At 42.6% G+C, this 72089-nt stretch overlaps 2 protein-coding genes across 4 annotated transcripts; one reads left to right on the top strand and one right to left on the bottom strand.

Annotated features, from left to right (window-relative positions):
• Positions 1–1483: 1483 nt before the first annotated feature.
• LOC117420689 (disintegrin and metalloproteinase domain-containing protein 8-like) lies at positions 1484–28493 on the bottom strand. Its single transcript, XM_058997526.1, has 14 exons — positions 28422–28493; positions 24474–24565; positions 24059–24135; positions 18702–18780; positions 16782–16858; positions 16086–16248; positions 15284–15337; positions 12645–12716; positions 9112–9281; positions 8490–8574; positions 8251–8387; positions 7028–7139; positions 5133–5178; positions 1484–4775 (listed from the first exon to the last, which is right to left on the bottom strand). The coding sequence occupies exons 1-14, from the start codon at positions 28477–28479 to the stop codon at positions 4576–4578; spliced, it is 1422 nt and encodes a 473-aa protein (XP_058853509.1). The 5' UTR covers positions 28480–28493; the 3' UTR covers positions 1484–4575.
• A 20209-nt stretch (positions 28494–48702) lies between these two features.
• Positions 48703–66278, top strand: LOC117421110 (sperm flagellar protein 1-like). 3 transcript variants are annotated; one of them, XM_034035055.3, is made up of 8 exons: positions 48706–48855; positions 49175–49312; positions 52885–52996; positions 54203–54350; positions 54528–54576; positions 54665–54746; positions 60687–60786; positions 65195–66278. In XM_034035055.3, exons 1-8 carry the CDS (start codon positions 48810–48812, stop codon positions 65300–65302), a joined length of 783 nt encoding a protein of 260 aa, XP_033890946.3. In that variant the 5' UTR covers positions 48706–48809; the 3' UTR covers positions 65303–66278. The 3 variants fall into 3 exon arrangements, with proteins under 3 accessions (XP_058890736.1, XP_033890946.3, XP_058890729.1); XM_059034753.1 differs by lacking the exon at positions 54665–54746 and having other exon boundaries at positions 48703–48855; XM_059034746.1 differs by lacking the exon at positions 48706–48855 and having other exon boundaries at positions 48872–49312.
• Positions 66279–72089: the final 5811 nt, after the last annotated feature.

The raw sequence follows: 72089 nt of genomic DNA on the forward strand, positions 1-72089 counted from the left end.
TGCGGGGAAAGACTACCAAAATGCGGATTATTTTTCCCGGGAGGGGGGAGTAATGGGAAAGGTAGATTAAGCCGAGTGTTCCTTCGGCTCCACTCTGAGCGGTGGGATATGTGACAGAGATCGAATGACACTTGGTGTTAGATCTCCCTCCCGACCTGCGAGGGCGCTAGGTAAAGGGAACCCTGGACTAAAAGGCATGAGAATTTATTCCCGTGGGTAGGTGGAAGTCGGCCGGCTAGAAAAGGAACGGAGCTACGGTCCCTGAACTCAGTGACCCCCACGGAGAAGCGGATGCGCTTGTTAACCAAGGGGTCATGAGGGAGGGTATAAAATAGGGGCGTAGCAAAGTAATCTGTTCCTTTGTAAATGGTTAGATGCAACCTACAAGGAGTCCTTGTTACAGTCTTGAAAACCGTGGGTTTTGTCTTGTGTGTGTTAGTGTTTGTTATACCTGTCTGTCTGTCTTAAACTAGACTACCCATAACACGATCCGGAGCTGTAGCGAAAGCCAGCATCAACCCGGACATCACTTTCACCCCTGCATTTCACGGAGAACTGCAATAAACCACTTGCACTAGGAACTGTGTTTGAGTTTTGTGTTTAGTGTTGGTGTGTAAAACTGGACTTTTGGTTGTGGGTCAAACCCGGGGATTACAATTACCGAGTGATACACGCCGCTGTATCACTCCATCATTATTATTTACAGGTGTTTGCCATAAGGCTCTGGACATTGTTAATACATCAATGAACACCCTTTCTCCTGGAAATCATTGTCTGTTTTGTGTCCGCTCTGCACTGCACACACCTGTAATCACTCACCACTTTGCCACAGCGCTACAGCACCAATGCATATGCCATGTTGAACATAACGCACTGCAGTGTATGGCGATATCTTTGTTCACAAACACAACAAAGTCTGTCATTCCCGCAGACGTGTAAAAATGGTGGCCGCTACAGTCTGAAATTGCAAAATTCGGACACAGAAGAAAGTAGCTTTAAGTTTTACAATACCTGCTGATAATATATTTCTGTACAAATCCAGCACTCTGTCAGTAGCCCTGCAATGTGCGTGTGTGTTGGGTGGGTTAGACTAGTACTGTTGTAGAGAAATTGGGCCGTCATCCTCCTACTCCTCTCTCTCTCTCACTGTATGAACGCCTCCTTCTGCAAATACTGTGAAACTCAAGGAAACTTTATCTACCAAATTTCATGCAACTTTTTAAAACATGTTGTAGTTTGTCTTGATTCACACAATTTAAAGAACATAAACCCCCTTTTCCGGAGCAGTGGATTGAAACTTGCTTCCGGGAGACCTACTTTGAGGTGTGACATGTAGTGGCCTTAGTCTCCTGAAACCAAGTTAGAAGCCACACAGAGGTTTAGTGTTCCCTCAACTAACATACCTGATTTCCAGAAACTGGTGGGAAAATGTTTTAAAATAACGAATAGCTAGTGGAGTCATTTCAACAGTATATTTTATTTTGTTAGTTTGTTATATTCTTTGAACACGCGGCATACTTCCAACAGATACACAATTATGCAACATAAATTAAAGGTTTGATAATTCACATTTAATCAGTGAATACACTGATGAGAGGGTATATACTTTAGGTTATATGGTAATTCACATTGTTAAGGCTTTTCAGACTTCCCCAGGTCTTCACAGATATTCACAGAAGCTATTCACAGTTATGCATAATACAAACAATAGCACAGTATATTCACAGTACCCTAATCCTGCACCCCCAGTGCAGAGGGCCTGTTGACCAGCCCCCACCACACTCAAAGGGGATATTGACACTGTGTGGCTCTTTTGCAGCAGCCCCCTTTTATAACAATAGATTATTTGTTCTTCATAATGGATTTTCAGTTAGTGCTGAACTGAGACTTCACATCTTGTTTCCAGGGGAGTCCTTTATCTAATAGCAGCTTTCACCAGACAGCAACACAGGCCCATTGTGATTCCAGACATTCACTCAACACAAAGAAAAATACCATAGTGCAATCCAAAAACTATATACAGTGCTATAGTATTTCCTTATAGGGGTGCACTACTCAGTAAGACACACTGTAAGACTGGCATGTACCACTGCAGGGAGACCATAAAAGAAGAGACTTGGGGCCGTGTTTTCAGAGTGTTTACTCCAGTCTTTAACTCATTCCTATTTTTTTGAGATACCTATAGTTACACGGCTTGGGGGTTGAAGGATAGTTTTGTAAAGTCAATAAGGAGTTTTCTCCTTTTAAAAAACAGGACTTAATTAAAGACAAGAGTAAACTCTTTGAACATCCCTGGCCATATTCACAAAGCAGATATAACCCTGCTACTGTTACAGAACTAGCATACAACCAAGGCACATATGAAGCTCTTACAGTAAATGAACTGAAGTGGTTTATTTGATGCTTTTAAAGAAGTGTTGACTTGGCATGGTGGTAAATGTTTTGTAAATATATCCAGGCTGATCTAAACACCACTGCATGTTAGATCTGTATTAATCCAGCTGGGCTCCCCTCACTCTCCCCCCTCAGGGGTGATTTAGAGACCAACAATGCTACACAATTCAAAACTCAGTGGAGTCTGAAGAGAGTCCTGGGTCTGTAGCATACAAGCACTCTGTTTAACCAGCTGAGAAGATAGGAAAGGGAGCAAGAACTACATCAGAGCTCTTAACTGTGGTGTAGTGGAGCCGGAGCACCCTGAAACACCTATCCGGGACGATTTTCTAAAGGCAGAGGTGATGTAGTGGAGCCGGAGTGCCTATCCGGGATGATTTTCTAAAGGCAGAAGTGGTGTAGTGGAGCCGGAGTGCCTATCCGGGACGATTTTCTAAAGGCAGAGGTGGTGTAGTGGAGCCGGAGTGCCTATCCGGGACGATTTTCTAAAGGCAGAGGTGGTGTAGTGGAGCCGGAGTGCCTATCCGGGACGATTTTCTAAAGGCAGAGGTGGTGTAGTGGAGCCGGAGTGCCTATCCGGGACGATTTTCTAAAGGCAGAGGTGGGGTAGTGGAGCCGGAGTGCCTATCCGGGACGATTTTCTAAAGGCAGAGGTGGTGTAGTGGAGCCGGAGTGCCTATCCGGGACGATTTTCTAAAGGCAGAGGTGGTGTAGTGGAACCGGAGCGCCTATCCGGGACGATTTTCTAAAGGCAGAGGTGGGGTAGTGGAGCCGGAGTGCCTATCCGGGACGATTTTCTAAAGGCAGAGGTGGTGTAGTGGAGCCGGAGTGCCTATCCGGGACGATTTTCTAAAGGCAGAGGTGGGGTAGTGGAGCCGGAGTGCCTATCCGGGACGATTTTCTAAAGGCAGAGGTGGTGTAGTGGAGCCGGAGTGCCTATCCGGGACGATTTTCTAAAGGCAGAGGTGGTGTAGTGGAGCCGGAGTGCCTATCCGGGACGATTTTCTAAAGGCAGAGGTGGGGTAGTGGAGCCGGAGTGCCTATCCGGGACGATTTTCTAAAGGCAGAGGTGGTGTAGTGGAGCCGGAGTGCCTATCCGGGACGATTTTCTAAAGGCAGAGGTGATGTAGTGGAGCCGGAGTGCCTATCCGGGACGATTTTCTAAAGGCAGAGGTGGTGTAGTGGAGCCGGAGTGCCTATCCGGGACGATTTTCTAAAGGCAGAGGTGGTGTAGTGGAGCCGGAGTGCCTATCCGGGACGATTTTCTAAAGGCAGAGGTGGGGTAGTGGAGTCGTAACTCACATGTTAGGCAAGCTAAGTCACATGACTCTCCCGCACAACTGTCTGGTTCACTCAGTAGGCCTCTTGCTGCAGTGAAAAGAGCATTAAGAACTTCTTCTATTACTAACTACTTCTTTAAGAGGCTAGAAATGCTGACAAAGACGACAGCAACAGAGCTTGAACTATGACTGTGTAGAAATTAGTAAAATGCATTAGATACTGTATAGCTGTGGCCAAAAGATATGCATCCCCTTATAGAATCAACTAATTTTGCTTCATAAAGTCGAATGAAATCTGTTGAATGATGTTTCGTTAACATATTGAATTACACACCGCTTTGTAGTTTTCTATATACTTAACGAAAAACTGACACAAATTGAAAAATGTGACATTTCGAAATCTAACATGAATTACTGCACTACTATTATGGCTTCCGGTAGACTTTTGCAATATAATTTTGTAGTTTCTTTGATTACATGATATTAAATAAAATACCTAAATTCTGTTCATATAGTGTTTTTTTTTCTTTAATTATATCTCAATCCTAAAATTCTAGGTGAGGCAAAACTATTGGCCATAGCTGCATGTGTTACTTGAAGTTCAGTAAACAAATAAAATGAGAATTTGTACAATAATTCTTGTTCAAGAAAATGAATATTTGAGTGGCTATCCGGTCCATTCAGATTTAGAACCACACCACTGGTGCTTATAATTCACACCAGGAACCCTGCCTTGTGTTGAGAAGAAAAGGAGAGATCATTAGCACTGGTTTCAAGTGTCAGGCCCGCCTTTACCTCCTTCCCCAGCTTGCCCTGGATAGAGTGTCATGTTTTTAGGTTCCTGTACAGGGAATGTGCTTTCCCTTAAGGAACGCTCAGAAAAGCAGCCTGGCTGTTGCACTTATGGAGGGCATGTCTTGAGACACATGCGTTTGATGCACTGCAGCAGGTTGAAAGCTCTCTTCTCTTGCTCTGGCTGCTCCAGGTTCGGGCCCAGCAGGGGTGGGCTGGGCTGGGGCATCTTGGGGGCTTTGAGTCTCTTCCACATCGTCATGGTGACCAGCACGAGGACAGCGACGATGAAGAGAGAGACAACAGCAGCTGCAGGACGAGCAGGACAGACATGAGAGGTCATTGCATCTGAATAGTGGAACTGTCCCCATCCCTTCAACAGCTACTTTCCTGGCATTAGCCAACCGGATTCTTCCCCTGTTGACTGACATGCTTTTAGCCAGTTATACGTTGTGACCCAGAAGAGACTTCCCCAGAGCAAGACATGGTAACAATGGACATGCTTTAACCCAGTCTAGAACCTGATATCGTGAAAATGAAACTGCTGTAACATGTGTTTCTTTCGAAACTGCACATTTGAGACTGCAACAAGCCCTCTAGGAACGGCCCAGTATAAGCACTGTGGTGCTTCTGATGGGAACAGCTACAGGGTCCAGATGCTCTTACCGAGTATGAGAGGAGGGCGGTTCGGCTTCGTCAGATCTGCAGTGACCTGCAAAAACAAACAAGAAAAGAATGAGAGACCCAGAAGCCAGAAACCCCTCCCCAGTCCAGGGCTTGAATCCCCCTTGCTGGTCCAGCTCCTTGCTGCATCAGACTGTGCACCTGTGTTACATTACTGCTTGTATTACTGCTTGTCTGACAGGTAAGCTCTGTCCATTAATCCATGTCTATTAGCAAGCAGAGCAGAGCCTGCTGTTTCTCGTTCAATCACCACAGCCTTCCGTCCAACGTGCTGGACAGCAGCTAGCCTCTTCCACAGGTGCTGCAGGAGTTCATGCGTGCACTTTTTGGTGGTTCTCAAATATTTTCTATTTTAACTACCTAAATTCAGATTTTATTTATATGGGCAGCAGTGTGGAGTAGTGGTTAGGGCTCTGGACTCTTGACTGGAGGGTTGTGGGTTCAATCCCCAGTGGGGGACACTGCTGTTGTACCCTTGAGCAAGGTACTTTACCTAGATTGCTCCAGTAAAAACCCAACTGTATAAATGGGTAATTGTATGTAAAATAATGTGCTATCTGTATAATGTGATATCTTGTAACAATTGTAAGCCGCCCTGGATAAGGGCGTCTGCTAAGAAATAAATAATAATAATAATAATAATAATAATAATAATAATAATAATAATAATAATAATAATAATAATAATAAACATAAATGTCAGTATGAGGTCCCTAATCTCCGGTAAAGGACCTTGAATGTTATCATTCAAACTAATCTCTGTTCCAAATCAATACATAAATACAGTAAAATACATAAATACAGTAAAATACATAAACAAGGGCAGCAGCGTCTGAGGTGTAACAGTGCAGCCTGTCAGTCACCTGCACGAAGAGAGTCTGAGGTGTAACAGTGCAGCCTGTCAGTCACCTGCACTAAGAGAGTCTGAGGTGTAACAGTGCAGCCTGTCAGTCACCTGCACTAAGAGAGTCTGAGGTGTAACAGTGCAGCCTGTCAGTCACCTGCACTAAGAGAGTCTGAGGTGTAACAGTGCAGCCTGTCAGCCACCTGCACGAAGAAAGTCTGAGGTGTAACAGTGCAGCCTGTCAGTCACCTGCACTAAGAGAGTGTGAGGTGTAACAGTGCAGCCTGTCAGTCACCTGCACTAAGAGTGTGAGGTGTAACAGTGCAGCCTGTCAGTCACCTGCACTAAGAGTGTGAGGTGTAACAGTGCAGCCTGTCAGCCACCTGCACTAAGAGAGTCTGAGGTGTAACAGTGCAGCCTGTCAGTCACCTGCACTAAGAGAGTCTGAGGTGTAACAGTGCAGCCTGTCAGTCACCTGCACTAAGAGAGTCTGAGGTGTAACAGTGCAGCCTGTCAGCCACCTGCACTAAGAGAGTCTGAGGTGTAACAGTGCAGCCTGTCAGTCACCTGCACTAAGAGAGTCTGAGGTGTAACAGTGCAGCCTGTCAGTCACCTGCACTAAGAGTGTGAGGTGTAACAGTGCAGCCTGTCAGTCACCTGCACTAAGAGAGTGTGAGGTGTAACAGTGCAGCCTGTCAGTCACCTGCACTAAGAGTGTGAGGTGTAACAGTGCAGCCTGTCAGTCACCTGCACTAAGAGAGTCTGAGGTGTAACAGTGCAGCCTGTCAGTCACCTGCACTAAGAGAGTGTGAGGTGTAACAGTGCAGCCTGTCAGTCACCTGCACTAAGAGAGTGTGAGGTGTAACAGTGCAGCCTGTCAGTCACCTGCACTAAGAGTGTGAGGTGTAACAGTGCAGCCTGTCAGTCACCTGCACTAAGCTTCCCCCTGCCTTTAACAGACAGCACTCCCAGTAATGACAATGGTGATTAAATACATTAGAAGCAGAATGGACTGCTTCGATACGTCACTCACAATGAAGGAGCGCGGCCGGTCCAGCAGACAGGAAGCGCTGGCCTTTGCCAGGAAGTTCTTCAGGAATGTCTTGCTGCAGTCACTGAAGAGGGGGCTGAGTGTTTGGAAGACCCTGAAATAATCAGAATTGATGTTATTATTATTGTTCTAGTTATTGTTAGGGATATTGCAGTGATGAAAATAAGACTCCCAGGGCATAGCAGAGGAATTATTATTATTATTATTTATTTCTTAGCTGACGCCCTTATCCAGGGCGACTTACACTTGTTACAAGATATCACATTATTTTTACATACAATTGCCCATTTATACAGTTGGGTTTTTACTGGAGCAATCTAGGTAAAGTACCTTGCTCAAGGGTACAGCAGCAGTGTCCCCACCGGGGATTGAACCCACGACCCTCCGGTCAAGAGTCCAGAGCCCTGGGAGAATGATGAGACGTACTGAATGATGAGACGCACTGAGAGAATGATGAGACGCACTGGGAGGATGATGAGACGCACTGGGAGGATGATGAGACGCACTGGGAGAATGATGAGACGCACTGGGAGGATGATGAGACGCACTGGAAGAATGATGAGACGCACTGGAAGAATAATGAGACATACTGGGAGAATGGTGAGACGCACTGAATGATGAGATACACTTGGAGAATGATGAGACGCACTGAATGATGAGATGCACTGAGAGAATGATGAGACGTACTGAATGATGAGACGCACTGAGAGAATGATGAGACGCACTGGGAGGATGATGAGACGCACTGGGAGGATGATGAGACGCACTGGGAGGATGATGAGACACACTGAATGATAAGATGCACTGGGAGAATGATGAGACGCACTGGGAGGATGATGAGATGCACTGGGAGATGCACTGGGAGAATGATGAGACGCACTGGAAGAATGATGAGACGCACTGGGAGGATGATGAGACGCACTGGGAGGATGATGAGACGCACTGGGAGGATGATGAGACGCACTGGGAGGATGATGAGATGCACTGGGAGATGCACTGGGAGAATGATGAGACGCACTGAATGATGAGACGCACTGAGAGAATGATGAGACGCACTGGGAGAATGATGAGACACACTGAATGATGAGACGCACTGGGAGAATGATGAGACGCACTGGAAGAATGATGAGACGCACTGGAAGAATGATCAGATGCACCGGGAGGATGATGAGAGGCACTGGGAGGATGAAGAGCTCCAGTCTTACCAAGCGTTCCCTGCGAGGAGACACTTTCCAAAGTGAGCGGCGCAGTGACAGTCTTGGGTGTCGTGGTACATTCCCAGGTTGTGTCCAATTTCGTGGGCCATGTAGTTGGACAGCGCCACGGTACTGACACCAGGGTTCTGGTGTCAGAAAAAAACAAGAACAGAAAATCATTAGTAAAATAAGGTCAATAATGTTATTTTAAAAACTATAAATGGTACTTTTGTGTGTCTGTGGTTTACCTGAATGACGCCTCCGCTTGTGCTCAGAGAGCACATGGTCGATATGGTAGCTTCACCAAGCACATTCTCCTCAAAGTGAACCCCACTGTGAACAAGAAGAAAAACATCACTGATTAACACAGAGACTGCGATGCACCTGACCAAGCCTTGCTGAGGGAATATTTACAGCCGGGCAGCATGAGTTAACACAAGTCCAGATCACCAGGGCATGCTGCTCCATTATTTCACTGATGCGTAGCAAGCAGTGTTGTGTGATGCACTGCGGTTACAGATTCATCCCATCAGCGAGATGAGAGCAGGTGAAAAGCTCTATGACCACAAATGCAGACGAGCCCGGCTCTTTTGCAGTGTGATCAAGACACTCTTGCGGTGTGCAGAGTTGCTGGTTTCCGCCCAGCCTCCACCCTGCTTCTCTGGCAACACTTGGGATATCAAAGATCACAGTTCCTTCTGTCTGTTTAGTGTTTACAAAGGGCAGACTCAAGTTAAATCCACATCCAGCAGTGCAGGGATGAAAGCCTATTTATAGATTTGTGCTTTTGCTGTACATTAGACGAATGACTATCTATGAAACAACCCGTATAAAGTGTAATGCACAGTGATGCTCAGCCTGTGTGATTACCTGACAAGCTGCACGTTGTCGTGTGGTGCTCGGGGGACGAGCTCTGTCTCTTTCCACTTGAGGAAGTTGGTCAGGGTCTCAATGGAGGAGTGGGTGACCTGCGCCTTGTCCTGCTCTGTCCAGATCTCAATCCCTACCAGGAACACCCCCATGTCCAGCTGGCTGTATATCTGAGACAGAGAGAGAGAGGGAGCAGGGGAGGCGTTAGAGTCTGTACAGGACCTCAGGATACTGGAACCAAAACAACAACCAAGTGGCATACATGCAGAAAGACAGGCCAGGCTGTTCAGCAACGGGCCAGCTGAGAGAATTCCAATACTGAACTTGATTTAAATCAGCCTAACCCTAATCGAAAGCATGCAGTACACTTTTACACTGGCCTGTCTTTCAGCACCAGGTAAAGAGCATGGCCTGTCTTTCTGCACCTATGCCAACCAGGCATTATATTATATACAAACGAGAGGAGGCCATTCAGCCAATCAATGCCCATCTAGTAGCTGTGGATGTTTTGGAATGTTTAGTTGATGAACAGCTGTCTCATTTCCCTAGATTAACCAACAGGGGACGCTGCCTTCCAGCTTGTCGACAGCGAGCACAGTCTCAATCCCATAATGAAAATAGGTCATAATATCATCAAGGCCTTTCTTTTGTACATGTAACAATTCATCAGAATATATCATGGTTCATAATATATATCGAGCATCAAAAGAAACTTATCACTTTTATAACACATTTATTTTCGAAAACAAATAAGGTATATAAATGATGGACATTGACGAAATGTTTTTGGTTTCTTTTTAATCACTCAAAACAATATGCCACGTCTGTCAAAAGAGCAGGGCCTTCGTGTAATCGGCATGTTGGAGGCTGGACTAGGGAGCGTACTGTGACTCACCGTCTTGGGTGCTCATAGCCAGCAATTTCAAACCTGACGAGACGGTATAACCAGACACACTCTGTCAATGACAGGCCATGAACTGGGAGACCAAGAGTCACAACACCTGCCCAAGATTGACAGATCATTTTGCAGCATCTTCGCGATGTCAATTGTTAATCAGCACAATAAAAAGTCACTGCACCTGCTCGAAAACAGAGTTTCTCATTTCTCGATCACATCTAGTGGATTGTATCCAAATATAAGTGATAAGTTTCTTCTAATGCTCAGTGTATATATATATATTTTGCAAAACTCAAAAAATGCTAATTCAAAAGTATTCACACCCTGACAAGGAAAATGAAATCAATAGCTAGTTGAGGCACCTTTAGTAATAATAACCTCTTTTAAACAATTAGGATATTTGTCAATGAGCTTTTGGCATGATTCTTTAGTGATTTTTGACCATTCTTCAATGCAAAATTGTTCTAGTTCATTCAAATTCCGTGGACTTCTCTTGTGCACAGCCTTCTTCAACTCATACCAAAGATTCTCAATCGGATTTAGATCAGGACTTTGACTAGGCCATTCCAGAACCTTGATTTTTTTCTGAAGTAGATTTTGATGTGTGCTTTGGATCGTTTGTTGGAACGTCCAGTTGTGCTTTAAATCAAGTTTTGTAGCATTGTGTTTCAGATGATTGGCCGATATCTTTTGGTATGCTATGGAATCCATTTTACCATGTATTGGAACTACATTTCCTGTGCCATTAGAGGAAAAACAGCCCCATAGACGGATATTACCACCTCCATGCTTGACAGTAGGTACGGGGTTTTCTTTGTACGCCTCACCAGACTTTCTCCAAACCTAATGACTATCAGTGTGACCAAATAGCTTGGTTTTTGTTTCATCACTCCACAAAACCTTTGACCAGAACTCATATCCATCATTCAAATGCCGTTTTAAAAACTGTAAGCGATTGTCTTTGTCACGTTTTCCTAAGAGTGGCTTTTTCTTGGCCTGCGACCATTGAGACCTTCACCATGCAATACCCGACCTATGGTTGAAATGGAAACCCCAGTTCCACCTGCAGCCAATTCACTCTGAATATCTTTGGCAGTCAATCTTGGATTGTTATTAACCTTCCTCACAATTCTTCTACTTGTTCTTGGTGAAAGAACCTTCTTTCTTCCAGACCGAGGGAGCGTTGTGACAGTACCATGAGTCTTGTACTTCTTGATAATAGAAACAGTAGTTGAAATTGGGATACTCAAATGCCTGGAAATCTTCTTGTATCCTTCTCCAGCTTTATGACAAAAAAAATCTTCTGCCAAACTTCTATTGGTTTCTCAGTGCAATTGTGCATGATCTGGTTCAACAATGATGCATAACTGAAATGACTTTGAGACACAAGAGCACTGCCTGTGTAACCCTTAACGCCGTGCGCAGGGCACACACATTCCCAGAGAGAAAACGATGTCACTCTGCGGCTTAGGACTGGTTTTAGGGAGACCAGGTTTCACTTCCGGTCTCTTGGAACCAGGTTTCAAGCCACTGTTCTTGAAAATGTGGCTTTATTATTATTTGTTTATTTAGCAGAAGCCTTTATCCAAGGAGACTTACAGAGACTAGGGTGTGTGAACTATGCATCAGCTGCAGAGTCACTTACAATTATGTCTCACCCGAAAGACGGAGCACAAGGAGGTTAAGTGACTTGCTCAGGGTCACACAATGAGTCAGTGGCTGAGGTGGGATTTGAACCGGGGACCTCCTGGTTACAAGCCCTTTTCTTTAACCACTGGACCACACAGCCTCCTATAGGCTTTGCGTTCCCTCAGTTTAATACACAAAAACAGAAACAGTAAAACAGGGCCTTGGAATTGGAGAATAAACTTCTAAACTTCTTGAAATCAGGTGAAAAAATGTTTCATGAACTGCAAACCTGATTGAGTCAAAATCATTAATCAAAAATAGGCTTAAAAAATCTTTAAAAAAAAAATCAGCCCTTAAAAGCATTCCTCAAAGTTCTGTGGACAGAACCATCGTCTTAAAGAGTAAGGGGCAGTGGTGTGGAGTAGTGGTTAGGGCTCTGGACTCTTGACCGGAGGGTCGTGGGTTCAATCCCCGGTGGGGATACTGCTGCTGTACCCTTGTAACCCAACTGTATAAATGGGTAATTGTACGTAAAAATAATGCAATATCTTGTAACCATTGTCCTGGATAAGGGCATCTGCTAAGAAATAAATAATAATAATAATAGTAAGCAGCAGGGTTCTGATAAATATACAGCGCCCCCCGTCCCCACATGCTGCTACAACAGTGTAAATAACATACCTGGCATTTTTCTTTTCATTGTAAACATCCTGACAACTTTTTACACTTAGAACTTTAAAGTCTGTCAAAGTTCTTTTCAAAATGGCCGCTCTAGTGCACTGGGGTTTGAGATCTGTCCTCTAAATCACTGCAGTGCGATTTAAAAAATAAATCAAAACATTAAACAAGTGCTCTGGCTTTTATGTTCCCTACCACATGGATCGTTATTGCTGTGTTACCCGTTTAACAATGTGGGCAATAATCCTTACAAAATCAGTGCACTAGAGCAGACATTTTGAAAAGCACTTTGAAACAGACTTTGCAGAGACAATGTTTGCATGCATACCTGACGCAGGTGGTGTGCGATGGAGATCAGACTCCGCCTGGTCCTCTCCACATCCCTCCCCTGCCTCCTGAACTGCAAACACAGGCCAGCAGGTCTGATTGTTAATTATCATTTAGAACTGTACAGCTTACTCATGCAATGAGCAAAACCATGGGGTGATATAGAGATATAGAGGTGTAGCTACCTTAACAAATAAATTGAATGGAATGCATGTGAGCCACTTATCATCCAGAACTACTGAGCACCAAAGAGTAACATTTAGAAAAACTGAACAAACACAGAGACTGCAGAAACTGAACAAACATAAAGAGACTGCAGAAACTGAACAAACAAAGAGACTGCAGAAACCGAACAAAGAGACTGCAGAAACTGAACAAACAAAGAGACTGCAGAAACTGAACAAACATAGAGACTGCAGAAACTGAACAAACAAAGAGACTGCAGAAACTGAACAAACATAAAGAGACTGCAGAAACTGAACAAACAAAGAGACTGCAGAAACTGAACAAAGACTGCAGAAACTGAACAAACAAAGAGACTGCAGAAACTGAACAAACAAAGAGACTGCAGAAACTGAACAAAGACTGCAGAAACTGAACAAACAAAGAGACTGCAGAAACTGAACAAACAAAGACACTGCAGAAACTGAACAAACATAAAGAGACTGCAGAAACTGAACAAACATAAAGAGACTGCAGAAACTGAACAAACAAAGAGACTGCAGAAACTGAACAAACAAAGAGACTGCAGAAACTGAATAAACATAAAGAGACTGCAGAAACTGAACAAACATAAAGAGACTGCAGAAACTGAACAAACAAAGAGACTGCAGAAACTGGACAAACAAAGAGACTGCAGAAACTGAACAAACATAAAGAGACTGCAGAAACTGAACAAACAAAGAGACTGCAGAAACTGAACAAACAAAGAGACTGCAGAAACTGAACAAACATAAAGAGACTGCAGAAACTGAACAAACAAAGAGACTGCAGAAACCGAACAAACATAAAGAGACTGCAGAAACTGAACAAACATAAAGAGACTGCAGAAACCGAACAAACATAAAGAGACTGCAGAAACTGAACAAAGACTGCAGAAACTGAACAAACATAAAGAGACTGCAGAAACCGAACAAACAAAGAGACTGCAGAAACTGAACAAACAAAGAGACTGCAGAAACTGAACAAACATAAAGAGACTGCAGAAACTGAACAAACAAAGAGACTGCAGAAACTGAACAAAGAGACTGCAGAAACTGAACAAACAAAGAGACTGCAGAAACTGAACAAACAAAGAGACTGCAGAAACTGAACAAACATTAAGAGACTGCAGAAACTGAACAAACATAAAGAGACTGCAGAAACTGAACAAACATAAAGAGACTGCAGAAACTGAACAAACAAAGAGACTGCAGAAACTGAACAAACAAAGACTGCAGAAACTGAACAAACATAAAGAGACTGCAGAAACTGAACAAACAAAGAGACTGCAGAAACCGAACAAACAAAGAGACTGCAGAAACCGAACAAACATAAAGAGACTGCAGAAACTGAACAAACATAAAGAGACTGCAGAAACTGAACAAACATAAAGAGACTGCAGAAACTGAACAAACAAAGAGACTGCAGAAACTGAACAAACAAAGAGACTGCGGAAACCGAACAAACAAAGAGACTGAAGAAACTGAACAAACATAAAGAGACTGCAGAAACTGAACAAACAAAGAGACTGCAGAAACCGAACAAACAAAGAGACTGAAGAAACTGAACAAACATAAAGAGACTGCAGAAACTGAACAAACAAAGAGACTGCAGAAACCGAACAAAGAGACTGCAGAAACCGAACAAACATAAAGAGACTGCAGAAACTGAACAAACAAAGAGACTGCAGAAACTGAACAAACATAAAGAGACTGCAGAAACTGAACAAACAAAGAGACTGCAGAAACTGAACAAACAAAGAGACTGCAGAAACTGAATAAACATAAAGAGACTGCAGAAACTGAACAAAGAGACTGCAGAAACTGAACAAACATAAAGAGACTGCAGAAACTGAACAAACATAAAGAGACTGCAGAAACTGAACAAACATAAAGAGACTGCAGAAACTGAACAAACAAAGAGACTGCAGAAACTGAACAAACATAAAGAGACTGCAGAAACTGAACAAACAAAGAGACTGCAGAAACCGAACAAACAAAGAGACTGCAGAAACCGAACAAAGAGACTGCAGAAACTGAACAAACATAAAGAGACTGCAGAAACTGAACAAACAAAGAGACTGCAGAAACCGAACAAACAAAGAGACTGCAGAAACCGAACAAAGAGACTGCAGAAACCGAACAAACATAAAGAGACTGCAGAAACTGAACAAACATAAAGAGATTGCAGAAACTGAACAAACATAAAGAGACTGCAGAAACTGAACAAACATAAAGAGACTGCAGAAACTCAAACGTGTCAAAAAGTTTTAGAAGAGAAGTTTTGAGAAAGACTTCTAGTCTAAACAGCTGGCATTGAATTTTAAGAAGTTTCTTTTAGTATTTCTAAATACATGTTAACATGTCAAATCATATCCACATACCTGACTGTTATTATTATAATATGTATTATTAAGAATATGATGTGAGCAGGCCTCACCTCCGCTGTGTCAGCCACCAGGAACAGCTCGATGTTGTATTTGTATTGCTTGACCTGTGAACAGAGCACATGTGTTATTATAGTACCTATCTGTACTACCTGCTGTTAGATAGCAAACCTGTTCACTAAATATACCTCCATATACCCTGCAGCAGATACTCCATTAAAGTGACTGTACCTAACAACATGATCCCATACACTCCCTATACCTCGTAGCTCTCAGCTGTATAGTTTCTTGCACTTACTGGGTAATTTCACCTGGATAGCAAAACTGTCCTCATCCCTTCAGGGCCTTTCCTTTAAAGGTCACCTATTAACTACCAGCTAACATACATGCTGATATGTTAATTGTTCTATTAGTATATAACAGGCCAGCTAAAACTGCAAACATCAGAGCCCTGTAGATTATCAATTCCACGTCGATCATATATTTGAAATGGGTTCAGATTGTTACTGTAGTAATGTTTAGCAAATGAAATCAGGTTTTTATTAGCAGGCGTCTTAACCACAATGCACAAGAGGCATGCTCGTCTGCACTTGTGGCTATAGAGCTGTTAACCTCCTCTCACCGACAGGGAACACAATCTGTATCGGCTGTGCATCACACAACACTGCTCCTTACATGAGTTTAGAGAGATCTCAATGTAGAACCCTTCGCTCAAAATGAACAACGTTTGTTAACAGTTAATAAACTAAACAAGTGGCCCTTAAAATAAAGTGTGACCCTAACATGGAAGACAGAAAAGAAAGACAACTGAAAAGGAACTGAATGGAAATGAAGGCATGGAGATGTAAGTCTTACTGGTGCAGCAGCTGGGTCTCCCGTGGGTGAGGTGTCCTGTGTACCGAGCCCCACAGCTCCTCTCCTCCTCCTGCGCTGGCTGGACCTGCTCACCCGGTGCCTGGAGCTGCCCTCCGTCTCGGGGGACACCGTGTAGGTGACAGGTCCCAGGGTCAGGTACCCACTGAAACACACCCACAAGCACCCTCACATGATCACGGGCAGGGGCTTTACAATGCTTGCCTATGCTTTACCATGCTTTCACTGGGTTTTATAACACTTTGCTGTGCTTTTGCTGTGGGAAACTTTTATAAGGGATCAGATCTGAGTCAACCAAGCAAGAATCTAACGTCCCAGCCGTGCATCTGTCTTGGGTACTTCTTCAGTCTTCAATTAATGATGTAAACAGCAGTGGTATTAAGATCCAGCAGTATTTATTAGATCAGCTGAATCTTTACTTCTTATCTACCCTCAGGCGACCCAATTTCCAAAGCTCAGAACCAGGACACTTAGATTACTTATATATTTGTTTATTTTTTAAGCATGCTTCCTATTTGAATATATTTTTTTTAATCACAATTACTGTTTTTGCATTAAACTAACAAAAAACAACAGCCTCTGACTGCTGCACAACCACGGCACCTTCCCTTTCCAATTCGCGTACCTACAGTGGATCACCAGCTCAATCGCTCTGCCCAGTAATTAATGCATCCTTACCTGAGCCCCTGGCAAGTGCAAAGAGCCACACGAGAGTCCCTGAGCCCCTCCACCCAGCCTGTGTAGCAGCAGTGGTTCTGGAACACACAGTTCAGACAATGAGGATTCAATTGATGGATACACCGTGCCTTCACACATCCTAAACACATCATTCCTTTGCAGGGGAATACATGGTGGAAGTACAGTGCATAGTAAAAGAACATCACATTTAAAGAGCAACTTGATACGGCTCAGGTTATTCTAACTAATGGCGTCGTCATTCACTTTGTATCATTTTCTGTTTTAGTCGCCACATCTTGGGGAGTTCAAGCACCACTGAAGCACTCAAACAGGTCTTCCCTCCATTTTCTAAAACTGAAAAGTACCCTCTTTAGACTCTTAAACATGCCTTCTCTCGAAGTACACCTGGTACCCCAGAGTGTAACCATTAACCTGTCCCCCCTGCAACACTGTCCCCTATCAGTGGTATAGCCCTAAATCTGAAGGTACCGGAATGCCACTTAAATAATGATTTTCTTAAACAAGAATTATTATACAAATTCACATTTTATTTGTATATTGAACTTCTAGTAACACATATAATAGGTCATGCATCTGTCTAGTTTCTACACACAGTCGTAATCAATGCACTGTTGTGCCGTTGTCTTCGTCAGCCTTTTTTGCCTTCTTAAAGAAGTAGTTCATAAGAGAATGCTCTTTTCATTGCTACAGACTGAATCAGACAGTTGTGTGGGAGATGTGAGTCATGTGACTTAGCTTGCCTATTATGCGAGGTCTGGCTTGATTACACCACTGCTGCCTGTAGAAAGTGGTTCTGGCTTGATTACACCACTGCTGCCTGTAGAAAGTGGTTCTGGCTTGATTACACCACTGCTCCCTGTTCCATGTGGTATTTCTTACGGATGTATTTACTGCATCCACTGGGGGCTGGAAGTGTTGCAGGGGGACATGTTAATGGTTCCACTCTGGTGTACCGGCTGTACTTGGAAGGAAGACATGTTTAAGAGTTCATTTACAAACACATGGGTACCGTTCAATTTTAGAAAATTGCCAGGATGTTATGATTGAAAAACAAAATGATATACAAAGCAAACAGGAAGAAAACGACACACACTGTGCTTCTGTTCCACTGTGCCTCTGTTCCACTGTGCCTCTGTTCCACTGTGCCTCTGTTCCACTGTGCCTCTGTTCCACTGTGCTTCTGTTCCACTGTGCTTCTGTTCCACTGTGCTTCTGTTCCACTGTGCCTCTGTTCCACTGTGCTTCTGTTCCACTCTGCTTCTGTTCCACTGTGCCTGTTCCACTGTGCCTCTGTTCCACTGTGCTTCTGTTCCACTGTGCCTCTGTTCCACTGTGCCTCTGTTCCACTGTGCCTCTGTTCCACTCTGCTTCTGTTCCACTCTGCTTCTGTTCCTCACCATGCTGCCAGTTACACCATCAAGCATGGCAGACACAAGCACCAATCAAATTAATCTCGTCCAGCTACACAGCTCATGGCAAACAGGAATACGATACTGGCTGACTTCTGAGATCCCATAATGAGATAATGAGATCAGAACAACGTACTGCTCTCCTTCCAGTTCCATCCCTCTTATTAATCTCTTCTCTCCATTGTGTAATGAACTGGAATCTCCTCCCATTGAATTGAATGGAAAGGCAAGGGCTGGATGCAAACCGCAAGCCATACGGTTCAAAGCCTAACATCTTACCATTCAACGAAAGAGTCAGCTCTGTAGCTGAGAGGTAAGAGGTAGGTACAAGTCTTATGGTGATGTCAGTATTATTAACACATCAGCCACTAGGAGGAGATTCATTAGAAATCTCTCGGTCAGTACAACAGAAAGAGTTAGCATGGGGGTAGGGTTAGGGTTACAAAATGAGGGAATCAGGAGCATGAAAGAGCTGAGCCTGGCTTCATACCAAGGGGTGGCGCTGTTCTGAGAGGAGGGAGCTGTCCGGTGAATAACGGTGTTCAGTGTAGGGTTCTGTCAGCAGATCCCTGTGGAGACATGCATACTGGTTACAAATCCCTGTAGGGATTTCCTTTGCTGTTTCTGCTTACAGCAGACTCAGACAGACTTTCTGAAGTGAGGCGGGGAAGCATATTAGCGTTGCACACTGAAGCCTGTGCAACACTGATATTCCCCAGCTCAGCTGATTTTTATAGTTAGCAAGGCATATCATGATTTAAGCAGAAACACATGGTTAAGCATATGTAAGCATTGTAAAACACAGAGGGGTATGGTAAAGCATATTAAAAATATCGCAAACCAGGGTAACCTATAGTAAATATATAGTATAACCCTGGAGAATGGGAGGGGACGACTGCACAATTACACTTTTAAAGGGACCATGCAGAACAGGTGGAAAGTAAGGAAATTATGTTTGGGGGAGGGGGGGGGGGGGCATTTGTTGCCCGTTTTACTCCAATCAGACCGCTTGCAAGCTAAATATTTATAAATATGATCACAAAATTATTATTATTATTATTATTTTTTATAAGAATGTCTGTCTCAAAGGAGTAGCATCTCTGCATAAAAATGTTGCTTGTCTTACATATCTGAACAACATATTTATAGATATCATGTGATATATGATATATGCAAATATTGCAGAGAGGTTATATAAAGGCTATCACAAACCACATCAGTTGTAAGCAAACAAAAAACAGTCGATTCCAAGAAGCCGTCCACATTCCTCTGTGTGCATCAGATTGTAATCCCTGATACTGGCATCACGGGAGATCAGGGACCTGTCTCACAGCCTCTATGTACTGCTTGATTCCTTGAGGTGCAAGAAACCGGGACCTCCAAACGGAATGTAACAGGGTTAAGATTTCGTTGCACTACATTTTGTATTTATAATTTAAGATGTGTTATTTTTCTATTGCACTTTGATTATTTTATAGTGATATGTTTTTTAACCACATGTGAATGTGTGTAATGAAATCGCGTTGTAATTAGTCCAATTGTTTTTGTATATTAATACTTTAAAAATAACTCCATGAAAAAGACAGAGGGAGAGCGGGGAGGACGTTCAGGATAACAAGCTGCTGGGGTGAGCACGGATGCCGGGCTGGGAAGTAGGAGCAGCAGTAGGGGGTTTGAGCAACTGCGACTTTGGTTGTTATTTTTATCAAATCAAATTTTATTTATAAAGCGCCTTTCATGGCAAGCCATCCCAAGGCACTTTTAACATGAAAACAATAAAAATAGCAAAAGAAAACAACGTTTTAAAATTGTTGCACAGTGATGTGTGCGTGCAAGGGTTGCACGGTGGTGTGTGTGTGCAGGGGCTGCACGGTGGTGTGTGTGTGCAGGGGCTGCACGGTGGTGTGTGTGTGCAGGGGTTGCACGGTGGTGTGTGTGTGCAGGGGCTGCACGGTGGTGTGTGTGTGCAGGGGTTGCACGGTGGTGTGTGTGTGCAGGGGTTGCACGGTGGTGTGTGTGTGCAGGGGTTGCACGGTGGTGTGTGTGTGCAGGGGTTGCACGGTGGTGTGTGTGTGCAGGGGTTGCACGGTGGTGTGTGTGTGCAGGGGCTGCACGGTGGTGTGTGTGCAGGGGTTGCACGGTGGTGTGTGTGTGCAGGGGCTGCACGGTGGTTTGTGTGTGCAGGGGCTGCACGGTGGTGTGTGTGTGCAGGGGCTGCACGGTGGTGTGTGTGTGCAGGGGTTGCACGGTGGTGTGTGTGTGCAGGGGCTGCACGGTGGTGTGTGTGTGCAGGGGTTGCACGGTGGTGTGTGTGTGCAGGGGCTGCACGGTGGTGTGTGTGTGCAGGGGCTGCACGGTGGTGTGTGTGTGCAGGGGCTGCACGGTGGTGTGTGTGTGCAGGGGTTGCACGGTGGTGTGTGTGTGCAGGGGCTGCACGGTGGTGTGTGTGTGCAGGGGTTGCACGGTGGTGTGTGTGTGCAGGGGTTGCACGGTGGTGTGTGTGTGCAGGGGTTGCACGGTGGTGTGTGTGTGCAGGGGTTGCACGGTGGTGTGTGTGTGCAGGGGTTGCACGGTGGTGTGTGTGTGCAGGGGCTGCACGGTGGTGTGTGTGCAGGGGTTGCACGGTGGTGTGTGTGTGCAGGGGCTGCACGGTGGTGTGTGTGCGCAGGGGTTGCACGGTGGTGTGTGTGTGCAGGGGTTGCACGGTGGTGTGTGTGTGCAGGGGTTGCACGGTGGTGTGTGTGCAGGGGTTGTACGGTGGTGTGTGTGTGCAGGAGTTGCATGGTGGGTGTATGCGTGCAGGGTTTGCACGGTGGTGTGTGTGTGCAGGGGTTGTACGGTGGTGTGTGTGTGTGCAGGGGTTGCATGGTGGGTGTAAACGTGCAGGGTTGCATGGTGGGTGTATGCGTGCAGGGTTTGCACGGTGGTGTGTGTGTGCAGGGGTTGTACGGTGGTGTGTGTGTGTGCAGGGGTTGCATGGTGGGTGTAAACGTGCAGGGGTTGCATGGTGGGTGTATGCGTGTAGGGGTTGCATGGTGTTGCAATGTTTTCTGAGGAAAGTAAAAAATACATTAACTTTGATTCATGTACTAAGAGTTACTCTTAAATGAATTCAAGATCCAGTTCTCGTGTACTTTATGGTAAACTGTGCATGCATGACTTAGAAACTCGGCTGTCAGCTGAGCAGAATATCCCAAAAACTGGGCTGAAAACCAGAGAGGCCCAGAATTTGGAACATTATAAAAGCAAAGCAGTCTATATGTAAAACTGTGATTACATTAGAGATAAACTAATGAATCCTGTAACAAAACTGTAATAGTGGGCAGGAGATTATATATATATATATGATCTGCAAATGCAGTGTCCATTTTGTGTCGTTTGCGAATCTCAACTATTTCCTAAGAGATACAAGTCCTACAACATGATACACTTGGCATTATTCCGGGGAAAGGTGTTTTTATATGGTACTATATAGGGCTGCAGCTGGCATGGTTTTATTATTGTATGCAGGTGTGAAAAACGCATTGCCTCAAAACAGTCTTTACTTTTTCTAAGATATGTGTACGCACACTATATAAAATGTGAAATTACCTGGGGGCAATAGGTTCTTCAGGGTGTCTGCTGTGCTGTTTTTGACTTTTTTTCTAAGAGGGTGCAAGAGTTATCTATTTTTTATATATTTTACCGGAGAATAAAAACAGCACACAACTGCCGTGTGTCTCAGAGCTGCGCGTGTATGTGGAGTGAAAGAAAGCAAGGAGGCGTTCCGATGAGACCGGAAGAGCGGAATGCAGAAATCCCAGGGGATGCAGGAATCCCAGGGGATGCAGGAATCCCAGGGGATGCAGAAATCCCAGGGGAAGCAGGAATCCCAGGGGATGCAGGAATCCCAGGGGATGCAGGAATCCCAGGGGATGCAGGAATCCCAGGGAAGCAGGAATCCCAGGGGAAGCAGGAATCCCAGGGGAAGCAGGAATCCCAGGGGATGCAGGAATCCCAGGGAAGCAGGAATCCCAGGGGAAGCAGGAATCCCAGGGGAAGCAGGAATCCCAGGGGATGCAGGAATCCCAGGGGATGCAGGAATCCCAGGGAAGCAGGAATCCCAGGGGAAGCAGGACTTTTCACAACACTGGCAGCGGCTCTGCCGGTAGTGAGAGATCTAGAATGGCTCCTATGTGATAGTTTAGCCTGTAATATGAAAATCCATTTCCTTTCTTTTGATAGGATTATTTAGTCAATGAAATACGTGCCCGATGCTCGGTATCTGAACTCCATTGGAGGTGAGATTGAGGACTCGCTAGGTTTTGTTTAGTTTAGTTGGAGCACCGAGTTATTTTGAATACACTTTGTTGATTGAGTCCTCAACCACATCTCCTGATGCTGATGTGTGAACAATGGTGTCTAATTTGTGTAGCTGCTAACTAATAAGCCTCTGTTTTTTTTACGAAGCCTTGGGAAAAAAGGATCCGTTTTGATATATTGTCTTTTTGTAAATGCGAAAAGCATATTTTACCTTAAATATAAACGGTGAATTCCATTGTGCTTGTCCTCCTGCTTTCCTTGTGGTTCATGCATTGCTCTTTCCCAATAAAATAACCTGTGCTATTTAACTAGGGCAAAATTGGCAAACGTTAAATTGTTGTTGCTCTCTTTCTAGAGCTGGCGTAGTCGGATTACTGCATGGCACGGTGGTGACTGTGAGGAGTTGCCTCCATGTATCTGTGCGCCCTCATTTACTGGTTTGGCTGCATAACACCCCCCCCCCCCCCCCGTTACAGGAAGAAGGTTGTTAGAAGTTTAAACTCTCTTTAGAAATCCTATATTCATCAAATAGGAGACATTGACAATATTACTACTACAGTATTGACAACTGATTCATATTGTGCATCTATTGCAGTAATCTTATATCCTGGTTTCTAGTGTCCTGGGAAGGCATATTGAATTCCGGGGAGGATCCAGGGAAAACACGGACAGGTGGTGACCTGATACAGCACGACTGAGTGTGCTCCTTCTCTTCCCTGATACAGCACGACTGAGTGTGCTCCTTCTCTTCCCTGATACAGCACGACTGAGTGTGCTCCTTCTCTTCCCTGATACAGCACGACTGAGTGTGCTCCTTCTCTTCCCTGATACAGCACGACTGAGTGTGCTCCTTCTCTTCCCTGATACAGCACGACTGAGTGTGCTCCTTCTCTTCCCTGATACAGCACGACTGAGTGTGCTCCTTCTCTTCCCTGATACAGAACAACTGAGTGTGCTCCTTCTCTTCCCTGATATAGCACGACTGAGTGTGCTCCTTCTCTTCCCTAATACAGCACGACTGAGTGTGCTCCTTCTCTTCCCTGATACAGCACGACTGAGTGTGCTCCTTCTCTTCCCTGATACAGCACGACTGAGTGTGCTCCTTCTCTTCCCAAGCCCCTCTGTGGTGGAACCAGCTGCTGGACACCAGGACTGCTCCATCTCTCACCGCCTTCCGCTGCCTCCTCGAGACCCGCCTGTTTAGACTGCACTTGTGGATCTCTAGATCCGCCCCTCCTACTGGACTTCCCTGATCTACACACCTCGTTACTGGATCCTCCGCTAATGCACTTTCCATACACTGGTGCACTACTATTATCATTGTAGACATAACTCGTTGTAATGCTAACTTGTTGCATCCTAGTTCATATTGCATTTTAGTAGTATTTTATTAAGCTTGCATTGTAACCCTGTACTGCCCTGCAACACATGCAAGTCACCTTGGGTAATGGCGTCTGCCAAATAAATGAAATACGTAACAATAGCTGCGGATGAACTAGTATGGAGTGTGAGTCAACGGGCCGTTTTCATGGCTGCTGCACTTACAGTGTTTTCTCCAGGTGGATGGTATGGTTCTTCCCTGACAGCGGCATGGACAGCTGCAGCCAGAGTGGAAACTCACTCTACAGCACCGGGGAAAGAAAGATTGAATCAACATCTTAGAACAAGAACCTCTGGGGCTGCTACAGCCTTCAAAATGAAAGTTCACCTCTGCGCTCACCTCTGCGCTCTGCCCACTGGATTGAATGCAATACTAGTACAATCTTCTGTTAACCTGGTCAGTCCTCAGCCCTCACTCACCTCTGCGCTCTGCCCACTGGATTGAATGCAATACTAGTACAATCTTCTGTTAACCTGGTCAGTCCTCAGCCCTCACTCACCTCTGCGCTCTGCCCACTGGATTGAATGCAATACTAGTACAATCTTCTGTTAACCTGGTCAGTCCTCATCCCTCACTCACCTCTGCGCTCTGCCCACTGGATTGCAGCACTGGTATTTCCACCGTCTGGGATTCTATAGAGCGCCCCTCTGTGCTCAGCCTGCTGCAGTGCACTGCAAGTTGAAGAAGGAAGAGCTGTTAGAGTAAGATCCTTACAGATCAGGGTCCAGATGTTCGAAGCGATGTGCAATCTCCGCGCACAAATTAGTGCTTTTGCAGAAAAATTGATATTTTCCAAGACGGCACAAAACAGTTGCGCGAAGTTGGAAAATAGCAGTTTTTTGCTCAATTCGTAAATGTGTTTGTGCCTCACAAAAACCACCTGCACATTCAATATCAATATAGCAGAAATGCACAAGAGCATGAATGCACAGAATTGGAATACTACACGACAATGGGCTGTTAACAATACCCTGCCAAGCAGCTATCATAGGTGTACAGTACATACCAATATTCCTCAGACGAGTCTACACTCAAATGTAACCTACACATGGAATGGAGAATCACAGCTCAACACACAGCGGTAGCATTGACACCCCCGAAGTTGCATGCCAACCTCTACAAATATATAAATAAGCTACTAAATGGAGAAATGAAGTAGTGTAGAGAAATGAAGTAGAGAAGTGTAGGCTATTCAACATATAACTTGAATAAAAATATATTGTAGCGACTTGCAAACTGGATAAGTGTGAACATGAAGGAGACAGACAAAATATCTCTGTAGCATCAAACTCCACTCTTTATTTTACAGAAACGCACCTGTCAGCCGGTGTTCTGAGTAGCTCCTTACACTATACATGAACATGTTTACAGAAGTGTGGATTGTAAAACAAACCCACAATGCTGGAAACACTACTCTATTCGGAAGCCTGAAGACGGGAATCTAGCATGGAGCCGGCCAAGAACGCTGCCTGTGGATCAATCAATCAATATCAATCAATATTTTATATAGCGCCTTTCATAGTGGACCACCGTCACAAAGCGCTTTACAAGATAGTGAGGAACAATGCATAATACATTAAATAGAGTGAAATACAGGGCATAGTACAAACAGTAAAAAAGGGGATACTCATACTCATACTCCTGCTGAAAGCCCCTTCCAACTGCCCCCCACTCACCACGCCCCCTGCTCCTACCACACCTGTACAGCATAGTCAATAATTAGAATCGTTCTAATTCATTTGCATTTTTTTTTTTACTTTCTTGTTTTTGTTACAGTACCATTCGTTTTGCTTGACAAACCTGGGGGGCAATCAATCTGTTGCTTGATCGATCTAGGGTTGATACACTGTTGTGTGTGTCTATTAAAGTAAAGCTTTCCTGCATTACACAGCTAGTTGTTTAGTATCTGCCAGCTCGGTCTATGTTACATACCGATGGTATGCACTATGATACCGCGCTGTACTCTGGATTCTGTTTTGGGAGTTATTCTTTCAGCACCATGAAAGCGTGCTTGGGAAAGTGAAAGAACGATCATGATTGCAGCTTCCCCGTTTATTTTTTAAACGTGTATTAAAACTAGTGATGCTGCTATCACAATCGTTATTTTGAATATAATCATTATATAGATGTGGACGGAACCTTGTATGATCGCTGGGTGTTTTCCATTGTTGTACCTCGGAAAGCACCTGCATTTCACTTCAGTGATTGGGTGAGTGAGTGCAGGATTTCCATTAGGGTGGGTGAAGCAGGCGTCTGGCGATTGCTCCTATGGAGAGCGCTCTGTGCTGCTCATGAACTCTGCTGTTTTCAACTTGTTGTATAATTGAATACTAATTATTATTAATATTATTTAGTCATGCAACTTACAGAGACTTGGTGGTGAATCTCCTGGTAATAAGCCCTTTTCTTTAACCACTGGACCACCAAGCCTCCTAAGCAGGGAATCTCTCTGCATTTTTCAGAAGTCCAGTATAAATGCTTCTGTAAATATAATTATTAATGGTAATACTCATGCTTTGACGGGTTTTGTTTGATATATTAGACCTGGCTGTGTTTTAGTAACAGCAGTGGATATATTGCTTACTTGCAAAACAAAGGAAGAAAGCACAAGTCTACAGAAAATGCAAAGCGACAGAAAGTTATACCGAATCCCTTGGGATAATTTTCATGTTGGCTTTAATAAAAACGTGTATCATTGTTAGTAGTTATTATCTTGAGGTAAACATTTTAAATGGCAAATCATAATGCGGAGATGGGAAGTAAACGTTAACGTAAACATTTTTTACAGTGCACGCTATTTTGTATTATTTATACTGACTTTGCCGAACAGAAAGCGCATACGACTGTTTCCAAAGAGTTACTAAACTATGTCGGAGTCTGCAGCACATATTTAATATATGAATATGAATACAAGAAAATAAGTGAGGCAAGGTTGGATAGCAAATATGACTTTATATATTTTGTTTAAATATAGCTGATACAGCAAACGTAAATAAATAACAGCACATGTTTTTGAAGTTCATACCACAAAGTTATCAAAGTTTTTCTCCGTCTGCGTCTGGTTTGTTGTGTTACAACCTGAAATCTTGATGCATTTAAATTGGAATTTTTTTCCTTTGATTTACACAACCTACCCAACACTTTCAATGTGTGAAAAAATCCCTGCTGTGAAGCATGGTGGTGGCATGTTATGGGGATGCTTTTCATCGGCAGGGACTGGGAAGCTTGTCAGGGTATAGGGCAATGGATGGAACTAAATACAGGCAAATCCTTGAGGAAAACCTGCTTCAGTCTGCTTAAGACCTAAGACTGGGACGGAGATTCACCTTTCAGCAGGACAATGACCCCAAGCACACAGCCAAAGCGACACTGGAGTGGCTTAAAAACAAGAAAGTGAATGTCCTAGAGTGGCCCAGTCAAAGCCCAGACTTGAATCCGATTGAGAATCTGTGGCAAGACTTGAAGATTGTTGTCCACCACCGATCCCCATCCAACATGACAGAGCTTGAACAATTTTGCCAAGAAGAATGGGCGAATATTGCACGATCCAGATGTGCAAACCTGGTAGAGACTTACCCCAAAAGACTCACAGCTGTAATTGCCGCCAAAGGTGGTTCTATCAAGTATTGACTCAGGTGGGCGAATACTTATCTAACCAAGATATTTCAGGTTTTTTTTTTATTTTTCATTAACTGTTGTTTCACAATAAAAATTATCTTTCTTCTTCAAATTGTGAGAAATGACAAGATTATGGCAAATACTGCAATGCCGGGATTAAATATGACCTGTGCTATAATTATTTTTTATTCAAATGCGTTCAGTATTTAAAATGATTTACAGATTGTATAATTAACTGGTTCATTGTATTTAGTAAATATTTAAAATTCGGTTGTTTGCTCTGTTTAAGAACAGTCTTCTAAGGAAAACTATACGTTATTTAATTAATCCTAACTTTAATAAAACAAAACACACATTTACAATATAGAAGCCATCATTTTGAACACTACAGCATATCGGATTATCACTAAAACATGCTGTAAGCTTGATTTCTTTGAAGTATTCAGCAGCTGTCATGCACATTATAATACGTCTTTGTGTAAACTGTAGACACGTGCAGTTTATAGCTGTACTTCAGCACACAGAAGTTGCATATCTGCATTGCAGCACATAGGATAATTATTCATAAAGTTCATTCTGTTATTATAAACAGATGCTCATTTCTGCACAGATTCGTTTCTATTATATTCTGGGTACCAGCGGTTTTTTTTTTTTTTTTTTTTTTTTTTTTAATGGGAAGCAAAATTAATAATAATAGACCTTCCTGTTAGATTAATATCCGTAGAGCAGAACTGCCCGGATCAACTGCAGCACCAGCATATAGAGTATCTGCTCATGTGTGTGATTTTCATTTTCTATACTTGCAGAAGTTTTATTATTATTATTATTATGAGTATTACCATCATTGTATTCATTCAAATTGCAAATAATTACGATATAAGAAATTAATAATTAACATTATCAGCCTACCTGTGTGGCAGAGAATCACAGTGGAAAGGAGAGCCATTAGTCTGGACACAGTTCCCATTTTCAGTCTGAGTTTGTCTCACATCTGTTTGTCAGCAGCATTTATTTCAACCTTTCTTTTCAATACGCAAATCACATCTTATGAAGTGGTGTGTCCCCGCCTCCTAATCCTCAATGTCGGGCAGAGATTGATTACAGGAACAGAAATGAAATACACAGGTAGGGGTTTAGCGTGTGACTCAGAGCAATCCCACTTCGCAATACTAAGAGGCCCAAATCCAGATTTTAACGTTTTTCGTTAAGTATAGATGGAAAATTACAAAGTGGTATCCAATGTAATGTTAACATGACAATTCAGCAGGTTGCATTCGATTTTATGAAGCAATATTTGTTAATTCTATAGGGTGATTCAAAACGTTTGGCGACAGTGTAACACCTATCCACTATGGCAGAGGTTCCCAAACTGTGGTACGCGTACCCCCAGGGGTACGCGAGACGTGTTTAGGGGGTACGTGTGACAAATTGTGTAATGGCGAACATTTTGTTTTGTTTAGTTTTGTTTGTTTTTTTTGCACGCTGTGGTGTGCTCGTTTATTGCAAACCTCCAAGAGGTAACAATGAGAACAAGGTTACACAGGGACAGTGACGTACAGAACTCTCACCACCAATAACTGCACAACGCGAATTAAATGTATTATATTTATGACGTACGTTTTTACTTTTTTATTAATTACATTTTTTTGGTGCTTATGATGAGCTATTTTCGATTTTTATGTAAGTCATTTTTTCAGAGCTTTCGATTTTTATGTACTGTATGAAATTATTGTTTTTTGTTACTGTACAAAATGCTTGTTTTTTTTCTGTCACAAAGTAGTAACTGTACAGTACCACACTTTGTACCTTCTTTCCTTTGTTGTCTTCCACAACGAAATCCCTGTGGTCACGGACACATTCTTCTGGGTTTTTTGTGTATAGGCATTTTTTTTACATTTCGCCACAATTTGCAATTCTGTTTTAAATCCTACGTGTCTTAACTGTAATATAGCTTTAAATCCCGCGAACAAGCCTCCAGTCGAGAAAGTATTCAGAACTAATCAATACAAGTTAGGGAAAGGTAGTTTATTTTTTTTTTTATGTATTAGGTTTTTGAGTTATGTGAATTGAGTATATTTCCAGTGTTTTTCTGGTGTTCATTATACACAGATTTTTTTTTTTTTTTTTTTTTTTTTTGTATCAGGGGTGTTTTATCGGTTAAACCCTAAAATCAGAAGCCGTAATTATATTATTATAGTCATTTATATTGTAAGTATATTATTGTGTATGTGTATAAATCTGTGTATTATGAAAGCATATATTAAAAACAACATGAAAATATAAGTCTGTATGCTAGGGGTGCGCAGACAGTTGATAGGTCTGGAAGGGGGTACGCGGCAATCAAAAGTTTGGGAACCTCTGCACTAAGGCAAGGGCTATAGCAACTAAAAACCTGAGAAATATTGGGTGCGTTAAGTAAGTGAGCGGCTCAGAGCAGCTCAGTAAAAGAATCAGCTTCACGACTTGCTCAGTCCGCTCCCGCTGAGCCGCTCAGTTCACAGAGGGAGCGGAGGGAATGGGGCAGGAAACAAGTGGAGATCACAGGCAGGATTAACAAATACGTTTGTCAAAAACGATGAACTGGTTTCGACTTATGAAGTTATGTATTAAATTGGCTAAATAAGATGATAAAAAATTGTTGTTTTCGAATTTATATCATTTAATTTCATTTTTTTTTAATGTAGAGCTGTTTTGTAGTTATGAATGTATTATTATTAGGTTTGTAGTATTAATATTATTCATGGGCACGTTAAGTAAGTGAGCCGCTCAGAGTGAGAGCGCTCAGAAAGCACACTGAGCAGATTTAAATGACTCCACGAGAGCGCTGAGCGACTTTTAAAAATGACGAATAATAATTATTTGCTTGTTTGTGTTTCTGAGGTGATGGAAGATGAAATGGCCCCGTGTGAAGTTACTGTCCCCTGCTGTACCTCGCTGAGTTCGGCCTGAACCTCATATCTGGTTGTGTTTAATACCGACAATACCAACGTTAATAATGAAAATTATGAATAATATTGTAGCGATCTCGGTTCCCGCAGGCAGGCGCATCACACAGGGCGAGAAAATCCACACACAGAGACGGAGGGCGGACGCGAACCCGAGTCCTCGCACTGAAGCATAGCGCCGATGCCGCTGTACAAAAGAGCCGGCTCCTCGTATATCGGGCTATGTATATCGTGCTATGTATATCGTGCTATGTATATCGGGCTATGTATATCGTGCTATGTATATCGGGCTATGTATATCGTGCTATGTATATCGGGCTATGTATATCGTGCTATGTATATCGTGCTATGTATATCGTGCTATGTATATCGTGCTATGTATGTCGTGCTATGTATATCGGGCTATGTATATCGGGCTATGTATATCGTGCTATGTATGTCGTGCTATGTATATCTGGCTATGTATATCGTGCTATGTATATCGGGCTATGTATGTCGTGCTATGTATATCGTGCTATGTATATCGGGCTATGCATATCTGGCTATGTATATCGTGCTATGTATATCGGGCTATGCATATCGGGCTATGCATATCGTGCTATGTATATCGGGCTATGCATATCTGGCTATGTATATCGTGCTATGTATATCGGGCTATGCATATCGGGCTATGTATATCGTGCTATGTATATCGTGCTATGTATATCGGGCTATGCATATCTGGCTATGTATATCGTGCTATGTATATCGGGCTATGTATATCGTGCTATGTATATCGGGCTATGTATATCGGGCTATGTATATCGGGCTATGTATATCGTGCTATGTATATCGTGCTATGTATGTCGTGCTATGTATATCGGGCTATGTATATCGTGCTATGTATATCGGGCTATGTATATCGTGCTATGTATATCGGGCTATGCATATCGTGCTATGTATATCGTGCTATGTATATCGTGCTATGTATATCGGGCTATGTGTATCGTGCTATGTATATCGGGCTATGTATATCGTGCTATGTATATCGTGCTATGTATATCGTGCTATGTATATCGGGCTATGTATATCGGGCTATGTATATCGTGCTATGCATATCGGGCTATGTATATCGTGCTATGTATATCGGGCTATGTATGTCGTGCTATGTATATCGGGCTATGTATATCGTGCTATGTATATCGGGCTATGCATATCGGGCTATGTATATCGTGCTATGTATATCGTGCTATGTATATCGGGCTATGTATATCGTGCTATGTATGTCGTGCTATGTATATCGGGCTATGTATGTCGTGCTATGTATATCGGGCTATGTATATCGTGCTATGTATATCAGGCTATGTATATCGTGCTATGTATATCGGGCTATGCATATCAGGCTCATGTCTCTGTGTGTGATTACGTCACCGACCAGTCCTGCTGCTGCCTTCCCCCGTGCACGCTACAATATTAATACTACAAGCCTAATAACAATACATTAATAGCTATACAAGCTACATTTAATTAAATGATATAAATTCGAAAAGAACAATTTGTACCATCTTAGCCAATTTAATACATAACTTCATAAGTCGAAACCAGTTCATCGTTTTTGACAAACGTATTTGTTAATCCTGCCTGTGATCTCCACTTGTTTCCTGCCCCATTCCCTCCGCTCCCTCTGTGAACTGAGCGGCTCAGCGGGAGCGGAACTGAGCAAGTCGTGAAGCTGATTCTTTTACTGAGCTGCTCTGAGCCGCTCACTTACTTAACGCACCTAATATTTCTCAGGTTTTTAGTTGCTATAGCCCTTGCCTTAGTGCAGAGGTTCCCAAACTTTTGATTGCCGCGTACCCCCTTCCAGACCTATCAACTGTCTGCGTACCCCTAGCATACAGACTCCAAGTGGCCATTCCGTCCGCTCCCTCTGATGAATGTTCATTATTAACGTCGGTATTGCCGGTATTAGACACAGCCAGATATGAGGTTCAGTCCAAACAGAGCGCCCGACTCAGCGAGGTCCAGCAGGGGACAGTAACTTCACACGGGGCCATTTCATCTAAGAAAATAATTATTATTCACCATTTTTAAAAGTCGTTAAGTCATTTGAATCTGCTCAGTGTGCTTGCTGAGCGGCTCACTCACTTAACGCGCCCAGTATAACCCAGTGTAGCAGGGCGGTAGTAAGCCCTGCTGTTTAAATGTATTTCTTTATTTTAGAACGGGGTGTCCCTCTCCGCCCCTGGGTGATTTTGTATTTGTTTGTTCATGTATTTATTATTGATGACGGCGAGGAGCCGTGTGGTTTTGTATTTATTTAGAAATGATTTATTTATGACGGCTAGGCGCCGCGAGTTTTGTTATTGTTTTGTATTTTTATGTATTGACGGCGAAGCCAATTTGTTTTTTTTAGTAGCGTGGACAGCAGTTTAAAAACGTCGTGCAGAAGGTGGCCATCTCCCGAATTAAGTGATCAATTTGTTGCTAAATCGGGAGGTGGTCACCTGCATAAGGAGCTCGCTGCACTCAGGGTGGGTGAGGAGAGAGTGAGTGAGTGAGGAGCGAGAGAAAACGAAACTAAAAGAGAAAAACCCGTAAAGGATCAGTGAAGGCTACTGCCCAGCCTGATCGTGTTGTTTGTGTCCGTGATTATTTTTGTTTAACATTTTTATTTTGCTCTGTGAGCAAGTGTTTTGTGTTTGAACTTTTTATTTTATTTTTGTATTTAAATAAACGGCGCCCCGCGTCTTTATTTTTGAACTGCAGTATTTGGTGTCAGTTTGTCTTTAGTTCCTGCTTCTGTCGTGACGTCACCGCACCGCATCGAGGTCGATTAACAATTACTTTGCCCGCTACGCTGGATTGGCGCCAAATATTCAACAATCTTCTTGTCTTAAACCACAACGTCAATCGACACCTAAATTGGCACACATGTTCATGACCAGGTTCTTTCTACCGTTTGTAAAATCCACGTTTTTTCGTTAAAAAACATGCCCGCGACGCGCAAATAACCGTTTCACGACGGCTCTATTTTCATACATTCGTGCATAAATCCAAGGTGCAATTATTTGTTTATTTATTTGTTTATTTAGCAGACACCTTTACCCAAGGCGACTTGCAGAGACTAGGGTGTGTGAACTATGCATCAGCTGCAGAGTTACTTACAATTACGTCTCACCCGAAAGACGGAGCACAAGGAGGTGAAGTGACTTGCTCAGGGTCACACAATGAGCCAGTGACTGAGGTGGGATTTGAACCGGGGACCTCCTGGTTATAAGCCCATTTCTTTAACCACTGGACCACACAGCCTCCTTAATACACTACAGTCATGAAACTTTATGACCATAGAGACTCACGTGAAGTACTGGTGATATGAAAATGGTCACATGGTTTGGCAGCCATATTGATAATTGTAAAAAAACTTTAACAAGAACACCGTTTCACTTATGCTCTTCAATGTCAACACAATTGCACAGACCATTGGAAAGTAATAACTGCTGAAGATTGAAACAGATTGCTCACACGGCGCGGCGGCCATATTGGAATTTACGTTGAAATTTTAACTCCTAGGGCGTGCCGACAGGGTCATAGTTATAATGGAACACGTATTGGAAGTCATATGTGCTCTATGAAAAATGTCATCGCCGTGACCTCTGACCTCTCCTAAAGGTCAAATGTGATGCATGACATCATCAACATACGCAACTGGCTATAAAACTGCCTATAACTTCTTATCGGCTGCACCAAAACGCACAAAATTTGACACAGATGTAGAGGACTATGGGATGTTGTGCCGTGGTCAATATGGCGGCCTTTGGTAACATGGTGTGGCAGCCATCTTGGATTCAATGAAAATTTCAGGCAATTTTCAAAAGTCTTCTCATATTTGTGCCAAAATTGACACAGTTAGCACAGTTGTGATGATAGCGTTTCATCTATAATAACCAATGCGCTTAAATTTCACGTTAACTGCTTGGAAGCCTTTATAGTTGCTAGCCACTCTAGTTTTATTATTTATTTCTTAGCAGATGCCCTTATTAACAATGCAATTCACAAAGGCCATGTAACATTTTTAACTATGCAATTCACAAACCTCAAAATGGAGCGAGGTAACCAGTGGCGTACCACAGGGATCAGTATTAGGTCCTCTGCTATTCCTAATCTACATTAATGATTTAGATTCTGGTATAGTAAGCAAACTTATTAAATTTGTAGATGACACAAAATAGGAGTGGCAAACACTGTTGCAGCAGCAAAGGTCATTCAAAATGATCTAGACAACATTCAGAACTGGACAGACACATGGCAAATTACGTTTAATAGAGAAAAGTGTAAGGTACTGCACACAGGCAATAAAAATGTCCATTATAAATACCATATGGGAGATACTGATTCTTGAACAAAGAAGACTATGTGGTGATCTAATTCAAACATTCAAAATTCTAAAAGGTATTGAGAGTGCCGACCTAAGTGACTTTTTCGACCTGAAAAAAGAAACAAGGACCAGGGGTCATAAATTGGGATTAGATAAAGGGGCATTCAGAACAGAAAATAGCAAGCACGTCTTTTACACAGAATTGTGAGGGTAGAGGAACCAACTCCCCAGTAATGTTGTTGAAGCTGACACCCTGGGATCCTTCAAGAAGCTGCTTGATGAGATTCTGGGATCAATAAGCTACTAACAACCAAACGAGCAAGATGGGCTGAATGGCCTCCTCTCGTTTGTAAACTTTCTATGTTCTGAAAGGCCATACAGCATTTTTTACTATACCATTTTGCTCACAGTGCAAATTGTATCACTGTTAAAGAAACATGATACAGGTTATCTTTGTGGAAGTCTTTGTTTTCATTGCCCATAAATTGGATCAAACTAAACTATTACACATTTTTGTATGAGTTGATGTGATGAGTTGGTAGTGTTTATTAGAGATAATAATAAACGCTAGCTTTCAAGACCTCCAGTCTCTTTGTTGGAATATAAAGGACCAGGTGTTATTATGTGCATTGTGCTGCACATCACAAGAACTGTCCGATCTTCATGAGCGTGTCCCAGCATCTTCACTGGAGACACACTGCTGGATTCTGTTATAGCGTTTTATAATGGGTATTATCAAATTAAAATATAACCTATTTGAAGCCATTAAGGACTATTTAATGGGAATGTTTTCTTTTTAAGTGTAATTATGAAAATGAATCTCTGTTAATTGGTGCCCCTGTCAATAGTAGTCCTTTCTTCCCACAGATCCATATCTGCCAAAGCACTAGTAGCCTTGCATAAAAGGACGATGCAGTCAATGGCACAGAAGTTTAAAATACATGCTTTTCTAACCAAACTATTTGGGATGTAAGTACATCTGGCACATCTCTCAACCCTGCGGCAGCTAAGATCTTGAGTTATTTAAACTGTTATTGTTTATTTATTTATTTATTTTTATGAATGATAACATCAGATTGCTGAGAATGTCTGAACAATGATGCTTATACCCAATTTAATGACATGCGTTGGTCTCGTTAGGTAGCTCACAATTTCACTAGAATACCCCATTTTTTGTGATAAATGGAGAATGATTTTACCCAATTCGAAAGATTCCAAATACTTTTGGCAGAACGACCTTCTGATAATAGAACCCAATTCATGACAACTGGATAATCGGTTCTCCAGATATATGTAAAAATGTGAAGCGTGATGTAAGCATGACTGCCTCACTATATCCTCTTCACAGGGCTCTATATCCTCTTCACAGGGCTCTATATCCTCTTCACAGGGCTTTCATACCCAGCGAGGGACAAGAAGAGACAACATACTCACAACACCTCTGGAGATGGCAAGGGGCTTTCATTTTAGGGGGTTAGGGTTAGGGTTAGGGTTAGGTTTGGGGTTAGGGTTAGGGTTAGGGTTAGGGTTAGGTTTGGGGTTAGGGTTAGGGTTAGGGTTAGGGTTAGGGTTAGGTTTGCGGTTAGGGTTAGGGTTTTCAGCCTACCTGTGTGGCAGAGAATCACAGTGGAAAGGAGAGCCATTAGTCTGGACACAGTTCCCATTTTCAGTCTGAGTTTGTCTCACACCTGTTTGTCAGCAGCATTTATTTCAACCTTTCTTTTCAATACGCAAATCACTTCTTATGAAGTGGTGTGTCCCCGCCTCCTAATCCTCAATGTCGGGCAGAGATTGATTACAGGAACAGAAATGAAATACACAGGTAGGGGTTTAGCGTGTGACTCAGAGCAATCCCACTTCGCAATTCGAAGAGGCCCAAATCCAGATTTTAACGTTTTTCGTTAAGTATAGATGGAAAACTACAAAGTGGTATCCAATGTAATGTTAACATGACAATTCAGCAGGTTGCATTCGATTTTATGAAGCAATATTTGTTAATTCTATAGGGTGATTCAAAACGTTTGGCGACAGTGTAACACCTATCCACTATGGCAGAGGTTCCCAAACTGTGGTACGCGTACCCCCAGGGGTACGCGAGACGTGTTTAGGGGGTACGCGTGACAAATTGTGTAATGGCGAACATTTTGTTTTGTTTAGTTTTGTTTTTTTTTTTTTTTGCACGCTGTGGTGTGCTCGTTTATTGCAAACCTCCAAGAGGTAACAATGAGAACAAGGTTACACAGGGACAGTGACGTACAGAACTCTCACCACCAATAACTGCACAACGCGAATTAAATGTATTATATTTATGACGCACGTTTTTAGTTTTTTATTAATTACATTTTTTTGGTGCTTATGATGAGCTATTTTCGATTTTTATGTAAATCATTTTTTCAGAGCTTTCGATTTTTATGTACTGTATGAAATTATTGTTTTTTGTTACTGTACAAAATGCTTGTTTTTTTCTGTCACAAAGTAGTAACTGTACAGTACCACACTTTGTACCTTCTTTCCTTTGTTGTCTTCCACAACGAAATCCCTGTGGTCACGGACACATTCTTCTGGGTTTTTTGTGTATAGGCATTTTTTTTACATTTCGCCACAATTTGCAATTCTGTTTTAAATCCTACGTGTCTTAACTGTAATATAGCTTTAAATCCCGCGAACAAGCCTCCAGTCGAGAAAGTATTCAGAACTAATCAATACAAGTTAGGGAAAGGTAGTTTATTTTTTTTTTTATGTATTAGGTTTTTGAGTTATGTGAATTGAGTATATTTCCAGTGTTTTTCTGGTGTTCATTATACACAGATTTTTTTTTTTTTTTTTTTTTTTTTGTATCAGGGGTGTTTTATCGGTTAAACCCTAAAATCAGAAGCCGTAATTATATTATTATAGTCATTTATATTGTAAGTACATTATTGTGTATGTGTATAAATCTGTGTATTATGAAAGCATATATTAAAAACAACATGAAAATATAAGTCTGTATGCTAGGGGTGCGCAGACAGTTGATAGGTCTGGAAGGGGGTACGCGGCAATCAAAAGTTTGGGAACCTCTGCACTAAGGCAAGGGCTATAGCAACTAAAAACCTGAGAAATATTGGGTGCGTTAAGTAAGTGAGCGGCTCAGAGCAGCTCAGTAAAAGAATCAGCTTCACGACTTGCTCAGTCCGCTCCCGCTGAGCCGCTCAGTTCACAGAGGGAGCGGAGGGAATGGGGCAGGAAACAAGTGGAGATCACAGGCAGGATTAACAAATACGTTTGTCAAAAACGATGAACTGGTTTCGACTTATGAAGTTATGTATTAAATTGGCTAAATAAGATGATAAAAAATTGTTGTTTTCGAATTTATATCATTTAATTTCATTTTTTTTTAATGTAGAGCTGTTTTGTAGTTATGAATGTATTATTATTAGGTTTGTAGTATTAATATTATTCATGGGCACGTTAAGTAAGTGAGCCGCTCAGAGTGAGAGCGCTCAGAAAGCACACTGAGCAGATTTAAATGACTCCACGAGAGCGCTGAGCGACTTTTAAAAATGACGAATAATAATTATTTGCTTGTTTGTGTTTCTGAGGTGATGGAAGATGAAATGGCCCCGTGTGAAGTTACTGTCCCCTGCTGTACCTCGCTGAGTTCGGCCAGAACCTCATATCTGGTTGTGTTTAATACCGACAATACCAACGTTAATAATGAAAATTATGAATAATATTGTAGCGATCTCGGTTCCCGCAGGCAGGCGCATCACACAGGGCGAGAAAATCCACACACAGAGACGGAGGGCGGACGCGAACCCGAGTCCTCGCACTGAAGCATAGCGCCGATGCCGCTGTACAAAAGAGCCGGCTCCTCGTATATCGGGCTATGTATATCGTGCTATGTATATCGTGCTATGTATGTCGTGCTATGTATATCGTGCTATGTATATCGTGCTATGTATATCGGGCTATGTATATCGTGCTATGTATATCGTGCTATGTATATCGTGCTATGTATATCGGGCTATGCATATCTGGCTATGTATATCGTGCTATGTATATCGGGCTATGCATATCTGGCTATGTATATCGTGCTATGTATATCGGGCTATGCATATCGGGCTATGTATATCGTGCTATGTATATCGTGCTATGCATATCGGGCTATGTATATCGTGCTATGTATATCGGGCTATGCATATCTGGCTATGTATATCGTGCTATGTATATCGGGCTATGCATATCGGGCTATGTATATCGTGCTATGTATATCGTGCTATGTATATCGTGCTATGTATATCGGGCTATGCATATCTGGCTATGTATATCGTGCTATGTATATCGGGCTATGTATATCGTGCTATGTATATCGTGCTATGTATATCGGGCTATGTATATCGGGCTATGTATATCGGGCTATGTATATCGTGCTATGTATATCGTGCTATGTATGTCGTGCTATGTATATCGGGCTATGTATATCGTGCTATGTATATCGGGCTATGTATATCGTGCTATGTATATCGGGCTATGTATATCGTGCTATGTATATCGTGCTATGTATATCGTGCTATGTATATCGTGCTATGTATATCGGGCTATGCATATCGTGCTATGTATATCGTGCTATGTATATCGTGCTATGTATATCGGGCTATGTGTATCGTGCTATGTATATCGGGCTATGTATATCGTGCTATGTATATCGTGCTATGTATATCGGGCTATGTATATCGGGCTATGTATATCGTGCTATGTATATCGTGCTATGTATATCGGGCTATGCATATCTGGCTATGTATATCGGGCTATGTATATCGGGCTATGTATATCGTGCTATGTATATCGTGCTATGTATATCGTGCTATGTATATCGGGCTATGTATATCGTGCTATGTATATCGTGCTATGTATATCGTGCTATGTATATCGGGCTATGTATATCGGGCTATGTATATCGGGCTATGCATATCTGGCTATGTATATCGTGCTATGTATATCGGGCTATGCATATCGGGCTATGTATATCGTGCTATGTATATCGTGCTATGTATATCGTGCTATGTATATCGTGCTATGTATATCGTGCTATGTATATCGTGCTATGTATATCGGGCTATGTATATCGTGCTATGTATATCGGGCTATGTATATCGTGCTATGTATATCGGGCTATGTATATCGTGCTATGTATATCGTGCTATGTATATCGTGCTATGTATGTCGTGCTATGTATATCGTGCTATGTATGTCGTGCTATGCATATCGGGCTATGTATATCGGGCTATGTATATCGTGCTATGTATGTCGTGCTATGTATATCTGGCTATGTATATCGTGCTATGTATATCGGGCTATGTATGTCGTGCTATGTATATCGTGCTATGTATATCGGGCTATGCATATCTGGCTATGTATATCGTGCTATGTATATCGGGATATGCATATCGGGCTATGTATATCGTGCTATGTATATCGGGCTATGCATATCTGGCTATGTATATCGTGCTATGTATATCGGGCTATGCATATCGGGCTATGTATATCGTGCTATGTATATCGTGCTATGTATATCGTGCTATGTATATCGGGCTATGCATATCTGGCTATGTATATCGTGCTATGTATATCGGGCTATGCATATCTGGCTATGTATATCGTGCTATGTATATCGGGCTATGAATATCGGGCTATGTATATCGTGCTATGTATATCGTGCTATGCATATCGGGCTATGTATATCGTGCTATGTATATCGTGCTATGTATATCGTGCTATGTATGTCGTGCTATGTATATCGGGCTATGTATATCGTGCTATGTATATCGGGCTATGTATATCGTGCTATGTATATCGGGCTATGTATATCGTGCTATGTATATCGTGCTATGTATATCGTGCTATGTATATCGTGCTATGTATATCGGGCTATGCATATCGTGCTATGTATATCGTGCTATGTATATCGTGCTATGTATATCGGGCTATGTGTATCGTGCTATGTATATCGGGCTATGTATATCGTGCTATGTATATCGTGCTATGTATATCGGGCTATGTATATCGGGCTATGTATATCGTGCTATGTATATCGTGCTATGTATATCGGGCTATGCATATCTGGCTATGTATATCGTGCTATGTATATCGGGCTATGTATATCGTGCTATGTATATCGTGCTATGTATATCGTGCTATGTATATCGGGCTATGTATATCGGGCTATGTATATCGTGCTATGTATATCGTGCTATGTATATCGTGCTATGTATATCGTGCTATGTATATCGGGCTATGTATATCGGGCTATGCATATCTGGCTATGTATATCGTGCTATGTATATCGGGCTATGCATATCGGGCTATGTATATCATGCTATGTATATCGTGCTATGTATATCGTGCTATGTATATCGGGCTATGCATATCTGGCTATGTATATCGTGCTATGTATATCGGGCTATGCATATCGGGCTATGTATGTCGTGCTATGTATATCGTGCTATGTATATCGGGCTATGTATATCGGGCTATGCATATCTGGCTATGTATATCGTGCTATGTATATCGGGCTATGCATATCGGGCTATGTATATCGTGCTATGTATATCGTGCTATGTATATCGTGCTATGTATATCGGGCTATGCATATCGGGCTATGTATATCGTGCTATGTATATCGGGCTATGCATATCTGGCTATGTATATCGTGCTATGTATATCGGGCTATGCATATCGGGCTATGTATATCGTGCTATGTATATCGTGCTATGTATATCGTGCTATGTATATCGGGCTATGCATATCTGGCTATGTATATCGTGCTATGTATGTCGTGCTATGTATATCGGGCTATGTATGTCGTGCTATGTATATCGGGCTATGTATGTCGTGCTATGTATATCGGGCTATGTATATCGTGCTATGTATATCGGGCTATGCATATCGGGCTATGTATATCGTGCTATGTATATCGTGCTATGTATATCGGGCTATGTATATCGTGCTATGTATGTCGTGCTATGTATATCGGGCTATGTATGTCGTGCTATGTATATCGGGCTATGTATATCGTGCTATGTATATCAGGCTATGTATATCGTGCTATGTATATCGGGCTATGCATATCAGGCTCATGTCTCTGTGTGTGATTACGTCACCGACCAGTCCTGCTGCTGCCTTCCCCCGTGCACGCTACAATATTAATACTACAAGCCTAATAACAATACATTAATAGCTATACAAGCTACATTTAATTAAATGATATAAATTCGAAAAGAACAATTTGTACCATCTTAGCCAATTTAATACATAACTTCATAAGTCGAAACCAGTTCATCGTTTTTGACAAACGTATTTGTTAATCCTGCCTGTGATCTCCACTTGTTTCCTGCCCCATTCCCTCCGCTCCCTCTGTGAACTGAGCGGCTCAGCGGGAGCGGAACTGAGCAAGTCGTGAAGCTGATTCTTTTACTGAGCTGCTCTGAGCCGCTCACTTACTTAACGCACCTAATATTTCTCAGGTTTTTAGTTGCTATAGCCCTTGCCTTAGTGCAGAGGTTCCCAAACTTTTGATTGCCGCGTACCCCCTTCCAGACCTATCAACTGTCTGCGTACCCCTAGCATACAGACTCCAAGTGGCCATTCCGTCCGCTCCCTCTGATGAATGTTCATTATTAACGTCGGTATTGCCGGTATTAGACACAGCCAGATATGAGGTTCAGTCCAAACAGAGCGCCCGACTCAGCGAGGTCCAGCAGGGGACAGTAACTTCACACGGGGCCATTTCATCTAAGAAAATAATTATTATTCACCATTTTTAAAAGTCGTTAAGTCATTTGAATCTGCTCAGTGTGCTTGCTGAGCGGCTCACTCACTTAACGCGCCCAGTATAACCCAGTGTAGCAGGGCGGTAGTAAGCCCTGCTGTTTAAATGTATTTCTTTATTTTAGAACGGGGTGTCCCTCTCCGCCCCTGGGTGATTTTGTATTTGTTTGTTCATGTATTTATTATTGATGACGGCGAGGAGCCGTGTGGTTTTGTATTTATTTAGAAATGATTTATTTATGACGGCTAGGCGCCGCGAGTTTTGTTATTGTTTTGTATTTTTATGTATTGACGGCGAAGCCAGTTTGTTTTGTTTAGTAGCGTGGACAGCAGTTTAAAAACGTCGTGCAGAAGGTGGCCATCTCCCGAATTAAGTGATCAATTTGTTGCTAAATCGGGAGGTGGTCACCTGCATAAAAGCCTGGAGCTCGCTGCACTCAGGGTGGGTGAGGAGAGAGTGAGTGAGTGAGGAGCGAGAGAAAACGAAACTAAAAGAAAAAAACCCGTAAAGGATCAGTGAAGGCTACTGCCCAGCCTGATCGTGTTGTTTGTGTCCGTGATTATTTTTGTTTAACATTTTTATTTTGCTCTGTGAGCAAGTGTTTTGTGTTTGAACTTTTTATTTTATTTTTGTATTTAAATAAACGGCGCCCCGCGTCTTTATTTTTGAACTGCAGTATTTGGTGTCAGTTTGTCTTTAGTTCCTGCTTCTGTCGTGACGTCACCGCACCGCATCGAGGTCGATTAACAATTACTTTGCCCGCTACGCTGGATTGGCGCCAAATATTCAACAATCTTCTTGTCTTAAACCACAACGTCAATCGACACCTAAATTGGCACACATGTTCATGACCAGGTTCTTTCTACCGTTTGTAAAATCCACGTTTTTTCGTTAAAAAACATGCCCGCGACGCGCAAATAACCGTTTCACGACGGCTCTATTTTCATACATTCGTGCATAAATCCAAGGTGCAATTATTTGTTTATTTATTTGTTTATTTAGCAGACACCTTTACCCAAGGCGACTTGCAGAGACTAGGGTGTGTGAACTATGCATCAGCTGCAGAGTTACTTACAATTACGTCTCACCCGAAAGACGGAGCACAAGGAGGTGAAGTGACTTGCTCAGGGTCACACAATGAGCCAGTGACTGAGGTGGGATTTGAACCGGGGACCTCCTGGTTATAAGCCCATTTCTTTAACCACTGGACCACACAGCCTCCTTAATACACTACAGTCATGAAACTTTATGACCATAGAGACTCACGTGAAGTACTGGTGATATGAAAATGGTCACATGGTTTGGCAGCCATATTGATAATTGTAAAAAAACTTTAACAAGAACACCGTTTCACTTATGCTCTTCAATGTCAACACAATTGCACAGACCATTGGAAAGTAATAACTGCTGAAGATTGAAACAGATTGCTCACACGGCGCGGCGGCCATATTGGAATTTACGTTGAAATTTTAACTCCTAGGGCGTGCCGACAGGGTCATAGTTATAATGGAACACGTATTGGAAGTCATATGTGCTCTATGAAAAATGTCATCGCCGTGACCTCTGACCTCTCCTAAAGGTCAAATGTGATGCATGACATCATCAACATACGCAACTGGCTATAAAACTGCCTATAACTTCTTATCGGCTGCACCAAAACGCACAAAATTTGACACAGATGTAGAGGACTATGGGATGTTGTGCCGTGGTCAATATGGCGGCCTTTGGTAACATGGTGTGGCAGCCATCTTGGATTCAATGAAAATTTCAGGCAATTTTCAAAAGTCTTCTCATATTTGTGCCAAAATTGACACAGTTAGCACAGTTGTGATGATAGCGTTTCATCTATAATAACCAATGCGCTTAAATTTCACGTTAACTGCTTGGAAGCCTTTATAGTTGCTAGCCACTCTAGTTTTATTATTTATTTCTTAGCAGATGCCCTTATTAACAATGCAATTCACAAAGGCCATGTAGCATTTTTAACTATGCAATTCACAAACCTCAAAATGGAGCGAGGTAACCAGTGGCGTACCACAGGGATCAGTATTAGGTCCTCTGCTATTCCTAATCTACATTAATGATTTAGATTCTGGTATAGTAAGCAAACTTATTAAATTTGTAGATGACACAAAATAGGAGTGGCAAACACTGTTGCAGCAGCAAAGGTCATTCAAAATGATCTAGACAACATTCAGAACTGGACAGACACATGGCAAATTACGTTTAATAGAGAAAAGTGTAAGGTACTGCACACAGGCAATAAAAATGTCCATTATAAATACCATATGGGAGATACTGATTCTTGAACAAAGAAGACTACGTGGTGATCTAATTCAAGCATTCAAAATTCTAAAAGGTATTGAGAGTGCCGACCCAAGTGACTTTATCGACCTGAAAAAAGAAACAAGGACCAGGGGTCATAAATTGGGATTAGATAAAGGGGCATTCAGAACAGAAAATAGCAAGCACGTTTTTTACACAGAATTGTGAGGGTAGAGGAACCAACTCCCCAGTAATGTTGTTGAAGCTGACACTCTGGGATCCTTCAAGAAGCTGCTTGATGAGGTTCTGGGATCAATAAGCTACTAACAACCAAACGAGCAAGATGGGCCGAATGGCCTCCTCTCGTTTGTAAACTTTCTTATGTTCTGAAAGGCCATACAGCATTTTTTACTATACCATTTTTGCTCACAGTGCAAATTGTATCACTGTTAAAGAAACATGATACAGGTTATCTTTGTGGAAGTGTTTGTTTTCATTGCCCATAAATTGGATCAAACTAAACTATTACACATTTTTGTATGAGTTGATGTGATGAGTTGGTAGTGTTTATTAGAGATAATAATAAACGCTAGCTTTCAAGACCTCCAGTCTCTTTGTTGAAATATAAAGGACCAGGTGTTATTATGTGCATTGTGCTGCACATCACAAGAACTGTCCGATCTTCATGAGCGTGTCCCAGCATCTTCACTGGAGACACACTGCTGGATTCTGTTATAGCGTTTTATAATGGGTATTATCAAATTAAAATATAACCTATTTGAAGCCATTAAGGACTATTTAATGGGAATGTTTTCTTTTTAAGTGTAATTATGAAAATTAATCTCTGTTAATTGGTGCCCCTGTCAATATTAGTCCTTTCTTCCCACAGATCCATATCTGCCAAAGCACTAGTAGCCTTGCGTAAAAGGACGATGCAGTCAATGGCACAGAAGTTTAAAAGACATGCTTTTCTAACCAAACTATTTTGGATGTAAGTACATCTGGCACATCTCTCAACCCTGCGGCAGCTAAGATCTTGAGTTATTTAAACTGTTATTGTTTATTTATTTATTTATTTATTTTCATGAATGATAACATCAGATTGCTGAGAATGTCTGAACAATGATGCTTATACACAATTTAATGACATGCGTTTGGTCTCGTTAGGTAGCTCACAATTTCACTAGAATACCCCATTTTTTGTGATAAATGGAGAATGATTTTACCCAATTCGAAAGATTCCAAATACTTTTGGCAGAACGACCTTCTGATAATAGAACCCAATTCATGACAACTGGATAATCGGTTCTCCAGATATATGTAAAAATGTGAAGCGTGATGTAGGCATGACTGCCTCACTATATCCTCTTCACAGGGCTCTATATCCTCTTCACAGGGCTTTCATACCCAGCGAGGGACAAGAAGAGACAACATACTCACAACACCTCTGGAGATGGCAAGGGGCTTTCATTTTAGGGGGTTAGGGTTAGGGTTAGGGTTAGGTTTGGGGTTAGGGTTGGGGTTAGGGTTAGGGTTAGGTTTGGGGTTAGGGTTGGGGTTAGGGTTAGGCTTAGGTTTGGGGTTAGGGTTATGGCTAGGGTTAAGGGTTAGGGTTATGGCTAGGGTTAAGGGTTAGTGTTAGGGTTAAGGGTTAGGGTTAGGGTTTTCTTCTGGTTAATTTGGGTTACTGCGTGGAACCTGTGTGCTCTTGGTACATATTTGTTCTCCTGCTCACGCCTTGTTTTGTTAATAACTCTCCTCATTAACATTAAGTAATACATATTGATTCCTCCTCATTTTTGGAAGTCTCAAAGGAAAGCTTTCATGGGAGGCTGTTTGTAAAGGTTGGTCATCCCTTCTTATCAGTGCTTGCCTAAGCCTGCATACAGTAAGTGCTTCTTGACCGTCTGCCAGGTTTCCTCCATTTTTTTTATATACCAGGCAAGCCTCCCAAGTCATCATAACATGTGCTCTAGAAACCCAGATCCTAATCATTCTTCATGAAATGGTATTCCTGCAGTCGATCTGATGTGAAGACCCCAGTGTATACAGTATAAAGAAGCAGCACAGCAGGGTGATATAGTGATCCATCCCAGACCTGTACTGCATGGGTCACTCTCTAGACCCCATGTCTAGAAAGACCATTTTTTAACCCTTTCAGGTACAGAAGGAATTGAATGGCTGTTCAGACCGTTTCTTCTTGAAATGCATTTGAGAGCGACTCAAGTATCATGAGGAAACTGACAATTTGGATGAGCAGATCCAGTGTGTCGGTACATTTTCAACCCTGTTCCGTGCACCTCATTGCAACAATAAGAAAGTCAGCATCATTTTATTTGTGGGACGCATATGTACCTTAAAGGGTTAAACAGAGCTCGGAGTGGGCACTCTGTCCCTGTAAGCAGGGGGTTGATGGTATTGGCAATGATATCACTGTTAGTCCCTCTGCTGGGATTGCAAGTCCTGTTGTCCTGGCGTGACATGACGCAGCAGTGTGTATCGGTGACATTCTACTGACACAGCTCAATGACACATTCAAGCGAAGTCACAGTCGGAGTGGAGGAAGAACATACACAACACATCCTGATGTTTGCAATTATTCTGAGTGGGCTTTGTTTCATGTCCTTTGTTTTTATATTTTTTTGATGAGTCTGTGTTAAGGTTCTTTTATCTGAGTTCAGGAGCTGCTCTTCAGAACTACTTTCCTGCCAGATACATGTATACAATAACACCTGTTTCTTTAAATGCCCACATACCCTTGAAGAAGAGATTGATATGTACGTTTTTGATGCTTTGCTCCATTTCTGATGGTAAAATTAAATCTTAATTAACACGGAACGACCACCTTGAAGTAGAAACACACAAGTGACACAATGACAGGCTTGTTGTTGATTTAAACATATCCCTGTTTTAGGGAGGGGAAATGTCTTCAAGCAAGCAGTGGTTGATAGGATGTCACTGGGCACACACTACAGCTCAGGGGCTACGTGTGCATTCAGCCAGCTTAGGTCTGCGCTCATGTGTAAAGGGGGTGGGTCAAATAATAATAATCTTTTAATATGATCCTAAACCAGCTTAGGTCCCAGTTGTAAGTGTACACACCTAGTGTCTTTATAGAAGAGTCAGGGACATCTAGTGATCAGTCACTTTGACTCATGTGTCCTTTTGTTTAGTTTTTTCTGCGAATACACAGCAGTGCTCTAGATAACTCTTACTAATATAAAGGCCCTTGGGCTGATCAAGCCTACGTTACAGGCATAGAACTGAAGAGCATCTCTGGATCTCATAATAAAAGCACCTGAACAAAGACTAACAGCACACAGGGTTTAGTATTGCAATGCAGCAGTCTTTCTGAGGGCTGTTCTGTTAGTCAGAGACTGCTGTACTAACCACGTGGAATGGTTGGAAACATAAAAAAGTGGGGGACAGTAGAAAGAAAAAGATACTGATTTTGCAATGAAAAAGTTTAATAGGGAATGTCAGCAGCATATTGATATAATTCATTGTGAATTAAAACTTAAAATTGCTTGGCTGTGGGTACCACAATCAATCTCTTCTCAGCAATGTTATTAAGATTATGGATCAGGAGATTATTTTTTTATTATTATTACATTAGGTTACCATATGAGTCCATGTACACAAGGGCAGTTCAGGCTTCTCAACTCATATCGCAATGCATTCTGGTACGTTTGACCTGTCTCAGGTACTTTACTAGAATGCATTGGAGTGTATTAGAAAAAGCCTGGACTCCCGAACTGTCCTCCTGTACATGGAGTCATATGGTAACGCTATTAATACACAATATATCACTGTGTGGTCTTCCAAAACAGATTCCACAAAAAGACACAGAACACGTACACCGGGACAGGTGGCTACGCGTTTGGCTGGGAGAGTGACAAGAACCCAGAAGCTCGCCGCTTCCTATGCCTGGTTTGGTTTCTATGGTTACAGCACATCAACAACCAGCAGGTTTCCCCAACAAAAGTGTTGTTTACTTTTTGACTTTTCAGTTAGGCGTCTGAAGAGTCTTGTAACAAATGCACTAGCTGTTTGACAATTAAACGGATGGTTGTTTTTTATACTTAAAAAAGAAAGAAACGAACAGTATTTTTGTTGTTGTTATTTCTATAAACATCGTAAATTAATGTATTGCACCAGATCTATGCATTATATGGCATGCTTTAAACGTTTTATAACGTGTGTTTGAGTTATTGTTCTGAATCTGCAAAGGTATATGTTTTGACGTGTTGTTGTGTTAGTTTACACTAAAGAAACGTTGTTTGTGCAGTTACACAGCAAGTCCTAGGAGGAGAAATCATGTCCTTTGATTTGGATGATGACAGTCTGCAGGAGCTGTACTCATGGGTGGATAAAATGCCGTTATCTCGTCCAAAGAGGAACGTTACCCGGGACTTCAGCGACGGAGGTGAGTAATGATGTGCTTGTGTTTCTACTGACACAGTTTAACATCACCATGTTTCATGTTGCCTTAATGGCTGCAACACGTTTCTATATCATGGTAGTAAGGAACGACATTTGTTTTTATTTATTTATACTCAAATTCATAATTGCCCTGCAAAGAAGCTGGACAAAATCAGTAAGTAATAGGTTTGCCTGTATACAACTTGAAATTTGAACCGTCCCAGTTTTTAATATGAACTTCAGACTCGCCTTACATGGTTATGTATACACAGGGACTTTTCACAGCTCATAATAAGAAATCGAATGGCTCGATCTGCTATGCAACGGGAGCTGTTCTTCCTATCCATGTCGTACGTGCTGTTTGAAATGTGTATATATATATATATATATATATATATATATATATATATATATATATATATATATATATATATATATATATATATATATATACAGTGCCTTGCGAAAGTATTCGGCCCCCTTGAACTTTGCGACCTTTTGCCACATTTCAGGCTTCAAACATAAAGATATGAAATTGTAATTTTTTGTGAAGAATCAACAACAAGTGGGACACAATCATGAAGTGGAACGAAATTTATTGGATATTTCAAACTTTTTTAACAAATAAAAAACTGAAAAATTGGGCGTGCAAAATTATTCAGCCCCTTTACTTTCAGTGCAGCAAACTCTCTCCAGAAGTTCAGTGAGGATCTCTGAATGATCCAATGTTGACCTAAATGACTAATGATGATAAATAGAATCCACCTGTGTGTAATCAAGTCTCCGTATAAATGCACTTGCACTGTGATAGTCTCAGAGGTCCGTTTAAAGCGCAGAGAGCATCATGAAGAACAAGGAACACACCAGGCAGGTCCGAGATACTGTTGTGGAGAAGTTTAAAGCCGGATTTGGATACAAAAAGATTTCCCAAAACTCACTATTTTAATAGTTCGCTACAACATCAGTCTCCTTAGCTCCTCCTGGCTATTTCTACCATGCTATCTGAAGAAGGCAGGAGCCAGACCTTCTAGCTAATTATTACAATGGTGAGTTTTTAAGTTTAATCAATTCGAGTCTCAAAGAAAATGAAAACATGACCACTAAATACCTTTGAAAGTTAACAGGAAACAACCTCCAGTTTTCACTGTATTTGTGTTTCATCCAGTCAAATTATTAACTGATCACCATGGTATCTGATCAATACACTGACCAGGTCCAGTCAGAGCTGTTCATACCACACCCATCATACAGTATCAAACCCCAGAGTAAAAAATACAGTACCCAAACTGTGCACCCACTGCTCAAACACCACCGTAAAAAATACAGTACCCAAACTGTGCACCCACTGCTCAAACACCACCGTAAAAAATACAGTACCCAGACTGTGCACCCACTGCTCAAACACCACCGTAAAAAATACAGTACCCAGACTGTGCACCCACTGCTCAAACACCACCGTAAAAAATACAGTACCCAAACTGTGGACCCACTGCTCAAACACCACCGTAAAAAATACAGTACCCAGACTGTGCACCCACTGCTCAAACACCACCGTAAAAAATACAGTACCCAGACTGTGCACCCACTGCTCAAACACCACCGTAAAAAATACAGTACCCAGACTGTGCACCCACTGCTCAAACACCACCGTAAAAAATACAGTACCCAAACTGTGCACCCACTGCTCAAACACCACCGTAAAAAATACAGTACCCAAACTGTGCACCCACTGCTCAAACACCACCGTAAAAAATACAGTACCCAGACTGTGCACCCACTGCTCAAACACCACCGTAAAAAATACAGTACCCAAACTGTGCACCCACTGCTCAAACACCACCGTAAAAAATACAGTACCCAGACTGTGCACCCACTGCTCAAACACCACCGTAAAAAATACAGTACCCAGACTGTGCACCCACTGCTCAAACACCACCGTAAAAAATACAGTACCCAAACTGTGCACCCACTGCTCAAACACCACCGTAAAAAATACAGTACCCAGACTGTGCACCCACTGCTCAAACACCACCGTAAAAAATACAGTACCCAAACTGTGCACCCACTGCTCAAACACCACCGTAAAAAATACAGTACCCAAACTGTGCACCCACTGCTCAAACACCACCGTAAAAAATACAGTACCCAGACTGTGCACCCACTGCTCAAACACCACCGTAAAAAATACAGTACCCAGACTGTGCACCCACTGCTCAAACACCACCGTAAAAAATACAGTACCCAGACTGTGCACCCACTGCTCAAACACCACCGTAAAAAATACAGTACCCAGACTGTGCACCCACTGCTCAAACACCACCGTAAAAAATACAGTACCCAGACTGTGCACCCACTGCTCAAACACCACCGTAAAAAATACAGTACCCAGACTGTGCACCCACTGCTCAAACACCACCGTAAAAAATACAGTACCCATACTGTGCACCCACTGCTCAAACACCACCGTAAAAAATACAGTACCCAGACTGTGCACCCACTGCTCAAACACCACTGTAAAAAATACAGTACCCAGACTGTGCACCCACTGCTCAAACACCACTGTAAAAAATACAGTACCCAGACTGTGCACCCACTGCTCAAACACCACCGTAAAAAATACAGTACCCAAACTGTGCACCCACTGCTCAAACACCACCGTAAAAAATACAGTACCCAAACTGTGCACCCACTGCTCAAACACCACCGTAAAAAATACAGTACCCAAACTGTGCACCCACTGCTCAAACACCACCGTAAAAAATACAGTACCCAGACTGTGCACCCACTGCTCAAACACCACCGTAAAAAATACAGTACCCAGACTGTGCACCCACTGCTCAAACACCACCGTAAAAAATACAGTACCCAGACTGTGCACCCACTGCTCAAACACCACCGTAAAAAATACAGTACCCAGACTGTGCACCCACTGCTCAAACACCACCGTAAAAAATACAGTACCCAAACTGTGCACCCACTGCTCAAACACCACCGTAAAAAATACAGTACCCAAACTGTGCACCCACTGCTCAAACACCACCGTAAAAAATACAGTACCCAGACTGTGCACCCACTGCTCAAACACCACCGTAAAAAATACAGTACCCAAACTGTGCACCCACTGCTCAAACACCACCGTAAAAAATACAGTACCCAGACTGTGCACCCACTGCTCAAACACCACCGTAAAAAATACAGTACCCAGACTGTGCACCCACTGCTCAAACACCACCGTAAAAAATACAGTACCCAAACTGTGCACCCACTGCTCAAACACCACCGTAAAAAATACAGTACCCAGACTGTGCACCCACTGCTCAAACACCACCGTAAAAATACAGTACCCAAACTGTGCACCCATGCAATCTCCTCCTCTAGGACAGCTAATGGAAAATAATGAATGCACTGTTCAGCTGGATCAGCCTGGGGTCTCTGGCCAAAACTGTTTCAATCCATGTCAGTAATGTGATTGAATTGTTTTTGAAAGCATTTAGATATTTAAGGAGATGAAGTAGCAAACTGTGACCCCTCATAACACACTGACTGGCTCATGCTCCCTTTCTTTCCTTCACCTAGTGCTAGCTGCAGAGATTGTTAATTTCCACTTCCCGAAGCTGGTGGAAATGCACAACTATGTTCCAGCCAGTTCTACACAACAGAAGGTCGACAACTGGAGCCAACTGAACAGGTAATTTTTTTTTAAAGCATGTGACCATGTCAGCAGTGCTAATATGGAGAACACAGCATGGTAAAAACTGAAAGAGGCACGGGTGATGTCATGAATAGGGTTACACCCTGATGTGTCATGGAATACAGAATGTGAAATGTGTGCTCTGATTGGCTGAAAAATCCTGAGTAGTCTATAATATATTGCAAGGAACTGAACCATGATGCTTTGCCACTTATACCCGTGGACACATAATCTCGTAATTCATGATCAAGGCACAGCACTACCCAGAATCTCACTCTGGAGGAGCCTCCATTGCAATTCCATTAGAGTGCTGTTACCTAGAAAAGAGGTTCTTCTGAATATTTATCAAAATGCTACAAACAGGACCATTTGGTTTCTGTGACTCAGGTAAATAACAATTGGAGAATACACATTTTTAATTCCAAGAAGGGGATAATTAAAATGATTCTTGCAGTCATTATTTGTAACATGACAATGAATACCTGCACTGGAGAAATGGGGATTTAGGGACCAAAAGAGTATTTTCTCTTACAAAATGATTTCACCTAGCCAGCAGCCAGTCCCCTATGCTTTCTGGTACTTTATTGCTCTTCTCTTCCGTATTTTATTTTGCTCTCCTGGTTTAAAGAGCAACTTAAATATCACAATGATCCAAACGAATGTATTCTTCTTGATGTTTATCATCACTTTCCATATCATTTTCTGTGTCAGCTGTCACATCCTGGTGTCTATTTAAAACTCAGTGGTTAAGAACACTCGTGTGGCGTCTGTAGATATGTCAAATACAGTCTTCACTCTAAGTACAGCTGGTACACCAGAGTGTAACCAATAACCTGCTCCCCTGCAATGCTCTGCCCCCAGTGGATGTAAGAAAACACCACATTTGTTCTGTGTAGTAGGCTATTTCTTACAGATGTGTTTCTTACTTCTACTGGTTGCAGGGGGAGCAGTTTATTGGTTACACACTGGTGTACCATCTGAACTTAGAGAGAAGACTGTATTTGACAGAGGCCATGTTTGAATCATAAGAGGTATACATTATTTGAGGTATACATTATGATGTTTCATAACCGTACCAAGCTGCTATCTACATTGCTTTGCACGGGGTACAGGGTGCCGCTGTTGGCCCTTGCCCAGTTCTAAGAGCATGCCCCTCCGTGTCTCTCTCTGCTTGATCTGTCTGGTGGTGTCGCCCCCCCACAGGAAGGTGTTTAATCGGCTGAGCTTCAGTGTCCCTGAGGATCAGATACGGAAGATCACGCAGTGCTCTCCAGGGGTGGTGGAGCAGGTCCTCAGCACTCTGCGGGAGAAGATCGAGCAGAAACAGAAAACCAGCAAGCTGCCCCCACAGGTGAGGAGGTGTTGAGAGGAGAGAGGCAGGCTGCAAGGCTAGGCAGGGTAGGGCAGGGCTGGAAAAGGGAGGTACTTTTTTGTCATGTGACAAGTCCATTTGCAAATGAATGGTGTAGTAGAGAATGGTTAAGGAAAGCTTGTAAAACTCTAAGCTATTGCATCCCTATTTTTGTAGAACCTGGAGTATTACAGCACCACACAGGGCTCCAACGAGCATGGCACAGGTAAGCAGCAGATCAATCAGTATTAAAGACTCCCTGTTTGTTGTACCTCATGGTTACTAACAAAGGGCTTGCTTGTTCACACACACAGGCTACTCTTCCCAGGTCCCCAAAGCCAAGGACAGTTCGACTGCAGGAAACTTGCACAGCAAGCAGGGGCTCAAACCCGTCAGGTAGGTTAGCATCATTCAACAGTGAGACAGAAAAACAGAAACACCCGCCATAACACTGTCAGTGGAACAGCACTGGTTTGATGTGACGAGCCAGCGAGGTGTTTAAATTGTTCGGAGGAATATGTGGCCATTCCTCAATGACCCCTTCAGGGAATGTCCCACAGCATCAGGGCTTTCGAGATCAGTAATATGGATGCACGTGCCAACCGAACTCTCTTATCAGCACTCTATCATACCCCTGTCACACTGGCACTCCTAGCTGGGCTACCCGGGTCACAATCCCACGTAGCGTGAAACCACGTACCTGGGTCATGAGAGACAAAATGCATGACGGCCGTTCATAAGCTGACAGAATGCAGTTAACAAAATAATTGCCATGCACATCCATTTGCTACAAGCAGGATTGAAATGTGCTGGAGCAAGCATCATATCTGATACTATACCAGGTACAAGAGGGGTCTAAGTTGCCTTACTTTGTGGAAGTATATTACCTCTTCACTTCCTAACCCATTTTACATTAGTGTTTTGTGGGTCAAGCCTGAAAACATGGCAGTCAATAGGAGAAGCAGCTGGTTGGTTAATGACAGGAAGAAATGTACAAGGAAGTGCAACACTACCTGAAAACATGTTTTATCCTAGTGTAGTACAACATGTATTGTTTTAAAATGAATCCATGTTAGGTAAAACATCATTCAGTAGATTTCTAGAATGATTTTGCTACAATCACTTTAAGACCGGGGTGTCTGGGAAGGGCTTAACAGGTTGCCTTTTCCTTTCAGAAATTTGCAGGGAGATTCTAAAATGACTGGTAGGAAGTGCAGAGAGTGAGGGAAAGCACCTAGCTGATTACTTTGAATTCAGTCATAAATGGCAAGAATAGAGGGGAGGAATCTCATTGGTTAACAAGTGTTCCAACCTGTGCAGACATGTCACCACACCAACACAGTCTGATTCACTGGACACCCAATTCACTTTGGGAGGGGAGGCTGGGGGGGGGTGCCATTTTATAAGTGCAGTTACACACTTCAGGGTATTGGCTTCGTTGTGCCAAACTCCACCACTCGGTGTGTGGGTATTGAAACATACTGGAACACTCTGTCATGTGTTACTGCTTTCATATTCAGGGTAATAGACGCAAATGAAGGGCTCGGGTTGGAATCAATCTCTGAAAAGAAATCAAACATGTTTATTTGAATTTGTGTCTACAAGATGACCAGAGAAGTACAAGAAAGCCTTATGGAACCACCCCAGTGTTAGAGCGGACACTCCTTACTGTTGCTGTCTCGTCTGTGCTTCGTACTGTAGAAATTTAAACACAGTCACGGTTATAATGGGACTGTTGTCCACATGTCCACGCAGACCTTACCATGAAAGCAATTCCAGTGCTCCCACTCTAACTGGCTACTTTAAATGTCTCCATGTAGCTTTGTCTGAACACCACATTGCTGTGTGCTTATGTGTAAATAAAATCAGTTTGAGGCACAGCACTTAAACCCTGACCCAGAATGAGATCCATTTCTGTGCATGTTATTAAATGCATGCTTGTTTACGAGCGTCTCTCTGCCATTCTGAGCATGTTATTAAATGCATGCTTGTTTATGAGCGTTTCTCTGCCATTCTGAGCATGTTATTAAATGCATGCTTGTTTATGAGCGTTTCTCTGCCATTCTGGGCATGTTATTAAATGCATGCTTGTTTATGAGCGTTTCTCTGCCATTCTGGGCATGTTATTAAATGCATGCTTGTTTATGAGCGTTTCTCTGCCATTCTGGGCATGTTATTAAATGCATGCTTGTTTACGAGCGTTTCTCTGCCATTCTGTGCATGTTATTAAATGCATGCTTGTTTACGAGCGTTTCTCTGCCATTCTGAGCATGTTATTAAATGCATGCTTGTTTATGAGCGTTTCTCTGCTATTCTGGGCATGTTATTAAATGCATGCTTGTTTACGAGCGTTTCTCTGCTATTCTGGGCATGTTATTAAATGCATGCTTGTTTACGAGCGTTTCTCTGCTATTCTGGGCATGTTATTAAATGCATGCTTGTTTATGAGCGTTTCCCTGCCATTCTGGGCATGTTATTAAATGCATGCTTGTTTATGAGCGTTTCTCTGCCATTCTGGGCATGTTATTAAATGCATGCTTGTTTATGAGCGTTTCTCTGCTATTCTGGGCATGTTATTAAATGCATGCTTGTTTACGAGCGTTTCTCTGCCATTCTGGGCATGTTATTAAATGCATGCTTGTTTATGAGCGTTTCTCTGCTATTCTGGGCATGTTATTAAATGCATGCTTGTTTATGAGCGTTTCTCTGCCATTCTGGGCATGTTATTAAATGCATGCTTGTTTATGAGCGTGTGAAAGGGTTCTTGCTTGTGGGTGCGTGCATTCGCTGCTGAGTGATAGGCAGGAGACCAGACAGGTTGAAATTGACACGCCCCGCAGGCACGCAGGATTTATTTACACACATACACACCACAGCTCACGTGACACTACCAACCATGGTAGCTCACTGAGTGCATACGGCCAGCGTACGAAAAACAAAATAAAACACAATACAAAAAACTATAAAATAAAAGGTGCCGTAAAAACGGCGTGCGCTACTCCCTAATGCATGGAGGTCCCGCTTGCTCACCTCGCTATACTTTAAGGGGATCTACCATCCCCGAACTAATCTTTATGTATCAACACAAACCCCGACTCCGGCCGTCGGCGGTTTTGGCAGCTTCTTTTGGCTCCGATCCCGGTTCACCATCACGGCGATCGGAGGATTTCAGCAACTTATTTCTCTCACTATGCTCGGGTAGCGTGGACGATCTTCAGCCCGTTGTCCGTGGCTTTGCAGCAGCCCCGAGGTGAACAAACAGGACCTCTTTATACCTGACGCTGTGCTGGAACACACCTACCCGCTGATCATCCACAGCTGGCAATCACACACAGCAGGCAGGCGATCCCAGGAGCGTCAGGTACTGCAATAAATTAAATAACCATTACACACATTTACACAATATTAAATTAACAATGTATTCACACACAAACCCCCTCTTCATGTGCAGGGCTCCTGCCCTGCTACAGAGCGTTTCTCTGCCATTCTGGGCATGTTATTAAATGCATGCTTGTTTACGAATGTTTCTCTGCCATTCTGTGCATGTTATTAAATGCATGCTTGTTTATGAGCGTTTCTCTGCCATTCTGTGCATGTTATTAAATGCATGCTTGTTTACGAGCGTTTCTCTGCCATTCTGTGCATGTTATTAAATGCATGCTTGTTTATGAGCGTTTCTCTGCTATTCTGGGCATGTTATTAAATGCATGCTTGTTTACGAGCGTTTCTCTGCCATTCTGTGCATGTTATTAAATGCATGCTTGTTTATGAGCGTTTCTCTGCCATTCTGTGCATGTTATTAAATGCATGCTTGTTTATGAGCGTTTCTCTGCCATTCTGGGCGTGTTATTAAATGCATGCTTGTTTACGAGCGTTTCTCTGCCATTCTGTGCATGTTATTAAATGCATGCTTGTTTACGAGCGTTTCTCTGCTATTCTGGGCATGTTATTAAATGCATGCTTGTTTATGAGCGTTTCTCTGCTATTCTGTGCATGTTATTAAATGCATGCTTGTTTACGAGCGTCTCTCTGCTATTCTGGGCATGTTATTAAATGCATGCTTGTTTACGAGCGTTTCTCTGCCATTCTGTGCATGTTATTAAATGCATGCTTGTTTACGAGCGTTTCTCTGCCATTCTGAGCATGTTATTAAATGCATGCTTGTTTACGAGCGTTTCTCTGCTATTCTGTGCATGTTATTAAATGCATGCTTGTTTACGAGCGTCTCTCTGCTATTCTGGGCATGTTATTAAATGCATGCTTGTTTACGAGCGTTTCTCTGCTATTCTGGGCATGTTATTAAATGCATGCTTGTTTACGAGCGTCTCTCTGCTATTCTGGGCATGTTATTAAATGCATGCTTGTTTATGAGCGTTTCTCTGCTATTCTGTGCATGTTATTAAATGCATGCTTGTTTACGAGCGTCTCTCTGCTATTCTGTGCATGTTATTAAATGCATGCTTGTTTATGAGCGTTTCTCTGCCATTCTGGGCATGTTATTAAATGCATGCTTGTTTACGAGCGTTTCTCTGCCATTCTGGGCATGTTATTAAATGCATGCTTGTTTATGAGCGTTTCTCTGCCATTCTGGGCATGTTATTAAATGCATGCTTGTTTATGAGCGTTTCTCTGCCATTCTGTGCATGTTATTAAATGCATGCTTGTTTATGAGTGTTTCTCTGCTATTCTGTGCATGTTATTAAATGCATGCTTGTTTATGAGCGTCTCTCTGCCATTCTGGGCATGTTATTAAATGCATGCTTGTTTATGAGCGTTTCTCTGCCATTCTGGGCATGTTATTAAATGCATGCTTGTTTATGAGCATTTCCCTGCCATTCTGGGCATGTTATTCCTGCTTGGGTCATTAGCTGGGCTGTATTTGTTTCACGATATTTCACGACTAAACATAATATTTGTAGAATATTTCTTTTTTTTATGTTCACCTTTTAAAGATGTTCTATTTTCACCATCAGTAAATTATCAAACAAAATGTAATTTAAAAAAAAAAACTGAAATAAAAAAAACATACATACATCCCAGGTTCCCTCTGTAAATGTAGTCTAACAACTAGTGTGTCAGTAAAGCAAATGTTTGCTAAAAAAAAATATGTATATTTACACTATTCTTTCAGAAATGGGAATTTTCACAAGGAACTGCACATTACACGGCAATGGGTAAATCTAACGGAAATCGTGAAATCCGTGATAACCTTGAAAAAAATAGAAGCCTTAGTCTTTAGTTACCAAGCCATGGCCAGCTGTGATTTAAAATCATACTAGTAATAATTCATTTCCACTGTCATACATGTTGCTTAGCCGCATTGCCTGGTAAAGTGCCTCGTGATTTTCCATGGCTGGCTTCTGCCCTGGTTACTATGCTTACTAACTATTCCAGAGGCTTGTGCAGCTGTAATTTCCATCCCCTCTGAAACTGCTTTTGTACAGAGGTTTTCCATTTTCTAGTCCGATTTCACAATAAAACTAATACAGTATTGTAGGATTGTGTAACAGGCAGAATTGTTCAATCTGGATGATTTTTTTGAAGTTTACAGAAGCTTTTTGTTTAATGGTAAGTAGTACTGGATACCATTTGTCATTCAGACGATCTGCCATGCTGTGCACCATTATGTTATATTGATAAACACATTTCATCAGAAAGGAACTCAATAGGCCCAAGAAAAGTTTAAAACACATACTGTACACTGAGAAAAATGACCAGAGCTTATTGGCTCTCCATTGCCATTACATTATTTACTCCCCTATGCTCTGTGTGAATGAAACATGTGTTAACAGGACCCCCCCCCCCCCTCCACACACACACACAAAAACATGCTTTGTACACTTTCATGCTGATTATTTTGGTTAGTGCACCTAGTAAATAATGGTCTAAGCAGAAGCAGCACTAGAGAATGATAGAGATATTATACTGTGTAGACATTATACATATAAAAGCGCACGTAGCTCTCATTGTTTTCAAACTGTGTCTCTGTTCTGTGGCTTCAGTATTGAGTTATTGATGTTATTCTCTAACTGTGCTGTTTTAAGCTTGTCTGGACAATGCTAACTGCCGGGACTGAACAGCCTTCCTCATTCTGTTCAAATGACCTTTCAACTCTTCCAGTCCCACTTCCTTTACATTAATATAAACTGAAAGGGCAGGTGGGGCTGGTTACTGAGGTCCTGCAGCTGAACAGTCACTCTGTCTCATGATCTGAATGGAGCGAGGAAGGCTGTTCAGTCCTGGCAGTTAGGATTCTCCAGACAAGCTTAAAGGAGCACATTTAGGGAATAATAATACATTGTCGCCTGATGGTTTGAATGAATGTTCTGCCTGCAGCCCGGGGAGACCCCACCCAGCCACCATCACTGACTCCGCTACCCAGCTCCACCTGCAGGAGAAGGAACAGGCCCTGATCGCATCTCGGGAGACCATCCAGGTAAGAGCAAGCTGGAGACAGCAGGCAGGCAGACAGGCAGGGAGGGAGGCAGGGAGAGACAGGCAGACAGGGAAAGAGGAAGACAGACAGGAAGGGAGGGAGACAGGCAGGCAGGGAAAGAGGCAGGCAGACAGGAAGGGAGACAGGCAGGCAGGGAGGGAGGGAGGGAGGCATGGAGAGACAGGCAGACAGGGAAAGAGGAAGGCAGACAGGGAGAGAGGGAGACAGGCAGACAGGGAGGGAGGGAGACAGGCAGGCAGGGAGGGAGGGAGGCAGGCAGGCAGGGAGGGTAAGAGGAAGGCAGACAGGGAGGGAGGGAGACAGGCAGGCAGGCAGGGAGGGAGACAGGAAGGGAGACAGGCAGACAGGGAAAGAGGAAGGCAGACAGGGAGGGAAGGAGACAGACAGGCAGGCAGGGAGGGAGACAGGCAGACAGGGAAAGAGGAAGGCAGACAGGGAGAGAGGGAGGCAGGCAGGGAGGGAGGGAGACAGGCAGGCAGGGAAAGAGGCAGGCAGACGGAAGGGAGACAGGCAGGCAGGGAGGGAGACAGGCAGGCGAGGGAGGGAGGGAGGGAGGCAGGGAGGGAGACAGGCAGGCAGATAGGGAGGGAGGGAGGGAGGCAGGCAGGGAGGGAGGGAGACAGGCGAGGGAGGGAGGGAGGGAGACAGGCAGGCAGGGAGGGAGGGAGGCAGGGAGGGAGACAGGCAGGCAGATGGAGGGAGGGAGGCCGGCAGGGAGGGAGACAGGCAGGCAGGGAGGGATGGAGGCAGGCAGGAAGACAGGGAGGGAGGGAGGCAGGGAGGGAGACAGGCAGGCAGGGAGGGAGGCAGGGAGGCGAGGGAGGGAGGGAGGCAGACAGGCAGGGAGGGAGGGAGAGAGGGAGGGAGAGAGGGAGGGAGGCAGGCAAGGAGACAGGCACGGAGACAGGCAGACTGGAACCTCTGCCTTCTATTGGTACCAGAAAAAGAAAACTGGAGAGTGTAGAGTAGTTTCATTGAAACTGATCTGAATCCGAATCACTGACAGCTGTTGATGGCTTATTCCAAAGAAATGCCATGACATGGTGATCATTCAGCTCTGCTTAAATACACTTACAGTACAAAGTTCCTGGTAAGTGGCTGTGTAATCAGTGAATCTATAAACAGGCCATTGACACGACACATTGCTTCCACAGTAAATGTATTACAAACGGCAAGTTCTGTCAATCAAACTAAACAAAGCAAAACTATGTGTTTACAAAGCCTTGCAAGACAGCTTCATGTACCTCTCAGGGTTTACATGAACAGTTTAAGAAACAGTAAACGTTCAATTAAAAGCTCTTTATTTTCAGTGTTTAATGATTTTCACTCTATTTTACAAAAGCTCTAGGTATTTTTTATTATTATTCAGATTTTCACCTCATATCTATTTGCTGTGATTAATAATAATAATAATAATAATAATAATAATAATAATAATAATAATAATAATAATAATAATAATAATAATAAATTAAAAAAATAAAAAACATTGGGTAGATACGTGTAAGTGTGTATGTCATTATCAAATTAGTAGAGTGCAGTGAGAGGCTGTCTGGTTGTATTAGTAGAGTGCAGTGTGAGGCTGTCTGGTTGTATTAGTAGAGTGCAGTGTGAGGCTGTCTGGTTGTATTAGTAGAGTGCAGTGTGAGGCTGTCTGATTGTATTAGTAGAGTGCAGTGTGAGGCTGTCTGGTTGTATTAGTAGAGTGCAGTGAGAGGCTGTCTGGTTGTATTAGTAGAGTGCAGTGTGAGGCTGTCTGGTTGTATTAGTAGAGTGCAGTGAGAGGCTGTCTGGTTGTATTAGTAGAGTGCAGTGTGAGGCTGTCTGGTTGTATTAGTAGAGTGCAGTGTGAGGCTGTCTGGTTGTATTAGTAGAGTGCAGTGTGAGGCTGTCTGGTTGTATTAGTAGAGTGCAGTGTGAGGCTGTCTGGTTGTATTAGTAGAGTGCAGTGTGAGGCTGTCTGGTTGTATTAGTAGAGTGCAGTGTGAGGCTGTCTGGTTGTATTAGTAGAGTGCAGTGTGAGGCTGTCTGGTTGTATTAGTAGAGTGCAGTGTGAGGCTGTCTGGTTGTATTAGTAGAGTGCAGCGTGAGGCTGTCTGGTTGTATTAGTAGAGTGCAGTGTGAGGCTGTCTGGTTGTATTAGTAGAGTGCAGTGTGAGGCTGTCTGGTTGTATTAGTAGAGTGCAGTGTGAGGCTGTCTGGTTGTATTAGTAGAGTGCAGTGTGAGGGTGTCTGGTTGTATTAGTAGAGTGCAGTGAGAGGCTGTCTGGTTGTATTAGTAGAGTGCAGTGTGAGGCTGTCTGGTTGTATTAGTAGAGTGCAGTGTGAGGCTGTCTGGTTGTATTAGTAGAGTGCAGTGAGAGGCTGTCTGGTTGTATTAGTAGAGTGCAGTGTGAGGCTGTCTGGTTGTATTAGTAGAGTGCAGTGTGAGGCTGTCTGGTTGTATTAGTAGAGTGCAGTGTGAGGCTGTCTGATTGTATTAGTAGAGTGCAGTGAGAGGCTGTCTGGTTGTATTAGTAGAGTGCAGTGTGAGGCTGTCTGGTTGTATTAGTAGAGTGCAGTGAGAGGCTGTCTGGTTGTATTAGTAGAGTGCAGTGTGAGGCTGTCTGGTTGTATTAGTAGAGTGCAGTGTGAGGCTGTCTGGTTGTATTAGTAGAGTGCAGTGTGAGGCTGTCTGGTTGTATTAGTAGAGTGCAGTGAGAGGCTGTCTGGTTGTATTAGTAGAGTGCAGTGTGAGGCTGTCTGGTTGTATTAGTAGAGTGCAGTGTGAGGCTGTCTGGTTGTATTAGTAGAGTGCAGTGTGAGGCTGTCTGGTTGTATTAGTAGAGTGCAGTGTGAGGCTGTCTGGTTGTATTAGTAGAGTGCAGTGTGAGGCTGTCTGGTTGTATTAGTAGAGTGCAGTGTGAGGCTGTCTGGTTGTATTAGTAGAGTGCAGTGTGAGGCTGTCTGGTTGTATTAGTAGAGTGCAGTGAGAGGCTGTCTGGTTGTATTGTTGTACTCATGAAGGTTATCTTCACCTGCTTTCCTTGGTGTTCTAAGCATTCCTTAATATTACCCCCAATATTTACCCAGGAAGCAGTCTTATTTTTCTTTTTTATATATAATCATGAGGAAATAAAGGGCCGTGCTTTTAACCTACGGTCAGGTGTTTTCTGGATAATTTAATAAATTACTCAACAAGACAAACATTCATGGTTTCCGCTCCTGAGATCGATGGCTGTGTTCAGAAGTGAACCTGCAGCATGTTGCGTAATGTTTGTTTTGTCATTCCTGGCTGGATACCAGCAGCAGTGCTGCTTCGGTGATCTTTAGTTCACTTTGTTTGTCTTTGCATGCTCAGTCTGTTCCTCTTCAGTATGTAAATCTGCAACCCCACACGACAACGTGAAGCCGTGGCACGGACAAACGTTATCTTGCTTTTCTGAAAGTATGCAACAATAACAGGCTATAACTAAATCATAATATTAATAATAAAAACTAGACAAATATTCTTTAAAAGCACCACTCAGGTTCATCAGGGTTTGAAACGAGCATCGCCACATTCACAGCTCAGGCCTCGAAGCTAGGGTCGCATGTAAGATACCTCTGTTGGATTTTCGGCCTGTTGTTTGTTCATAAAGACACTGTCTGCAAATAAGAAGGGTCTCTTTTAAAGTGGTCTGGAGTTTTAGCTACTCCGTCTCAAACACAGATCAGAATTGGAATTGTCAGATTAAAGGCAAGACCTCTTTATATTAGATAGACACATTTTTTATAAATCAATGAATCTTTGTAGGAATTGCATTTTCCTAACAGTTTTACACAAAGCTCAATCGTCTCATTTTCAGACACAACAGTGATGTTTTGAGAATCTTTAGCTATAAAGTGCACACTGCAAAAGGCACCAGATGAAGGCACTAGTTAAAGTTTGTCAACTTGATGTTTCGAACCATATAATCCATGTGCCTTTTGAAGGCATGGATGATTTAAATAATTTACCTAACTGAGCAAAAGTTTTCTATAACAATGTGAAACAGTTGCTTAAAACAGTAATTAAAAATGTCATAATTAACTAGTTGCTTTAGTAGGTGGCTGAAAGTCGCATGAAAGGTTTATAGGCTTCCAACCATCCATGCCATTGACCAGAAGCAAGAAAACTGAACATATAACATGTGTCCTAGTACCCATGCACTGGCTTTCAATTTGTTTTCGGATCTATTTCACCCATAAAGCTGCACATGGCTATAAAGCTGAGGACCGCTGTATGAGGGTGTACTGGTTAGCATGTGGTGTGTTGTTTTGTAGAATGCTTTGGGATGACCTTGGCTGTGAAAGATGTGTTATACAAGTCTAAGCTTGATGCCTATCCTCTGACACCCACCCCTCCCCTCCCCTCCCCTCCCCCCAGATTCTGCAGGCCAAGGTGCGTCGCCTGGAGCACCTGGTCCACCTGAAGGACGTCCGGCTCGATGACCTCACGCGTCGGCTGCAGCAGGGGGAGCAGAGGCACAAATAGACCTCCTCTGAGTCGCAGCTGTCCCCATGTGTAATAAGCACACTGTTGCATTTTGTAATGGCTGTCGTAATGTGTAATAAGCGCACTGTCACATTTTTTAATGGCTGTCGTAATGTGTAATAAGCGCACTGTCACATTTTGGAATAGCTACCTACCACCAGCTTTATAGCATAGCATTTTAGTTCAAGTTTGCAGAATGTGTCAGGGGCATTATTATTGGAAACAGAATCAGTTCAATTAGGAATTGAACAAAAGTGGAAAAATGTAATGCATGCATGAATGAATGCATAACCTAAAGATCAGAGCAGGAAATAACCCCCCCCAAAAGGAAGATTACTTCCTGAAATGCAGAATATCACTTTGGGGAATATGCAGATAAAACTGGTCTGTGTTTGTGAGGACACAGGCAGCCTCTCTTAACAGCCATTTTGTACCTGTCAATGACAGCCGTGTTAGTTGACTCAGAGCACTATAGCATGACAGGACCGCTTTGTGATTGTAATGAAGATAATGAAGCCCTCTACATCTTAAGCCAAGTTCACAGTGACCAGAAGCCAACACTGCAGCTCAACACACTCAGATAGTGTGGACCAGATGAACAGCATAGCCTCCTTCTCATGTAGGTAGACCTGTCTCACTTTGCACAGCACAGACCCTCCTGGGGAACTGCCAGAGGCCATGTATTGTGTATTTCATCAACATGTTGTGCAAGAAACACAGTTAAAATGTGTCAGTGTGGGCATAGGGCAGCTGAAACAAGCAGGATATACACAGCGTGTTTAGCAGTAGAACCGGTTTGTCTGGTCTCCTCCAGACCCTTTCTTTATCCAGTCCCAGGTGCCTGCAATCTTCTCTGTTGATTGTATGATCATATTTTACTTACTCACTTTTCCAGTTTTCAAGTTCTTAAGAACTGTAAATGAATTCTTTCTTACAAGGAAAGAAAGGGTTTTACAGCATATGTTGACTGTATATTAAAAATCTTTTGAAGTTAATGATTGATGCAGGTTTTTTTTTATTTCTTCATTCCATACATGTTTTTCATTTGTGACACTTCTGAAATGTATTTTTTACAATTCAGATGTATTTTATGGCATACAGCCACTCAGCTCTGTATGTCTCTTCCCCCTCGGAATACCCTTTCTCTCAGGTTTTCACTGGTTTTATTCTGCATCTCGCTGGTTGCTCACAGCAATGACCATGCAGCAAACTCCCCACTTTGACCAAACGGTCCATTGTACTGGTACATCACTTTCCTGTACCCTAACACCACGCCAATAGGTACATGGGATGATACTTGGGTACCCACATATAGTCCCATGAGCGCCCCATGATTCAAGATAAGCATAAATGCAAGGCATGGAGGATGAGCTGTTTATAAACATGCTTAATTGTACATCAGCATGGTTATATATATATATATATATATATATATATATATATATATATATATATATATATATATATATATATATATATACACACACACATACACACAACACACACAGTCAGCACTCACATATCCAACCCTATAAAATGCTCACTTCAGCGTGTGACACGTATCTGATTATTTCATTTTGGCCCGTTCCAACCCTTCAGTGTACACCAAAAAAAATACAGGCTTAGATCTATATTTTCAACAGAAGTATTCTAATTCTAAATACTAAAGAGACGACACGTGGACTGTAACACAGTACATACTTTTAAATCAGGTGTAGCATGAGAAACTGCATTCCAGGAGATAGTGCGGACCTGTACAGTCACGTGACCAAACGCGTCATTAAACAACAGAGTGTGATATACTGCACCCCTTCCTTTATCAACAGAAAGAAGGAAACGAAACCTCGTATTAACGTATTAAATAGTCGTTCATCCCCTTTATTTTGATGCAGTTCATGTCCAGATCTGACATAAGGAAAATAGAATGGCGAGTGCGCATCTTTCTGTCGTAGGTGTTTAATGATTATATTTGTTTTATTTTTAGTTCAGCATGCATAAAAAAGTGAATATTATGTGTACATGTTGTACTTGATATACTTCTAAGGTGTAGTTGAGTTCAGTTTTAGGGACAAGCACATTGTGAGTCTGTAAATCTGAGTGTTCAAGGCCGTAGCAAGCTAAGGCGCCCGAGGCGCGGGCCTCGGTAAAAAATCATAGTAGTAATTATTTAATTATAATTATTTATCTAGGCTCTTTTACACGTTGCTTTGCCGTAAAAGAAAATGCATTTAATCCGTCGTTGTGCGCGTACAGGAATCCCCGAGTCCCGCTGATATCTGCAGCCGCTGTGCTTTCCAACATCTTTACTGTTTACTTATGACGTGTGATTGATGTGTAGTAGGCTACTGTCTTTCAATTTAATACCGTTGATTATTTATTTTCGCTGTTTTTTCTGACGATGTACCTGCCTTTAAATACGTTTTATGCCGACTCTGTTTTTATTAAAATTGAAAACGATCTGATTGACTTTTAAGACTTCTTTCTACTCCAGCGAATAACTTAACGTGCAGAATAAGGTGGCGGAATAAAATGAATTGTTTTATGAAACAGTTAGTGTGGCTACAACCTCCAAGCAGCGGCGGTAAAGCGATCATCACTGTCGTTTTAACAATGTATAGGTAAAAAAATAAATAGTTGAGCTTATTTTGACATCATTTTTCGATTATTAACTTATGAAACTGAGATGGTTTAATGACGTTAATTACAACATTAAAGGCAAGCGGACCGCTCAGAAAGAAAACCCGACAGCCAGAAACCCTAACTATCCGCCCTGGTGTATTTAGAAGAATTTGACGTTTCCATTTGAAGTAAGTGGGATATACTGCAGGCTTGATATTCAGACAGTGCGTGTTTGACTGGTAGTAGTTGAGTTGGGGGTTTTGTCGAGTTCAGGGCTGTGCGGTTTGCAAGGAGCCTGGCAGCAGATCACATTAAAGAAGTACAATGCATATTCATGAGTATAAGTCAGAACACGGCCAAACAGCCAAAAAACTCGATGTGCAACCCCCTGAACTACTCATTGGTTATGATGTGCTGACAACTCACGCAGCTAAACTCTCGCCAACCTGCTTAATAGCTATGAGATACTGCACCCCCTCAGAAAAGGTGTTTTAATAGCTATGCGATACTGCACCCCCTCAGAATAGGTGATTTCATATCTATGAGATACTGCACCCCCTCAGAATAGGTGATTTCATATCTATGAGACACTGCACCCCCTCATAGCTATGAGATACTGCACCCCCTCAGAATAGGTGTTTTCATAGCTATGAGACACTGCACCCCCTCAGAAAAGGTGTTTTCATAGCTATGAGACACTGCACCCCCTCAGAAAAGGTGTTTTCATAGCTATGAGATACTGCACCCCCTCAGAAAAGGTGTTTTAATAGCTATGAGACACTGCACCCCCTCAGAAAAGGTGTTTTCATAGCTATGAGATACTGCACCCCCTCAGAAAAGGTGTTTTCATAGCTATGAGATACTGCACCCCCTCAGAAAAGGTGTTTTAATAGCTATGAGATACTGCACCCCCTCAGAAAAGGTGTTTTAATAGCTATGCGATACTGCACCCCCTCAGAAAAGGTGTTTTCATAGCTATGAGATACTGCACCCCCTCAGAAAAGGTGTTTTCATAGCTATGAGATACTGCACACCCTCAGAAAAGGTGTTTTAATAGCTATGCGATACTGCACCCCCTCAGAAAAGGTGTTTTCATAGCTATGAGATACTGCACCCCCTCAGAATAGGTGATTTCATATCTATGAGACACTGCACCCCCTCAGAAAAGGTGTTTTCATAGCTATGAGATACTGCACCCCCTCAGAAAAGGTGTTTTAATAGCTATGAGACACTGCACCCCCTCAGAAAAGGTGTTTTCATAGCTATGAGATACTGCACCCCCTCAGAATAGGTGTTTTCATAGCTATGAGATACTGCACCCCCTCAGAAAAGGTGTTTTCATAGCTATGAGATACTGCACCCCCTCAGAATAGGTGTTTTCATAGCTATGAGATACTGTACCCCCTCAGAAAAGGTGTTTTCATAGCTATGAGACACTGCACCCCCTCAGAATAGGTGTTTTCATAGCTATGAGATACTGCACCCCCTCAGAAAAGGTGTTTTCATAGCTATGAGACACTGCACCCCCTCAGAAAAGGTGTTTTCATAGCTATGAGATACTGCACCCCCTCAGAAAAGGTGTTTTCATAGCTATGAGATACTGCACCCCCTCAGAAAAGGTGTTTTCATAGCTATGAGATACTGCACCCCCTCAGAATAGGTGTTTTCATAGCTATGAGACACTGCACCCCCTCAGAAAAGGTGTTTTAATAGCTATGAGACACTGCACCCCCTCAGAATAGGTGATTTCATATCTATGAGACACTGCACCCCCTCAGAAAAGGTGTTTTCATAGCTATGAGATACTGCACCCCCTCAGAAAAGGTGTTTTAATAGCTATGAGACACTGCACCCCCTCAGAATAGGTGTTTTCATAGCTATGAGATACTGCACCCCCTCAGAATAGGTGTTTTCATAGCTATGCGATACTGCACCCCCTCAGAATAGGTGATTTCATATCTATGAGACACTGCACCCCCTCAGAAAAGGTGTTTTAATAGCTATGAGACACTGCACCCCCTCAGAATAGGTGTTTTCATAGCTATGAGATACTGCACCCCATCAGAATAGGTGTTTTCATAGCTATGAGATACTGCACCCCCTCAGAATAGGTGATTTCATATCTATGAGACACTGCACCCCCTCAGAAAAGGTGTTTTCATAGCTATGAGATACTGCACCCCCTCAGAAAAGGTGTTTTAATAGCTATGAGACACTGCACCCCCTCAGAAAAGGTGTTTTCATAGCTATGAGATACTGCACCCCCTCAGAAAAGGTGTTTTCATAGCTATGAGATACTGCACCCCCTCAGAATAGGTGTTTTCATAGCTATGAGATACTGCACCCCCTCAGAAAAGGTGTTTTCATAGCTATGAGATACTGCACCCCCTCAGAATAGGTGTTTTCATAGCTATGAGATACTGTACCCCCTCAGAAAAGGTGTTTTCATAGCTATGAGACACTGCACCCCCTCAGAATAGGTGTTTTCATATCTATGAGATACTGCACCCCCTCAGAATAGGTGTTTTCATAGCTATGAGATACTGCACCCCCTCAGAAAAGGTGTTTTCATAGCTATGAGATACTGCACCCCCTCAGAATAGGTGTTTTCATAGCTATGAGATACTGCACCCCCTCAGAAAAGGTGTTTTCATAGCTATGAGATACTGCACCCCCTCAGAATAGGTGTTTTCATAGCTATGAGATACTGTACCCCCTCAGAAAAGGTGTTTTCATAGCTATGAGACACTGCACCCCCTCAGAATAGGTGTTTTCATATCTATGAGATACTGCACCCCCTCAGAATAGGTGATTTCATAGCTATGAGATACTGCACCCCCTCAGAATAGGTGTTTTCATAGCTATGAGATACTGCACCCCCTCAGAAAAGGTGTTTTCATAGCTATGAGATACTGCACCCCCTCAGAATAGGTGATTTCATAGCTATGAGATACTGCACCCCCTCAGAAAAGGTGTTTTCATAGCTATGAGATACTGCACCCCCTCAGAATAGGTGTTTTCATATCTATGAGATACTGCACCCCCTCAGAATAGGTGATTTCATAGCTATGAGATACTGCACCCCCTCAGAAAAGGTGTTTTCATAGCTATGAGATACTGCACCCCCTCAGAAAAGGTGTTTTCATATCTATGAGACACTGCACCCCCTCAGAATAGGTGATTTCATATCTATGAGATACTGCACCCCCTCAGAATAGGTGATTTCATATCTATGAGATACTGCACCCCCTCAGAAAAGGTGTTTTCATAGCTATGAGATACTGCACCCCCTCAGAAAAGGTGTTTTAATAGCTATGAGACACTGCACCCCCTCAGAAAAGGTGTTTTCATAGCTATGAGACACTGCACCCCCTCAGAAAAGGTGTTTTAATAGCTATGAGATACTGCACCCCCTCAGAATAGATGATTTCATATCTATGAGACACTGCACCCCATCAGAATAGGTGTTTTCATAGCTATGAGATACTGCACCCCCTCAGAAAAGGTGTTTTAATAGCTATGAGATACTGCACCCCCTCAGAATAGGTGATTTCATATCTATGAGATACTGCACCCCCTCAGAAAAGGTGTTTTCATAGCTATGAGACACTGCACCCCATCAGAATAGGTGTTTTCATAGCTATGAGATACTGCACCCCCTCAGAAAAGGTGTTTTAATAGCTATGAGATACTGCACCCCCTCAGAAAAGGTGTTTTAATAGCTATGCGATACTGCACCCCCTCAGAATAGGTGATTTCATATCTATGAGACACTGCACCCCCTCAGAAAAGGGTCAGCACTAGGAGGTGGATCCTTCTCTTCTTGCTTCAGGTGAGTTGTTGTTGATTGCAGTCAGCTGCCCTCTGTGTTGGCTTGGTGCTGACTTTTCTTTTCTCTCTTTCCCTATTGTCGCGATCTTCCACTAGATGGCGCTGCGGGGTTAGGTTCATCATGTAAGTCTAGGAACGGGTGTGTGCTCACGACTGCCACAGGTGGTCCTCTGCGGTACTGCACGGCACACTAACCCTTCGTGTAGACAAAACAACACTGCTGTACAGATCAGTCCACTGCGCTCTAACAGTAGTCAGTGCCCATTTTATAACTCCAGACTTTCTCTTCTTACAGGTTCCATTTCTCTCTGGACATAAAAGTAAAATGTATTTTCTT

Source organism: Acipenser ruthenus, chromosome 1, assembly GCF_902713425.1.
Source record: "Acipenser ruthenus chromosome 1, fAciRut3.2 maternal haplotype, whole genome shotgun sequence".
NCBI lineage: Eukaryota > Metazoa > Chordata > Actinopteri > Acipenseriformes > Acipenseridae > Acipenser > Acipenser ruthenus.

Excerpts from the sequence above, each read along its gene's own strand:
- LOC117420689 (XM_058997526.1), bottom strand. The coding sequence starts at position 28,479 with ATGGGAACTGTGTCCAGACTAATGGCTCTCCTTTCCACTGTGATTCTC. Across the intron at positions 24,566-28,421 it reads TGTGATTCTCTGCCACACAG|TGCACTGCAGCAGGCTGAGC; the intron begins GTAGGCTGATAA and ends TTCAACTTGCAG. Across the intron at positions 7,140-8,250 it reads CTCCTCGCAGGGAACGCTTG|GGTCTTCCAAACACTCAGCC; the intron begins GTAAGACTGGAG and ends TGATTATTTCAG.
- LOC117421110 (XM_034035055.3), top strand. The coding sequence starts at position 48,810 with ATGCCTGGTTTGGTTTCTATGGTTACAGCACATCAACAACCAGCAG. Across the intron at positions 48,856-49,174 it reads AGCACATCAACAACCAGCAG|TTACACAGCAAGTCCTAGGA; the intron begins GTTTCCCCAACA and ends TTGTTTGTGCAG. Across the intron at positions 54,747-60,686 it reads CAGGGGCTCAAACCCGTCAG|CCCGGGGAGACCCCACCCAG; the intron begins GTAGGTTAGCAT and ends TTCTGCCTGCAG.